Below are 68,188 nucleotides of genomic sequence, written 5' to 3' on the forward strand. Positions count from 1 at the left end.
CTTGTCATCACAGTGCCCCAAGCCTTTGTCATCACACTGCTCCATGGTCCCTGTAATCACAATGCTCCATGCCCTTGTCATCACAAGGCTCCAGAACTCTTTTCATTATAATGCTCCATGTCCGTTTCATCACCATGCTCCATGCCCTTGTCATCACAATGCTCCAGGTCTGTTGCCATCACCATGCTTCATGCCCGTTTCATCACAATGCTCCATGAATCTTGTCTTCACAATGCTTCATGGCCCATGTCATCACAATGCTCCATGACCCCTGTCATCACAATGCTCTATGGCCTTTGTCATCACAATGCTCCGTGACCCTGTCAAAACAATGCTTGATGACCCCTGTCATCAAAATGCTAAATGGCACTTGTCATCACAATGCTCTATGACGCCTGTCATCACTATTCTCCATGTCACTTGTCATCACAATGCTCCATGGCCCCTGTAATCACAGTACACCAGACCCCTTTCATCACAATGCCCAATGCCACCTCTCATCACAATTCTCCATGGCATTTGTCATCAAGATGCTCCATGACACCTGTCATCACAATACTCCATGACACTTGTCATCACAATGCTCGATGGCCCTTGTCATCACAATGTTCCTTGGTGCTTTTCATCGCAATGCTCCATGACAACTTTCATCAAAATACTCCAAGATTTGTTTCATCACAATGCTCCATGGCCCTTGTCATTACAAATTCACATGATCCTTTTCATCACAATTCTCCATGGCAACTTACATAAAAATGCTTCATGACCCTGTCATCACAATGCCCAATGATTCCTGTTTTTACAATGATCCATGACCCTTGTCATCACAAGGCTCCATGTCCCTTGTATTCACAATGCTCCATGGCCCTTGTCACCACAATGATCCATAGTGCTTTTCATCGCAATGCTCCATGAACGCTTTCTGCATAATGCCCCATGAACCCTGTCATCACGATGCTCCATGGCCCTTGTCATCACAATGCTCCATGAAACATTTCCTCACAATGCTCCAGTACGCCTTTCATCCAAATTCCCCATGGCCACAGTCATCACAATTCTCCATGACCCCTGTCATCATAATGGTCCATGACCCGTTTCATCTCAATGTTCCATGACACCTGTCATCACAATGCTCCATGGCCTTTGGCATCACAATGCGCCATGGCCCCTGTAATCACAGTGCTCCATGACTCGTTTCATCTTAATGCTCCATGACCTCACTCATCACAATGCCCCATGACCCCTGTAATCACAATGCTCCATGGCCCTTGTCATCACAGTGCCCCAAGCTTTTGTCATCACACTGCTCCATGGTCCCTGTAATCACAATGCTCCATGCCCTTGTCATCACAAGGCTCCAGAACTCTTTTCATTATAATGCTCCATGTCCGTTTCATCACCATGCTCCATGCCCTTGTCATCACAATGCTCTAGGTCTGTTGCCATCACCATGCTTCATGCCCGTGTCATCACAATGCTCCATGAATCTTGTCTTCACAATGCTTCATGGCCCATGTCATCACAATGCTCCATGACCCCTGTCATCACAATGCTCTATGGCCTTTGTCATCACAATGCTCCGTGACCCTGTCAACACAATGCTTGATGACCCCTGTCATCAAAATGCTAAATGGCACTTGTCATCACAATGCTCTATGACGCCTGTCATCACTATTCTCCATGTCACTTGTCATCACAATGCTCCATGGCCCCTGTAATCACAGTACACCATGACCCCTTTCATCACAATGCCCAATGCCACCTCTCATCACAATTCTCCATGGCATTTGTCATCAAGATGCTCCATGACACCTGTCATCACAATACCCCATGACACTTGTCATCACAATGCTCGATGGCCCTTGTCATCACAATGTTCCTTGGTGCTTTTCATCGCAATGCTCCATGACAACTTTCATCAAAATACTCCAAGATTTGTTTCATCACAATGCTCCATGGCCCTTATCATTACAAATTCACATGATCCTTTTCATCACAATTCTCCATGGCAACTTACATAAAAATGCTTCATGACCCTGTCATCACAATGCCCAATGATTCCTGTTTTTACAATGATCCATGACCCTTGTCATCACAAGGCTCCATGTCCCTTGTATTCACAATGCTCCAGGGCCCTTGTCATCACAATGATCCATAGTGCTTTTCATCGCAATGCTCCATGAACGCTTTCTGCACAATGCCCCGTGAACCCTGTCATCACGATGCTCCATGGCCCTTGTCATCACAATGCTCCATGAAACATTTCCTCACAATGCTCCAGTACGCCTTTCATCCAAATTCCCCATGGCCACAGTCATCACAATTCTCCATGACCCCTGTCATCGTAATGGTCCATGACCCGTTTCATCTCAATGTTCCATGACACCTGTCATCACAATGCTCCATGGCCTTTGGCATCACAATGCGCCATGGCCCCTGTAATCACAGTGCTCCATGACTCCTTTCATCTTAATGCTCCATGACCTCACTCATCACAATGCCCCATGACCCCTGTAATCACAATGCTCCATGGACCTTGTCATCACAGTGCTCCAAGCCTTTGTCATCACACTGCTCCATGACCCTTGTAATCACAATGCTCCAGAACTCTTGTCATTATAATGCTCCATGTCCGTTTCATCACCATGCTCCATGACACTTGTCATCACAATGCTCCATGGCCCCTCTCATTACTGGGCTCCATAATAACTTTAACCACATTTCTAGATGACCACTGCCATCACAATGCCTCATGACATTGTCATCACAATTCGCCATTACCATTGTCATCACAATGCTCCATGAACCATGTCATCACAGGGTCCCAGGACACTTGTCATCACAATGATCCATGACCACTTTCATCACAATGCTCCATGACCACTGTCATCTCAATGCTCCATGGCCTTTGTGTTCACAGTGCTCCCTGGCCCCTGTAATCACAGTGCTCCATAACACCTTTCATCATAACGCTCCATGACGACTGTCATCTCAATGCCCCATGAGGCCTGTCATCACAATTCTCCAAGGCACCTCTCATCACAATGCTCCATGACACTTGTCATCACATTGCTCCATAGCACCTGTCATCACAGTGTTCCCTGCCCATGTCATCACAATGCTCCATGTCCCCTATAATCACAATGCTCCATGCCTTTTTCCTCACAATGCTGCAGAATTCTTTTCAACACAATGTTCCATGACCGTGGCATCACAATCCTACATGACCCTGCTCATCACAATTCTCCATGACCTTTGTCATCACAATGCTCTATGTCGCTTTTCATCACAATTCTCAATGACCACTTTAATCACTATGATCGCTGACAATTTTTATCACATTTCTCTATTGTCATTACAATTCCCCATGGCCCCTTTCTTCACAATGCTCCATGATGCCTGTCATCACAATGCTCCATGGAGTTTGTTATCACAATGCTCCAGGACCAGTTTCATCACAATACTCCATCCCCCTTGTCATCACAGTGCACAATGAAACCTTTCATTACAATGCTCCATGACACTTGTCATCACAATGCTCCATGGCCTTTATCGTCACAATGCTCCCAGGCATTTTTCATCACGATGATCCATGAAAACTTTCATCACATTGCTCCACGACCATTGTCATCACAATAGTCCATACCCGTGTCAACACAATGCTGCATAATCCCTGTCATCACAATTCTCCATGACTGCTGTCACCACAATAATCCAGGACAATTTTCATAACAATGCTTCATGCCCCCAGTCATCACAGTGCTCCATGATACCTTTCATCACAATTCCTAGATGATCAATGTCATCACAATGCCCCATGACACCTGTCATCACAATTTGCTATGACCCTTGTCATCACAATACTCGATGAACCGTGTCATCACAGTGTTCCAGGGCACATGTCATCACAATGATCTACGACGACTTTCATCACAATGCTCCAATACACCTGTCATCACAATGCTCCATGGCCCCTGTTATCATATTTCTCCATGAACACTTTCATCACAATGCTCCATGACCACTGTCATCACCATGCCTCATGACGCCTGTCATCTCAATGCTCCATGGCCCCTTCATCACAATGCTCCATTAACCCAGTCATCACAATGTTCCCTGTCCTTTTCATCACAATGTTCCATGGGCCCTGTCATCACAATGCTCCATGTGCTTGTCATCAAAATGCTCCAGAACACTTGTCATCATAATGCTCCATGCCAATGTCATCAAAATGCCCCATGACACTTGTCATCACAATCCTCCACGTCATTTGTCATCACAATGTTCCATGGCCCCTGTCATCACAGTGCTCCATGATACCATTCATCACAATTCTAGAGGACCACTGTCATCACAATGCCCCATGACAGATGTCATCACAATTTGCCATGGTCCCTGTCATCAAAATGCTCCATGAACCGTTTCATCACAAGGTTCCAGGACACTTGTCATCACAATGATCCATGATCACTTTCATCCAAAGGCTCCATGAAACCTGTCATCTCAATGCTCCATAGGCTTTGTATTCACAATGCTCCATGGCCCCTCTAATCATAGAGCTCCATGACCCCTTTCATCACAATGCTCCAAGACCGCTGTCATCACAATGCCCCATGACGCCTGCCATCACAAATCTCCAAGGCCTCTCGTACCAAAAAGCTCCATGATCCCTGTCAGTACAATGTTCCATTACACTTTTCACCACAATGCTCCATGACCCATGTCATCACAATGTTCTCTGCCCATATCATCACAATGCTCCTTGTCACCTTTCATCACAATGCTCCATGCTCTTTCATCACAATGCTCCAGAATGCTTGTCATCGCAATGCTCCTTGACCGTGTCAACACAATGATCCATGACTCCTTTCCTCACAGTGCTCCAGTACCCCTTTCATCACAATGCTCCATGCCATTGTCAGCACAATGCTCCTTGGAGACTGTCATCAAAATGCTCCATCCCCTTTTCATCACAATGCTCCAGATATAATATCATTACAATGCTCCATGCCCGTGTCAACACAATGCTCCATGACCCCTGTCATCAAAATGCTTTATGAACCTTGTTATTAGAATGTTCCATGACCCCTGTCATCAAAATGATCCATGATCGTTGTCATCACAATGCTGCATGATACCTTTCATCCCAATTCTTTGTGACCGCTGTCATCACAATGCTCCAGGACAATTTTCATCACAATGCTCCATGCCCCCGTCATCACAGTGCCCCATAACCCCTGTAATCACAATGCTCCATGACCCTGTCATCACAACGCTACATGACCCCTGTCATCACATTGTTCCCTGGCCTATGTATTCACAATGCTCCATGGACCCTGTAATCACACTGCTCCATGTTCCCTTTCAACACAATGCTCCATGACCCCTGTCATCACAACGTTCCATGAAAGTTGTCATCAAAATGTTCCATGACCCTGGTCACCACAAGGTTCCCTGCCCTTGTAATCACAATGCTCCGTGACCCCTGTCAACACAATGACTGATGACCCCTGTCATCAAAAGGCTAAATAGCACTTGTCATCACAATGCTCTATGACACCTGTCATCACTATTCTCCATGTCACTTGTTATCGCAATGTTCCACGGCCCCTGTAATCACAGTGCTCCATGACCCGTTTCACATAAATGCTCCATGACCTCACTCATCACAATGCCCCATGACCCCTGTAATCACAATGCTCCATGGCCCTTGTCATCACAGTTCTCCAAGCCTTTGTCATCACAGAGCTCCATGGCCCCTGTAATCACAATGCTCCATGCTCTTGTCATCACAAGGCTCCAGAACACTTGTCATTATAATGCTCCATGTCCGTTTCATCGCCATGCTCCATATCCTTGTCATCACAATGCTCCAGGTCTGTTGTCATCACCATGCTTCATGGCCGTGTCATCACAAGGCTCCATGAATCTTGTCTTCACAATGCTTCATGGCCCATGTCATCACAATGCTCCTTGACCCTGTCAACACAATGCTTGATGACCCCTGTCATCAAAATGCTAAATGGCACTTGTCATCACAATGCTCTATGACGCCTGTCATCACTATTCTCCATGTCACTTGTCATCACAATGCTCCAAGGCCCCTGTAATCACAGTACTCCATGACCCCTTTCATCACAATGCCCAATGCCACCTCTCATCACAATTCTCCATGGCATTTGTCATCAAGATGCTCCATGACACCTGTCATCACAATACTCCATGACACTTGTCATCACAATGCTCGATGGCCCTTGTCATCACAATGTTCCTTGGTGCTTTTCATCGCAATGCTCCATGACAACTTTCATCAAAATACTCCAAGATTTGTTTCATCACAATGCTCCATGGCCCTTGTCATTACAAATTCACATGATCCCTTTCATCACAATTCTCCATGGCAACTTACGTAAAAATGTTCCATGCCCCTGTCATCACAATGTCCAATGATACCTGTTTTTACAATGATCCATGACCCTTGTCATCACAAGGCTCCATGTCCCTTGTATTCACAATGATCCATGGCCCTTCTCATCACAGTGCTCCATAGCGCTTTTCATCACAATGCTCCATGACCGCTTTCAGCACAATACCCCATGACCCCTGTCATCACGATGCTCCATGGCCCTTGTCATCACAATGCTCCATGAAACATATTCCTCACAATGCTCCAGTACGCCTTTCATCCAAATTCCCCATGGCCACAGTCATCACAATTCTCCATGAACCCTGTCATCGTAATGGTCCATGACCCGTTTCATCTCAATGCTCCAGGACACCTGTCATCACAATGCTCCATGGCCTTTGGCATCACAATGCGCCATGGCCCCTGTAATCACAGTGCTCCATGACTCGTTTCATCTTAATGCTCCATGACCTCACTCATCACAATGCCCCATGACCCCTGTAATCACAATGCTCCATGGCCCTTGTCATCACAGTGCCCCAAGCCTTTGTCATCACACTGCTCCATGGTCCCTGTAATCACAATGCTCCATGCCCTTGTCATCACAAGGCTCCAGAACTCTTTTCATTATAATGCTCCATGTCCGTTTCATCACCATGCTCCATGCCCTTGTCATCACAATGCTCCAGGTCTGTTGCCATCACCATGCTTCATGCCCGTGTCATCACAATGCTCCATGAATCTTGTCTTCACAATGCTTCATGGCCCATGTCATCACAATGCTCCATGACCCCTGTCATCACAATGCTCTATGGCCTTTGTCATCACAATGCTCCGTGACCCTGTCAACACAATGCTTGATGACCCCTGTCATCAAAATGCTAAATGGCACTTGTCATCACAATGCTCTATGACGCCTGTCATCACTATTCTCCATGTCACTTGTCATCACAATGCTCCATGGCCCCTGTAATCACAGTACACCAGACCCCTTTCATCACAATGCCCAATGCCACCTCTCATCACAATTCTCCATGGCATTTGTCATCAAAATGCTCCATGACACCTGTCATCACAATACTCCATGACACTTGTCATCACAATGCTCTATGGCCCTTGTCATCACAATGTTCCTTGGTGCTTTTCATCGCAATGCTCCATGACAACTTTCATCAAAATACTCCAAGATTTGTTTCATCACAATGCTCCATGGCCCTTGTCATTACAAATTCACATGATCCTTTTCATCACAATTCTCCATGGCAACTTACATAAAAATGCTTCATGACACTGTCATCACAATGCCCAATGATTCCTGTTTTTACAATGCCCCATGACCCCTGTAATCACAATGCTCCATGGCCCTTGTCATCACAGTGCCCCAAGCTTTTGTCATCACACTGCCCCATGGTCCCTGTAATCACAATGCTCCATGCCCTTGTCATCACAAGGCTCCAGAAATCTTTTCATTATAATGCTCCATGTCCGTTTCCTCACCATGCTCCATGCCCTTGTCATCACAATGCTCCAGGTCTTTTGCCATCACCATGCTTCATGCCCGTGTCATCACAATGCTCCATGAATCTTGTCTTCACAATGCTTCATGGCCCATGTCATCACAATGCTCCATGACCCCTGTCATCACAATGCTCTATGGCCTTTGTCATCACAATGCTCCGTGACCCTGTCAACGCAATGCTTGATGACCCCTGTCATCAAAATGCTAAATGGCACTTGTCATCACAATGCTCTATGACGCCTGTCATCACTATTCTCCATGTCACTTGTCATCACAATGCTCCATGGCCCCTGTAATCACAGTACACCATGACCCCTTTCATCACAATGCCCAATGCCACCTCTCATCACAATTTTCCATGGCATTTGTCATCAAGATGCTCCATGACACCTGTCATCACAATACTCCATGACACTTGTCATCACAATGCTCGATGGCCCTTGTCATCACAATGTTCCTTGGTGCTTTTCATCGCAATGCTCCATGACAACTTTCATCAAAATACTCCAAGATTTGTTTCATCACAATGCTCCATGGCCCTTGTCATTACAAATTCACATGATCCTTTTCATCACAATTCTCCATGGCAACTTACATAAAAATGCTTCATGACCCTGTCATCACAATGCCCAATGATTCCTGTTTTTACAATGATCCATGACCCTTGTCATCACAAGGCTCCATGTCCCTTGTATTCACAATGCTCCATGGCCCTTGTCATCACAGTGATCCATAGTGCTTTTCATCGCAATGCTCCATGAACGCTTTCTGCACAATGCCCCATGAACCCTGTCATCACGATGCTCCATGGCCCTTGTCATCACAATGCTCCATGAAACATTTCCTCACAATGCTCCAGTACGCCTTTCATCCAAATTCCCCATGGCCACAGTCATCACAATTCTCCATGACCCCTGTCATCGTAATGGTCCATGACCCGTTTCATCTCAATGTTCCATGACACCTGTCATCACAATGCTCCATGGCCTTTGGCATCACAATGCGCCATGGCCCCTGTAATCACAGTGCTCCATGACTCCTTTCATCTTAATGCTCCATGACCTCACTCATCACAATGCCCCATGACCCCTTTAATCACAATGCTCCATGGACCTTGTCATCACAGTGCTCCAAGCCTTTGTCATCACACTGCTCCATGACCCCTGTAATCACAATGCTCCAGAACTCTTGCCATTATAATGCTCCATGTCCGTTTCATCACCATGCTCCATGACACTTGTCATCACAATGCTCCATGGCCCCTCTCATTACTGGGCTCCATAATAACTTTAACCACATTTCTAGATGACCACTGCCATCACAATGCCTCATGACATTGTCATCACAATTCGCCATTACCATTGTCATTACAAGGCTCCATGAACCATGTCATCACAGGGTCCCAGGACACTTGTCATCACAATGATCCATGACCACTTTCATCACAATGCCCCATGACCCCTGTAATCACAATGCTCCATGGCCTTTGTCATCACAGTGCCCCAAGCCTTTGTCATCACAATGCTCCATGGTCCCTGTAATCACAATGCTCCATGCCCTTGTCATCACAAGGCTAAAGAACTCTTGTCATTATAATGCTCCATGTCCATTTCATCACCATGCTCCATGCCCTTGTCATCACAATGCTCCAGGTCTGTTGCCATCACCATGCTTCATGCCCGTGTCATCACAACGCTCCATGAAACTTGTCTTCACAATGCTTCATGGCCCATGTCAACACAATGCTCCATGACCCCTGTCATCACAATGCTCTATGGCCTTTGTCATCACAATGCTCCATGAAACATTTCCTCACAATGCTCCAGTACGCCTTTCATCCAAATTCCCCATGGCCACAGTCATCACAATTCTCCATGACCCCTGTCATCGTAATGGTCCATGACCCGTTTCATCTCAATGTTCCATGACACCTATCATCACAATGCTCCATGGCCTTTGGCATCACAATGCGCCATGGCCCCTGTAATCACAGTGCTCCATGACTCCTTTCATCTTAATGCTCCATGACCTCACTCATCACAATGCCCCATGACCCCTGTAATCACAATGCTCCATGGACCTTGTCATCACAGTGCTCCAAGCCTTTGTCATCACACTGCTCCATGAACCCTGTAATCACAATGCTCCATGCCCTTGTCATCACAAGGCTCCAGAAGGCTTGTCATTATAATGCTCCATGTCCGTTTCATCACCATGCTCCATGACACTTGTCATCACAATGCTCCATGGCCCCTCTCATTACTGGGCTCCATAATAACTTTAATCACATTTCTAGATGACCACTGCCATCACAATGTCTCATGACATTGTCATCACAATTCGCCATTACCATTGTCATCACAATGCTCCATGAACCATGTCATCACAGGGTCCCAGGACACTTGTCATCACAATGATCCATGACCACTTTCATCAAAATGCTCCATGACCACTGTCATTTCAATGCTCCATGGCCTTTGTGTTCACAATGCTCCATGGCCCCTGTAATCACAGTGCTCCATAACACCTTTCACATAACGCTCCATGACGACTGTCATCTCAATGCCCCATGAGGCCTGTCATCACAATTCTCCAAGGCACCTCTCATCACAATGCTCCATGACACTTGTCATCACATTGCTCCATAACACCTGTCATCACAGTGTTCCCTGCCCATGTCATCACAATGCTCCATGTCCCCTATAATCACAATGCTCCATGCCTTTTTCCTCACAATGCTGCAGAATTCCTTTCAACAAAATGTTCCATGACCGTGGCATCACAATCCTACATGACCCTGCTCATCACAATTCTCCATGACCTTTGTCATCACAATGCTCTATGTCGCTTTTCATCACAATTCTCAATGACCACTTTAATCACTATGATCGCTGACAATTTTTATCACATTTCTCTATTGTCATTACAATTCCCCATGGCCCCTTTCTTCACAATGCTCCATGATGCCTGTCATCACAATGCTCCATGGAGTTTGTTATCACAATGCTCCAGGACCAGTTTCATCACAATACTCCATCCCCCTTGTCATCACAGTGCACAATGAAACCTTTCATTACAATGCTCCATGACACTTGTCATCACAATGCTCCATGGCCTTTATCGTCACAATGCTCCCAGGCACTTTTCATCACGATGTTCCATGAAAACTTTCATCACATTGCTCCACGACCATTGTCATCACAATAGTCCATACCCTTGTCAACACAATGCTGCATAATCCCTGTCATCACAATTCTCCATGACTGCTGTCACCACAATAATCCAGGACAATTTTCATAACAATTCTTCATGCCCCCAGTCATCACAGGGCTCCATGATACCTTTCATCACAATTCCTAGATGATCAATGTCATCACAATGCCCCATGACACCTGTCATCACAATTCGCTATGACCCTTGTCATCACAATACTCGATGAACCGTGTCATCACAGTGTTCCAGGGCACATGTCATCACAAAGATCCATGACGACTTTCATCACAATGCTCCAATACACCTGTCATCACAATGCTCCATGGCCCCTGTTATCATATTGCTCCATGATCACTTTCATCACAATGCTCCATGACCACTGTCATCACCATGCCTCATGACGCCTGTCATCTCAATGCTCCATGGCCCCTTCATCACAATGCTCCATTAACCCAGTCATCACAATGTTCCCTGTCCTTTTCATCACAATGTTCCATGGGGCCTCTCATCACAATGCTCCATGCGCTTGTCATCAGAATGCTCCAGAACTCTTGTCATCATAATGCTCCATGCCAATGTCATCAAAATGCCCCATGACACTTGTCATCACAATGCTCCACGTCATTTGTCATCACAATGTTCCATGGTCCCTGTCATCACAGTGCTCCATGATACCATTCATCACAATTCTAGAGGACCACTGTCATCCCAATGCCCCATGACAGATGTCATCACAATTTGCCATGGTCCCTCTGATCAAAATGCTCCATGAACCGTTTCATCACAAGGTTCCAGGACACTTGTCATCACAATGATCCATGATCACTTTCATCCAAAGGCTCCATGAAACCTGTCATCTCAATGCTCCATAGGCTTTGTATTCACAATGCTCCATGGCCCCTCTAATCACAGAGCTCCATGACCCCTTTCATCACAATGCTCCAAGACCGCTGTCATCACAATGCCCCATGACGCCTGCCATCACAAATCTCCAAGGCCTCTCTTACCAAAAAGCTCCATGATCCCTGTCAGTACAATGTTCCATGACACTTTTCACCACAATGCTCCATGACCCATGTCATCACAAAGTTCTCTGCCCATATCATCACAATGCTCCTTGTCACCTTTCATCACAATGCTCCAGGCTCTTTCATCACAATGCTCCAGAATTCTTGTCATCGCAATGTTTCTTGACCGTGTCAACACAATGATCCATGACTCCTTTCCTCACAGTGCTCCAGTACCCCTTTCATCACAATGCTCCATGCCATTGTCAGCACAATGCTCCTTGGAGACTGTCATCAAAATGCTCCATCCCCTTTTCATCACAATGCTCCAGATATAATATCATTACAATGCTCCATGCCCGTGTCAACACAATGCTCCATGACCCCTGTCATCAAAATGCTTTATGAACCTTGTTATTAGAATGTTCCATGACCCCTGTCATCAAAATGATCCATGACCGTTGTCATCACAATGCTGCATGATACCTTTCATCCCAATTCTTTGTGACCGCTGTCATCACAATGCTCGAGGACAATTTTCATCACAATGCTCCATGCCCCCGTCATCAGAGTGCCCCATAACCCCTGTAATCACAATGCTCCATGACTCTGTCCTCACAATGCTACATGACCCCTGTCATCACATTGTTCCCTGGCCTATGTATTCACAATGCTCCATGGACCCTGTAATCACACTGCTCCATGTTCCCTTTCAACACAATGCTCCATGACCCCTGTCATCACAACGTTCCATGAAAGTTGTCATCAAAATGTTCCATGAACCCGGTCACCACAAGGTTCCCTGCCCTTGTAATCACAATGCTCCGTGACCCCTGTCAACACAATGACTGATGACCCCTGTCATCAAAATGCTAAATAGCACTTGTCATCACAATGCTCCATGACCCCTGTCATCACCATTTTCCATGACAGTTGTCATCATAACGTTCCATGACCCCTGTCTTCACCATGCTCCATGCCCTTGTCATCACAATGATCCAGAACACTTGTCATAATAATACTCCATGCCCGTGTCATCAAAATGCTCCATGACACTTGTCATCACAATGCTCCATGCCCTTTGTCATCACAATGCTCCATGTTCCCTGTCATCAGATTTCTCCCTGATACTTTTCATCACAATTCTTGATGAACACTGTCATCAAAATGCCCCATGACCCCTTTCATCACAATGCTCCATTCCACTTGTCATCACAATGCACAAAGCCCTTGTCAGCACAAAGCTCCTTGGCCCCTGTCATCACAATGCTCCTTGACTCCTGTCAGCACAATGCTACATGGCCTTTGTTATCACAATGCTTCATGACCACTGTCATCACAAAGCTCGATGACCCTTGTCATCCCAATGCTCCATGCCATTGTCATCAGAATGCTACATGGCCCCTCTAATCACCATGCTCCATGCCCTTGTTACCACAATGCTCCAGAATTCTTCTCATCATAATGTTCCATCGGCGTTTCATCAAAATGCTCCATGACACTTCTCATCACAATGCTCCATGACCTCTGTCATCACAGTGTTCCCTGCCCATGTCATCACAATGCACCAGATCTCTTCTCATCACAATGCTCCATGCCCGTGTCAACACAGTGCTTCAAGAACCTTGTCATCACAATGTTCCATGACCCCTGTCATCACAATGCTATATGAACCATGTGATCACAATGCTCCATTCCCTTGTCATCACAGTGCTCCATGACCTCTGTCATCACAATGCTGCATGACACTTGACATCACAATGTTCCATGATCCCTGTAATCACAATGATCCATGACTCCTTTCCTCACAATGATCCAGAACCCCGTTCATCACATTGTTCCATGCCACTTGTCATCACAATGATCCTTGCTCTTGTCATCACAATGCTCCATGGCCCCATTCCTCACAAAGTTTCATTATCCCTTTCATCACAATGTTCCTTTCCAATTGTCATCACAATGCTCCATGCCATTTTCATCACAATGTCCCATGACCGTTGTCATCATAATATTACATGGCATTTTTCATCACAATGCTCCATGACCACTTTCATCACAATGCTCCCTGACCCATTTCATCACAATGCTCCATGGCCCCTGTCATCAAAATTCTCTAAGGCCCTTGTAATCACAAAGCTCCATGACCCCTGTAATCAAAATGATTCATGACTACTCTCATCACTATTCTCCCATACCACTTTCATCACAATGTTCCGTGCCCCTTGTCATCACAATGTGCCATGCCTTGTCTTCACAATGCTCCAAGGCCCCTGTAATCACAATGCTCCATGCCCTTTTCATCACAATGGTCCAGAACTATTGTCGTCACAATACTCCATGCCAGTGTCATCACAATGCTCCATGACACTTGTAATCACAGTGATCCACGGCAGGTTTCCGCACAATCCTCCAGTACGCGTTTCATCACAATCCTCCAAGACCACTGTCATCACAAGGCCCCATGAACCCTGTCATCACAATGCACCATGGCCCTGCTCTTCAAAATGCTCCATGACACTTGTTATCAAAATGCTCCATGATCCCTGTAGTCACAATGATCCATGACCTCATTCACCACAATGCTCGATGACCTTTGTCACCACAATGCTCCATGACTTCTTTCATCACAATGCTCCATGACCTCTTTCATCACAATGCTCCTTGGCCCTTGTCATCACAATGTCACATGACCCTTTTCATCACAATGCTCCATGACTCCTTTCATCAAAATGCTCCATGACCATTGTCATAAAAATGCTCCATACCCTTGTCATCACAGTACTCCATGGCCCCTGTAATCATACTACTCCATGGCACTTGTCATCACAATGCTCCATGACCCCTGTTATAACAATGTTCCATGACCATTGTCATCACAATGCTCCACAATCCTTGTTATCACAGTAATCCGTGACTCCTTTCGTCACAATGCTCCAGTACCCCTTTCATCACAGTGCTCGATGCCACTTGTCATCACAATTCTCCATGCCCTTGTCATTACAAATCTCCATGGCCCTGTAATCACAGTGCTCCATGACCCCTTTCATCACACTGCTCCATGACCACTGTCATCACTATGCTCCCTGACACCTGTCATAAGAATACTCCATGGCAGTCGCCATCACAATGCTCTATGAACCCTGTCATCACAATGTTTCATGACCATTGTCATAACAATGCTCCACGATCACTGTAATCACAGTAATCCATGACCTCATTCTTCATAGTGCTCCCGTGCCCCTTTCATCATAATTCTCCATTCCAGATGTCATAACAATGCTCCATGCCCTCATCATCACAATGCTCCATGGCCCCTGTAATCACAATGCTCCATGCCCTTGTCATTCCAATGTTCCAGAACTCTTGTCATCACAATGCTCCATGCCCATGTCATCACAATGGTCCATGACCCTTGTCATCACAATGCTCCATGGCCCTTGTCATCACAATGCTCCCTGGTGCTTTTCATCACAATGCTCCATGAACGCTTTCATCACATTGCTTCATGCCCTTGTCATCAGAATGCCACATGACCCTTTTCATCACAATGCTCCATGACCATTTTCATCACAATATTCCATGGCCCTTCTCATCACAATGCTCCATGCCCTTATCATCACAATGCTCCATGACCACTGTCATCACAATCATCCATGAACCCTTTCATCACAATGCTTCATGACCCCTGTCATCACAATGTTCAATGGCCTTTGTCATCACATTGATCCATGACACTTTTCATCACAATGCTCCATGCCACTTGTCATCACAATGCTCCATGGCCCTTTCCATCACAATGCTCAATGACCAATTTCATCAGAATCCTCGCTGACCCATTTCATCATAATGCTCCATGACAACTGTCATCACAATGCTCCATGGCTTTTGTCTTCACTATGCTCCATCGCCCCAGTATTCACAGTGCCTCATGACCCCTGACATCACAATGCCCCATGACACCTGTCATCACAATTCTTCACGATCGTCGTAGTCAGAATCATCCATGACCCCATTCATCACAATGATCATTGCCCTTTGTCATCACAATCCTCCATGCCATTTGTCATCACAATGCTTCATGCCCTTTTCATGACAATGCTCCAGAACCCTTGTCATCACAAAACTCCATGCCCGTGTCATCACAATGCTCCAGGCCTCTTGTCATCACTATGCTCCCTGGCGCTTGTCATCACAATACCCCATGATCCCCTTCACCACAATGCTCCATGGCGCCTTTCATCACAATTCTCCATGACCATTGTTGTCACAATGCTCCATGCCCCTTTCATCACAATGCCCCATGACCCCTGTGATCACAATGCACCATGGCCTTCATCATTACAATGTTCCATGTCCCCTTTAATCACAGTGCTCCATGAAACCTTTCATCACAATTCTCCATTACCCCTTTCATCACAATGCCCAATGACCACTGATATAACAATGCTCCATGACCCTTGTCACCATAAAAATTCATGACCCAATTCATCGCAATTTTCGATGACCCCTGCCAGCAAAATTATCCATGATCCCTCTCATCGCAATGATCCATGACCCCTTTCAACACAATTCTCCAGTGCCCTTCTCAACACAATGCTCCATGCCCTTTTCATCACAATGCTCCATGGTGCTTGTCATCACAATGATCCAGAGCCTTAGTGCCTGAGTTGGGAGTAGTAAATTTGCCTCATTTAGGGACACTTTCAGTGCCTGAGTTGGGATTAGTGTCAGGGTCATAGTTAGGGAAAGTGTCAGAGCCTGAGTTGGGAGTAGTCTCAGGGCCTTAGTTAGGGAGAGTGTCAGTGCCTGAATTAGGAATAGTGTCAGGGCCTAAGTTACATACAGTGTCAGGGCCTGAGATAGGAATAGTCTCAGGGCCGTAGTAAGGGACAGTGTCAGTGCCTGAGCTGTGAATTGTTTCAGGGCCTTAGATAGGGACAGTGTTAGTGCCTGAGCTGGGATTAGTGTCAGGGTCTTTGTTAGGGACAATGTCAGGGCGTGAGTTAGAAGTAGTGTCACGACGTTAGTTAGGGCCAGAGTCAGGGCCTGAGTAAGGAGCATTCTCAGGGCCTTAATTAGGGACAGTGTCAGTGACTGTGTTAGGAAGAGTGTTAGGGCCTGATTTAGGAGTAGTGTGAGAGCGGTACTTAGGGACAGTGTCAGGGTCTGTGTTGTGAGTAGTGTAAGAGCCTAACTTAGCAACAGTGTCAGTGCCTGAATTGGGAGTAATATACGGGCCTTAGTAAGGTACAGTGTCAGTGGTTGAGTTGGGAGTAGTATCAGGGCCTAGTTAGGGAAAGTGTCAGTGCCTGAGTTGGGAGTAGTATCAAGGTCTTAGTTAGGGATAGTGTCAGTGCCTGAGTTGGTAGAAGTGTCAGGGCCTTATTTAGTGAAAGTGTCAGTGCCTGAGTTGGGAGTAGTGTCAGTGCCTTAGTTAGGGACAATATCAGTGGGTGAGTGCGCAGCAGTGTCGGGGCCATAGTTAGGGACAATGTCAGTGGGTGAGTTGGGAGCAGTGTCAGGGTCGTTGTTAGAGACAGTGTCAGGACCTGAGTTAAGAGTAGAGACAAGGCCTTTGTTAGGGAGAGTGTTAGTGCCTGAGTTGGGAGTAGTGTCAGAGCCTTAGTTAGGGACAGCAGCAGTGCTTGACTTGGGAGTAGTTTCAGGGCCTTAGTTAGGGAGAGTGTCTGTGTCTGATTTATGGGTAGTGTCAGGGCCTAAGTTATGGACAGTGTCAGTGCCTGAGTTAGGAGTAGTGCCAGGGCCTTAATTAGGGACAGCTTCAGTGCCTGATTTGGAAGAAGTGTCAGGGCATTAGTAAGGGACAGTGTTAGTGCCTGAGTTGAGAGCAGGGTCAGGGGTTTAGGTAGGGACAATGTCAGTGCCTGAGTTGGAAGTAGTGTCAAGGCCTTCAGGACAGTGTCTTTGGCTGAGATGGGAGTAGTGTCAGGGTCTTAGTTAGGGACAGTGTCAGGGCATGAGTTAAGAGTAGTGTCAAGGCCTTAGTTAGCGAGAGTGTCAGTGCCTGAATTGGGAGTAGTATCAGGGCCATAGTTACAGACAGTGTCAGAGCCTGAGTTAGGAGTAGTGTGAGCACCTTAGTTAGGGAGAGTTTGGAGTATTGTTATGGCCTTATTTAGGGACAGCATCAGTACCTGAGTTGGGAGTAGTGTCAGACCCTTATTTAGGGACAGGGTCCCTGCCTGAGTTGGGAGTAGTGTCAGAGCCTTACTTAGGGATGGAGTCAGTGCCTGAGTTGGTAGTAGTGTGAGGGCCGTAGTTAGGGACACTGTCAGTGCCTGAGGTGGGGGTAGTGTCAGGGCCTTTCTTACGGACTGTGCCAGGGCCTGAGTTAAGAGTACTTATTTAGGGACAGTGTTAGTGCCTGAATTGAGAGTACTGACAGTGCCTTAGTTACGGACAGTGTCAGTGCCTGAGTTGGGAGTAGTGTCACGGCCTTAGCTAGGGACAGTGTCATTGCCTGATTTGTGAGTCATGTCAAGGTCTTAGTTAGAGACAGCGTCATTGCTGGAGTTGGGAGTATTGTCAGGGTCGATGTTACGGACAGTGCCAGGGCCTTAGCTAAGAGTAGTGTTAAGGCCTTAGTTAGGGAGAGTGTTAGTGCCGGATTTGCAAGCAGTGTCAGAGCCTTACTTAGGGTCAGTTGCCGGGCCTGAGGTTGGAGTAGTCTCAGGGCCTTAGTTAGGGAGATTGCCAGTGCCTGAGTTAGGAGTAGTGTCAGTGCCTAAGTTATGGACAGTGTCATTGTCTGAGTTAGGAGTAGTGTGAGGGCCTTTCTTAGTTATAGTGTCAGGGCCTGAGTTAGGAGTAGTGTCACGGCGTTAGTTAGGGCCAGAGTCAGGGCCTGAGTAAGGTGCATTCTCAGTGCCTTAGTTAGGGACAGTGTCAGTAACTGTGTTAGGAATAGTGTTAGGGCCAGTTTTAGGAGTAGTGTGAGAGTGGTATTTAAGGACAGTGTCAGGGCCTGTGTTGTGAGTAGTGTAAGGGCCTAAGTTAGCGACAGTGTCAGTGCCTGAGTTGGGGGTAATGTCAGGACCTTAGTTAGGGAGAGTATCAGTGCCTGATGTGGGAGTTGTATCAGGACCTAGTTAGGGACACGGTCAATGCCTATGTTCGGAGTATTTTCACTGCATTAGTTAGGGACAGTGTCACTGCCTGAGGTGGGTGTAGTGTCAGGACATTAGTAAAGGACAGTGTCAGTGCCTGAGTTGTGAGTAGTATCAGGGTCTTAGTTACTGACAGTCTCAGTGCCTGAGTTGGGCAAAGTGTCAGGGCCTTATTTAGGGACAGTGTCAGTTCCAGAGTTGGGATTAATGTCAGCACCTTAGTTACGGATAATATCAGTGGCTGATTTGGCAGTAGTGTCGGGGCCGTAGTTAGGGACAATGTGAGTGGCTGAGTTGGGAGTAGTGTCAGTGTTGTTGTTACGGACAGTGTCAGGGCCTGACTTAAGAGTAGTGTCAAGGCCTTAGTTAGGGAGGTTGTTAGTGCCTGAGTTGGGAGTAGTGTCAGAGCCTTAGTTAGGGACAGCATCAGTGCTTGACTTGGGAGAAGTTTCAGGGCCTTAGTTAAGGATAGCGTCAGTACCTGAGTGGGGAGTATTGTCAGTGCTTTAGTTAGGGACACTCTCAGTGCCTGAGTTGAGAGTAGTGTCCGGGCCATAGTTAGGGATAGTGTCAGAGCCTGAGTGGCAGTAGTATCAAGGACTTAATTATGGACAGTGTCAGGGCCTGAGGTAGGAATAGTCTCAGGGCCTTACGTAGGGAGAGTGTCAGTGTTTGATTTATGGGTAGTGTCAGGGCCTAAGTTATGGACAGTGTCAGTGCCTGAGGTAGGAGTAGTGTGAGGGCCTTTATTAGTTATAGTGTCAGGGCCTGAGATGGGAGTAGTGTCAGGGTCTTAGTTAAGGACAGTGTTAGGGCATGAGTTAAATATTGTGTCAAAGACTTAGTTACAGAGAGTGTCATCTCTTGAGTTAAGCGGAGTGTAATGGCCTTAGGTAGTGACAGTGACAGTGCCTGAGTTACGAGTGTTGTCAGGGCCTTAGTTAGGGACAGTGTCAGGGCCTGAGTTGAGAGTAGTGTCAGAGCCTTAGTTAGGGACAGCACCAGTGCCTGAGCTGAGAGTAGTGCGAGTGCCTAAGTTAGGGACAGCGCCAGTGCCTGAGTTGGGAGTAGTGTCAGGGCCTTTGTTATGGACAGAGTCAGTGGCTGAGATGGGAATAGTTTCAGGGTTTTTATTATGCACAGTGTCAGGGCCTCAGTTAAGAGTAGTGTCATGGCCTTAATTTGGTAGAGTGTCAGTGTCTGAGTTGGGACTAGTGTCAGAACCTTAGTTAGGGCCAGCGTTAGTGACTGAGTTGGGTGTAGTGCCAGGGCCTAAGTTACTGACAGTGTCAGGGCCTGAGTTAGGAGTAGTCTCAGGGCCTTAGTTAGGGACAGTGTCAGTGACGCTGTTAGGAATAGTGTCAGGCCCTGAGTTAGGAGTAGTCTGAGACCGGTAGTTAGGAACAGTGTCAGGGCCTGAGTTGTGAGTAGTTTCAGGGCCTTAGATAGCAAATGTATCAGTACCAGAGTTGGGAGTAATGTCAGGGCCTTAGTTAGGGACAGTGTAAGTGCCTGAGTTGGGAGTAGTGTCCAGGACTAGTTAGGGACAGTGTCAGTGCCTGAGTTGGCAGTAGTGTCAGGGCATTAGTAAGTGACACTGTTAGTGCTTGAGTTGAGAACAGGGTCAGGGCCTTAGGTAGGGAGAATATCAGTGCCTGAGTTGGAAGTAGTGTCAGGGCCTTTGGGACAGTGTCAGTGGCTGAGATGGGAGTATTTTCAGGGCCTTAGTTAGGGACAGTGTCAGCGCCTGAGATAAAAGTAGTCTCAGGACCTTAGTTAGGGAGTATGTCAGTGCCTAAGTAAGGAGTAGTGTCAGGGCCTAAGTTAGGGACAGTGTCAGAGCCTGAGTTGGTTCTATTGTCTGGGCCTTATTTAGGGACAGTGTCAGTGCCTGAGTTGGGAGAAGTGTTATGGCCTTAGTTAGTGACAGCGTCAGTGCCTGAGTTGGGAGTAGTGTCAGGGCCTTACTTAAGGATGGCGTCAGTGCCTGAGTTGGGAGTAGTGTGAGGGCCGTAGTTAGGGACACTGTCAGTGCCTAAGTTGGAGGTAGTGTCAGGGCCTTTATTAGGGACTGTGTCAGGGCCTGAGTTAAGAGTAGTGTCAAGTCCTTAGTAAGGGCAGTGTTAGTGCCTGAGTTAAGAGTAGTGTCAGGGCCTTAGTAAGGGACAGTGTCAGTGCCTGGGTTGGGAGTAGTTTCAGGGCCTTAGTTAGGGACAGTGTCAGTGCCTGAGTTGAGAGTAGTGTCAGAGCCTTAGTTAGGGACAGCGCCAGTGCCTGAGTTGGGAGTAGTGTCAGGGCCACAGTTAGAGACGGTGTCAGTGGCTGAGATGGGAGTAGTGTCAGGACCTTAGTTACGGACAGTGTCAGTGCCTGAGTTGGGATTAGTGTCAGGGTCTTTATTATGCACAGTGTCAGAGCCTGAATTAAGAGTATTGTCAAGGCCTTAATTTGGTAGAGTGTCAGTGTCTCAGTTCGGACTATTGTCAGAACCTTAGTTAGGGCCAGCGGCAGTGCCTGAGTTGTGTGTAATGCCAGGGCCTAAGTTACTGACAGTATCAGGGCCTTAGTTAGGAGTAGTCTCAGGGCCTTAGTTAGGGACAGTGTCAGTGACGCTATTAGGAATAGTGTCAGGCCCTGAGTTAGGAGTAGTCTGAGACCGGTAGTTAGGAACAGTGTCAGGTCCTGAGTTGTGAGTAATTTCAGGGACTTAGATAGCGAAAGTGTCAGTGCCGGAACTGGGAGTAATGTCAGGGCCTTAGTTACGGACAGTGTCAGTCCCTGAGTTGGGAGTAGTGTCATGGACTAATTAGGGACAGTGTCAGTGCCTGAGTTGGCAGTAGTGTCAGGGCATTAGTAAGTGACAGTGTTAGTGCCTGAGTTGAGAATGGGGTCAGGGCCTTAGGTAGGGACAATGTCAGTGCCTGAGTTGGAAGTAGTGTCAGGGCCATCTGGACGGTGTCATTGGCTGAGAAGGGAGTAGTTTCAGGGTCTTAGTTAGGGACAGTGTCAGGGCATGAGTTAAGAGTAGTGTCAAGGCATTAGATAGGGAGAGTGTCAGTGCCTGATTTGATAGTAGTTTCAGGACCTTACTTAGGGACGGCGTCAGTGCCTGAGTTGGGAGTATTGTGTGGGCCATATTTAGCGACACTCTTAGTGCCTGAGATGGGGGTATTGTCAGGGTCTTTGCTAGAGATTGTGTCAGGGACTGAGTTAAGAGTAGTGTCAAGTCCTTAGTTAGGGACTGTTTTAGTGCCTGAGTTGGGAGTAGTGTCAGGGTCTTAATTAGGGACAATGTTAGTGCCTTAGTTGGGAGTAGTGTCAGGGCCTTAATTAGGTAGAGTGCCTGTGCCTGAGTTGGGAGTAGTGTCAGAGCCTTAGTTAGGGACAGTGCCAGTGCCTTAGTTGGCAGTAGTGTCAGAGCCATAGTTACGGACAGTGGCAGTGCCTGAGTTGGGATTGGTGTCAGGGTGTTTAATATGGACAGTGTCAAGACCTGAGTTAAGAGTAGTGTCAAGGTTTTAATTTGGTAGAGTGTCAGTGCCTGAGTTGGGAGTATTGTCAGACCATTAGTTAGGGACAGCGTCAGTGCCTGTCTTGGGAGTATTGCCAGGTCCAATGTTATGGACAGTGTCAGGGCCTGAATAAGTAGTATTCTCAGGTCCTTAGGTAGGTACAGTGTCAGTGTCTGTGATAGGATTAGTGTCAGGGCCTGAGTTGTGAGTAGTTTCAAGACCTTAGTTAGGGACAGTGTCAGTGACTGAGTTGGGAGAAGTGTTATGGCCTTAGTTAGGGACAGCGTCAGTGACTGAGTTGGGTGTAGTGTCAGGGCCCTACTTGAGGATGGCGTCAATGCCTGAGTTGGGAGTAGTGTGAGGGCCGTAGTTAGGGACACTCTCAGTGTCTGAGTTGGATGTACTGTCAGGGCCTTTGTTAGGGACTGTGTCAGGGCCTGAGTTAAGAGTAGTGTCAAGTCCTTAGTAAGGGCAGTGTTAGTGCCTGAGTTGAGAGAAGTGTCAGGGCCTTAGATAGGGACAGTGTCAGTGCCTGGGTTGGGGGTAGTTTCAGGGCCTTAGTTAGGGACAGTGTCAGTGCCTCTGTTGGGAGTAGTTTCAGGGCCTTAGTTAGGGACAGTGTCAGTGCCTGAGTTGGGAGTAGTGCCAGTGCCTTAGTTAGGGATAGCGCCAGTGTCTGGGTTGGGAATAGTGTCAGGGCCTTAGTTACGGACAGTGTCAGTGCCTGAGTTGGGATTAGTGTCAGGGTCTTTATTATGGACAGTGTCAGGGCCTGAGTTAAGAGTAGTGTCAAGGCCTTAATTTGGTAGAGTGTCAGTGCCTGAGTTGGGAGTATTTTCAGACCCTTAGTTAGGGACAGCGTCAGTGCCTGACTTGGGAGTAGTGCCAGGGCCAAATTTACGGGCAGTGTCAGGGCCTGAGTAAGCAGTATTCTCAGGGCCTCAGTTAGGGACAGTGTCAGTGCCTGAGTTGGCAGTAGTGTCAGGGCATTAGGAAGTGACAGTGTTAGTGCTTGAGTTGAGAATAGGGTCAGGGCCTTAGGTAGGGACAATGTCAGTGCCTGAGTTGGAAGTAGTGTCAGGGCCTATGTTAGGGACAGTGTCAGGGCCTGAGTTAGAAGTAGTCTCAGGGCCTTAGTTAGGGACCGTGTCAGTGACTGTGTTAGGAATATTGTTAGGGCCAGATTTAGGAGTAGTGTGAGAGTGGTATTTAGGGACAGTGTCAGGGCCTGGGTTGTGAGTAGTGTAAGGGCCTAAGTTATCAACAGTGTCAGTGCCTGACTTGGGAGTAGTGTCATGGCCCTAGTTAGGGACAGCGTCATTGCCTGAGTTGGGAGTAATTTCAGTGCCTTAGTTAGGGACAGTGTCAGTGCCTGAGTTGGGAGTAGTGTCAGGGCCTTAATTAGGGATAGGGTCAGTGCTTGAGATGGGAGTAGTGCCAGTGCCTTTGTTAGGGACAGCGCCAGTACCTGGGTTGTAAGTAGTGTCAGGGCCTTAGTTATGGACAGTGTCAGTGCCTGAGTTGGGATTAGTGTCAGGGTCCTTAGTATGGACAGTGTCAGGGCCTGAGTTAAGAGTAGTGTCAAGGCCTTAAATTGGTAGTGTCAGTGTCTGCGTTGGGAGTAGTGTCAGACCCTTAGTTACGGACAGCGTCAATGCCTGAGTTGGGAGTAGTGCCAGGGCCTATGTTCTGCACAGCATCAGTGCCTGATTCGGGAGTAGTGCCAGTGCCTTAGTTAGAGACATCGCCAGTGCCTGAGTTGGCAGTAGTGTCAGGGCCATAGTTAGGGACGGTGTCAGTGGCTAAGATGGAAGTAGTGTCAGGGTCTTAGTTACGAACAGTGTCAGTGCCTGAGTTGGGATTAGTGTCAGGGTCTTTATAATGCACAGTGTCAGAGTCTGAGTTAAGAGTATTGTCAAGGCCTTAATTTTGTAGAGTGTCAGTGTCTGTGTTGGGACTAGTGTCAGACCCTTAGTTCGGCCCAGCGTCAGTGCCTGAGTTGTGTGTAGTGCCAGGGCCTAGTTTACTGACAGTCTCAGGGCCTGATTTAGGAGTAGTCTCAGGGCCTTAGTTAAGTACAGTGTCAGTGACTGTGTTAGGAATAGTGTCAGGCCCTGAGTTAGGAGTAGTCTGAGACCGGTAGTTAGGAACAGTTTCAGTGTCGGAGTTGGGAGTAATGTCAGTGCCTTAATTGGGGACAGTGTAAGTGCCTGAGTTGGCTATAGAGTCAGGGCCTAGTTAGAGACAGTGTCAGTGCCTGAGTTGGCAGTAGTGTTAGCGCATTAGTAAGGTACAGTGTTAGTGCATTAGTTGAGAGAATTTCAGTGCCTTAGGTATGGACAATGTCAGTGCCTGAGTTGGAAATAGTGTCAGGGCCATAGGGACAGTGTCAGTGGCTGAGATGGGATTAGTGTCAGGGTCTTAGTTATGGACAGTGTAAGGGTATGAGTTAAGAGTAGTTCCAAGGCCTTAGTTAGGGAGAGTGTCAGTGCGTGAGTTGGGAGTAGTATCAGGGCCTTAGTTAGGGACAGTGTCGGGGCCTGAGGTAGAAGTAGTCTCAGGTCCTTAGTTAGGGAGCATGTCAGTGCCTAATAAGGAGTAGTGTCAGGGCCTAATTTAGGGACAGCATCAGCGCCGGCTTTGGGAGTAGTGTCAGGGCCTTACGTAGGGACTGCTTCAGTGCCTGAGTTGTGAGAAGTGTGAGGGTCGTAGTTAGGGCCACTGTCAGTGCCAGAGTTGGGGGTAGTGTCAGGGCTTTTGTTAGGGACTGTGGCAGGACCTGAGTAAAGAGTAGTGTCAAGTCATTAGTTAGGGACAGTGTTAGTGCCTGAGTTGAGAGTAGTGTCAGGGCCTTAGTTAGGGACAGTGTGAGTGCCTGAGTTGGGAGTAGTGTCAGGGCCTTAGTTAGGGACAGTGTGAGTTCCTGACTTAAGAGTACTTTCATGGCCTTATTTAGAAACAGTGTCATTGCCTGAGTTAGGAGTAGTGTCAAGGCCTTAGTTAGGGCAAATATCAGGGCCTATGTGAGGAGAAGTATCAGTGCCTGTGTTAGGTATATTATCAGCCCCTGAGCTAGGAGTAGTGTCATGGCCTTAGTTATGGACACTGTCAGTGCCTGAGTTGGGAGTAGTGTCAGGGTCTTAGTTAGGGACAGTGTCAGTGCCTGAGTTAGGAATAGTGTCAGAGGCTTTGTTAGGGACAGTGTCAGGGCCTGAGTTAAGTGTAGTGTCACAGCTTTAGTTAGGACCAGTGTCAGAGTCTTAGTTAAGACCAGCATCAGGGCCTATGATAGGAATCAGATCAGGGCCTGTGTTACGAGTAGTGTCAGGGCCTTAGTTAAGGACAGTGTCAGGGCCTGAGTCCTGACTTACTCCTTACTCTCCTCACTAAGGACTTTTGACACTACTGCTAATTCAGGCCCTGATAATGTCCCTAACTAAGGTCCTGACATATTCCCTGGCTAAGGTCCTCAACTTCTCCTAGGTCAGACCCTGATACTGTCCCTAACAATGGCCCTGACAGTACACCTAACTGAGGCCCTGACCTGATACCTAACAAAGGCTCTGTTGCTAGTCCAAACTAAAGCCCTATAATTGGTCCTAAATAAGGCCTAGACACTAATCCTAACTCAGTCCCTAAAAGTGTCCCTAACTAAGGCCCTGACAGTATGCCTAACTCAGGCTCCCATACGATTCCTAACAATGGTTCTGATGCTAGTCAAAACTAAGGCCCTGAAATTGGTCCTAAATAAGGCCTTGACACTAATCCTAACTCAGGCCCTAGCACTGTCCCTAACTAGGTCTCTGACAGTACTCCTAACTCAGACCCTGACACTGTCCCTAAGCAAGGCCCTGACACTACTCCTAACTCAGTCCCTTACACTGTACCTAACAAAGTCTCTGATGCTAGGCCTAACTCAGGCCCTGAAACTGTCTGTAGCTGCCATTACTATCTAAAGTCCTGACATTATACTGAGCTAATATCCTGACCTATGTCTTTCCAAGGTCCTGAAACTGTCCCAAAGTAAGCCCTGACGCTGTCCCTAAGTGAAGACCTGAGGCTGTCCCTATCTCAGGCCCTGAAGCTTTCCTTAACTGAAGCCTTGAAGCTGTGACTAACTCAGGCCCTGATCATGTACCTAACGAAGACCTTAATGCTGATCCAGCAAAGACGCTGATGCTGCTCCCAAGTCATGCCCTGACAGTGTGCCCAGCTAAGGGCCTGACATTAGGCCTCATTCAGGCCCTGTCACTCTCCCTAAGTCAGGCCCTGATGCAGTCCCTACCTGAAATCCTAACACTGGTTCTGAATAAGGCCCTGATAGTCTGAGTAACAACGGTCTTCACACTAACCTTAGATCATTTCCTGACACGATTCCTAGCCTTTAACCTAAGCCTGTCCCGAGCTAATGTCTTACCTCTTATGCTAACTAAAGACCTTATGCCTTGCCTACCTCAGGCACTGAATTTAGTCCCAAGGCTGCTAGACTGTCCTTAACTAGGCTTCATGCCCTTATCGTCACAATTCTCTGTGACCACTGTCATCACAATGCTACACGCCCTTATCATCACAATTCTCCATGACCCCTTTCATCACAATGCTCCATGGCCCTTGTCATCACAATGCTCCATGGCACTTGTCATCACAATGCTCCGTGAACCCTGTAATCACAATGCCCCATGGCCACTTTCATCACAATTCTACCTGACCCCTTTCATCACAATGCTCCATGACCATAGACATCACAAGGCTCCATGCCCTTATCATCACAAGGCTCCATGCCCTTATCATCACAAGGCTCCATGACCACGTTCATCGCAATGCTCCACGCACTTATCATCACATTGCTCCATGACCCCTTTCATCACAATGCTCCATGGCCCTTGTCATCACAATGCTTCATGACGGCTTTCACCAAAATGCTCCATGACCCCTGTCATCATAATGCTCCATGACCCTTGTCATCAAAATGCTCCATGGCCCCTGTCATTCACAATGCCAAATGACGCCTGTCATCACAAAGATCCATGGCCCTTGTCATCACAATTCCCCATGACCACTGTCATCAGAATGCTCCATGACCCCTTTAATCACAATGCTCACAATTACCCCTGTAATCACAGTGCTCCATAACCCCTTTCATCACAATGCTCTATGCCCCAGTTCATCACAATGAGCCATGACCCCTTTCATCACAATGCTCCGTTACACCTGTCCCATGACCCCTTTCATCACAATGCATCACAATTACCCCTGTAATCACAGTGCTCCATAACCCATTTCATTACAGTGCTCCATGCCCCCTGTCATCACAATGATCCATGACCCCTGTCATCACAAGACTCAATTAATCCTTTCATCGCAAAGCTCTAAGCCCTTTGTCATCACAATGCTCCAGTACCCCTTTCATCACAATGTTCCATGCCCCATGTCACCAAAATACTCGATACCCCCTGTAATCAAAATGATCCATGACCACTTTCATTACAATGCTCCAGGCCCCCTGTCATCACAATGACCTATGTCCCCTGTCATTACAATGCTCCAGGACATTTGTCATCATAATTCAACATGGCCCTTGTCATCACAATGCTCCATGCCCCCTTTCATCACAATGCTCCATTAACCCTTTCAACACAAGGCTCCATGGCCCTTATCATCAAAATTCTCCATGGCGCTTGTCATCACAATGCTCCATGCCCCTTGTCATCACAATGCCCCATGACCACTTTCATCACAATGCTCCATTACCCCTTTCATCACAATGCTCCATTACTACATTCAACATAATTCTCCATGCCCCCTTTCATCACAATGTTCCAGTGCCCCTATCATCATAAAGCTCCATGACACTTGTCACCGCAATGCTCCATAACCCCTCTCATCAAAATGCACCATGACCCCTTTCATCACAATGTTCCATGCCCCCTGTCATCACAATTGCCAATGACCCCTGTCATCACAATGCTCAATTGCTCTTGTCATCACAATGATCAATGACCCCTGTCACCGCAATGATCCATGACCCTTTTCATCGCAGTGCTCCATGACACCTGTCATCCCAATGCTTCATGGCCTTTGTTATCACAAATCTACATGACCCTTGTCACCACAAGTGTGATGACTGGTGTGATGGAGCATTTTGATGAAAGGGGTCATGGATCACTGCGTTGACAGGGGTCATGGAGCATTGTGATGATAGGGGCATGGAGCATTGTGATGAAAGGGGTTATGGAGCATTATGATGAAAAGTGCCATGGAGCATTGTGATGACAAGCGTCATGGAATATTGTGATGACAGTGGTCATGTAGCATTGTGAAGACAAGAGTTCTGGAGCATTGTGATGAGAAGGGCATGGAGCATTGTGGTTACAGGGACCATGGAGCATTGTGATGACAATGGCAGGGACCATTGTGATGACAAGGGGTATAGAGCATTGTGATGAAAGTGGTACTGGAGCATTTTGATGAAAGGGGTCATGGATCCTTGTGTATACAGGGTTCATGGAACTTTGTGATGACAAGGAGAATGGTGCATTGTGATGACAGTGGTCATGGAGCATTGTGATGACAAGGGCATGCAGCATTGTGATGACAGGCGTCATGGATCATCATGATGAAAAGAGCCATGGAGCATTGTGATGACAAGGGCCATGTAGCATTGTGATGACAAGGGTCATGGAGCATTGTGATGACAGTGGTCATGGAGCATTGTGATGACACGGGCATGTAGCATTGTAATTCCAGGGGCCGTGGAGCATTGTGATAACAAGGGAATGGAGCATCGTGATGACAAGTGTCACGGAGCATTGTGATGAAAGGGGTCATTGAGCATATTGATGAAAGTGGTCATGGAGCATTGTGATGAGAAGCGGCATGGAGCGTTGTGATGACGTGGGTCATGGAGCATTGAGATGACAGGGGTAATGGAGCATTTTGTTGACAGGGATCATGGAATATTGTGATAACAGGGATCATGGGGCATTGTGATGAAAGGGGTCATGCAGCACTGTGCGTAATGGGGCCATTTAACATTGTGTTTACCAATGCCATGGAGCATTGTGATGACAGTGGTCATGGAGCGTTGTGAAGACAAGAGTTTTTGAGCATTGTGATGAGAAGGGCCATGGAGCATTTTGATGACAGGTGTCATGGAGCATTGTGATGTAAGGGGTTATAGAGCATTGTGATGAAAGGTGTCGTGAAGCACTTTGATTACAGGAGCCATGGAGCATTTTGATGACAAAGGCCATGGAGAATTGTGATGAATGGGGTTAAAGATCATTGCAATGACATGGGTCATACAGCATTGTGATGAAAGGGGCATGGAGCATTGTGAAGACAATGTTTATGGAACATTGTGATAAAAGGGGTAATGGAGCACTGTGATGAAAGTTGTTATGGAGCATTGTGATTAAAAGCGCCATGAAGAATATTGAAGACAAGGGCCATGGAGCATTGTGATTAAATGGGTTATGGAGCTTTGTGATGAAAAACGCCATGGAGAATATTGAAGACGAGTCATGGAGTGTTGTGACGACAAGTGCATATAGCGTTGTGATTACAGAGGCCAAGGAGCATTTGATGACAAGGCCATGGAGCACTGTGATGACAAATGGCATGGAGCATTGTGATGAAAGAGGTATTGAAGACTTGTGAGGAAATGGGTCATGGATCATTGTGATTACAGGGGCCTTAGGGCATTGTGATGACTAGGGCCATGGAACATTGTGTTGACAGGGGTCATGGAGCATTGTGATGAAAGGTGTGGTGGATCGTTGTGATGAAAGGGTCATGGAGCTTTGTTATAATAAGGGTATGGAGCATGGTTATGACTATGGTCATGGAGCATTGAGATGAAAGTTGTCATGGGGCATTTTGATGACAAGGTTCACGGAGCTTTGCAATGAAAGAGGTCTTGGAGCATTGTGATGAGAGCCGTCATGTAGCACTGTAATTACAGGGGACATGGATCATTTTGTTGAAAAAGACCATGGAGCTTTTTGATGACAGGCATCATGGAACATTGTGATGAAAGGGCTCATGTGGCATTGTGACGACAAGAGCCATGGAGCATTGTGATGAAAGTGGTCACAGCAATTGTGATGAAAAGCACCAGAGAGCATTGTGATAACAAGGGTCATGGTGCATTGTGATGAAAGAAGTCCTGGAGCATTGTGATGAAAAACACCATAGAGCATTGCGATGACAAGTGTCCTGTAACCTTCTCATGACACGATTCATGGAGCACTGTGATGACAAGGGCCATTGCAAATTGTGATGACAGGTGTCATGAGGGATTGTGATGACAGTGGTCATCTACCATTGTGATGAAAAGTATCATGGAACATTGTGATGACAGGGGTCATGGAGCATTGTGATGAAAGTGGTCATGGATCATTGTGATGACAAGTATCCTGGACCATTGTGATGACACGTTTCTTGGAGCATTGTGATGACAAGGGCCATGGCGAATTGTGATGACAGGTGTCATGGGGCATTGAGATGACAGTGGTCATGGAGCATTCTGATGAAAATGGTCATGGAGCAGCGTGAATTATAGGGTCCATGGAGCATTGTGAATAAAAAGGCCATGGAGCATTGAGATGACAGGGTTCATGGAGCACTGTGATGAAAGTTGTCCTGGAGCATTGTGATGACAAGGGCTTGGAGCATTGTGATTACAAGGGCCAGGGAGCATTGTGATGAAATGGGCAGGGTACACCGTGATGACAGGGGTCATTGAGAATTGTAATGACAACTGTCATGGAACATTGTGATGACAGTGGTCATGGAGCATTGTGATGAAAAAGATCATGAAGCAATGTGATTACAGGGGCCATGGAGCACTGTGAATACATAGGCCATGGAGGTTTGTGAAGAAAGGGGTCATGGATCATTTTGATGAATGTGGTCATGGATCATTCTGATGACAAGTGTCCTGGAACATTGTGATGACACGGTTCATGGAGCATTGTGATGACAAGGGCCATGGCGAATTCTGATGACAGGTGTCATGGGGCATTGTGATGACTGTGGTCATTTACAATTGTGATGAAAGGAATCATGGAGCATTGTGATGACAAAGACCATGGAACATTCTGTAGGCAACTGTCATGGAGCATTGTGAAGGCAAGGGCATGGAGCATTATGATGAAAAGTGTTCTGGAGAATTTTGATGACAAGGGCATGGAGCATTGTGATGACAGTGGCCATGGAGCATCATGATGATAAGGGCATGGAGCATTGTGATGACAGCGGTCACAGAGAATTGTGATGACTGGGATCATGCAGAATTGTAATGACAAGGGTCATGGAGCATTGTGATGACAGGTGTCATGGAGCATTGTAATGACAAGCGCCATGGAGCATTGTGATGACAGGGCTCATGGGGAATTGTGATTACAGGTGGCATTGGGCATTTTGATGACAGGGGGCATGTAGCACTGTAATGAAAGTTGCCTTGGAGCATTGTGATGAAAAGCACGATGGAGCATTGTGATGACAAGGGTCATGGAGAATTGTGATTATATGGGTCAAGGAACATTGTGATAACAAGAATTCTAGAGCATTGCGATGAAAAAGGCATGGAGCTTTGTGAATACAGGGGACATGGAGCATTGTGATGACATGGGCAGGGAACATTGTGAGGACAGGGGTCATGGATCATTGTGATGAAAAGGTCATGGAACATTGGGAACACGGGGTCATGGAGCATTGTGATGAAAGGGGCCATGGAGCATTGTGATGACAGGCGTCATGGAACATTGTGATGAAAAGAGTTCGGGAGCATTGTGATGACAAGGGCATGGAGCATTGTGATTACAAAGGCCATGGAGCATTGTGATGACAAGTGGCATTGAAAATTGTGATGACACAGGCATGGAGCATTATGATGACAAGAGTTTTGGAGCATTGTGATGACAAGGGCATGGAGCATTGTGATTACAGGGGCCATGGGCCATTGTGATGACAAGGGCAGGGAACATTGTGATGACAGAGATCATGGAGTATTGTGATGTCAACTGTCATGGAACATTGTGATGACAGGGGTCATGGAGCATTGTAATGATAGGCGTCATGGGGCATTGTAGTGACAGTGGTCTTGGAGCATTGTGATGAAAGGGATCATGGAGCAATGTGATTACAGGGGCCCTGAAGCATTGTGAATACATAGGCCATGGAGCATTGTGATGAAATTGGTCATGGATCACTGTGATGACAATTGTCCTGGAATCTTGTGATGACAAGTGTCATGAATAATTGTGATGACAGGTGGCATGGGGCATTGTGATGACATTGGTCATCTGGCATTGTGACGAAAGGTATCATGGAGCACTGTGATGAGAGTGGTCATGGAGCATTGTGATGACAAAGGATATGGGACATTGTGATGACAAGTATCATGGAGCATTCTGATGACACGGGCATGGAGCAATATGATGACATGTGTTCTGGATCATTGTGATGACAAGGGCATGGAGCATTGTGATTACACTGGCCATGGAGCATTGTGATGACAAGGGCAGGGAATATTGTGATGACAGTGGTCATGGAACATTTTGATGAAAGGGATCATGGAGCAATGTGATTACATCGGCCAGGGAGCATTGAGAATACTTAGGCCTTGGAGCATTGCGATGACAGTGGTCATGGGGCATTGTGCTGAAAGTGGTCATGGATCATTGTGATGACAAGTGTCCTGGAAACTTGTGTTGACACAGTTCATGGAGCATTGTGATGAGAACGGCAATGACGAATTGTGATGACAGGTGTCATGGGGCATTGTGATGACACTGGTCATCTAAAATTGTGATGGTAGGTATCATGGGGCACTCTCATGACAGAGGCCATGGAGCAGTGTGATGACAAAAACCATGGAACATTTTGATGACAAGTGTCATGGTGCATTGTGATGAGACGGGCATGGAACATTATGATGACAAAAGTTCTGGAGAACTGTGATGACAAGGGCATGGAGCATTGTGATTACAAGGGCCATGGAGCATTGTGATCACAACGGCATGGAACATTGTGATGACAAGGGTCATCAAGCATTGTGATGTCAGCGGTCATGGGACATTGTGATGACAAGGGCATGGAGCATTGTGATGAAAATGGTCCTGGAGCATTATGATAACTGCGGTCACAGAGAACTGTGATGACAGGGATCATGCAGCTTGTGATTAAAAGGGTCATGGAGCATTGTGATAACATGGTTCATGAAGCATTGTGATGACAAGCACATGGATTATTGTGATGATATGGGTCTTGGAGCATTGTGATGACTGGGACCCTGGAGCAATGTGATGACAAGTGTCATGGAGCAGTGTGATGAGACGGGCATGGAGCATTATCATGACAAGAGTTCTGGAGCATTGTGATGACAGTGGCATGGAGCATTGTGATACAGGGGTTATGGAACATTGTGACGACAAGTTTCATGAAACATTGTGATGATAAGGGCATGGAACGTTGTGATGACAAGGTCCATGGAGCATTGTGATGATAGGAGTCATGCAGCATTGTGATGACAGGGATCATGGAGCTTTGTGGTGAAAGGGGTCATGGAACGTTGTGATGACAATGGCCTGGAGCATTGTGATGACAAGGGTCATGGAGCATTGCGATGACCATCGCCATGGATCATTGCGATTAATGGGGTAATGGAGCATTGTGATGAAATTAGTCATGGAGCATTGTGATGAAATGTGTTATGGAGCGTTGTGATGACAAGGGCCATGGAGTATTGTGATCAAATGGGTTATGGAGCATTGTGATCACAATAGTCAGGGAGCATTTTGATGAAATGTTCATGGAGAATTGAGGTAAAAGCGTTCATGGGACATTGTGATGACAAGGGCCATAGAGCATTTTGATGAAAGGGGTCATGGAGCATTGAGGTGAAAGTGGTCATGGAGCATTTTGATGAAAAGTGCTATGGAGCATTGTGATGACAAGGGCCATGGAACATTGTGATTAAATGGGTTATGGAGCTTTGTGATGATAGTGGTCATGGAGCATGGTGATGACAAGGATCATGGAGCATTGTGATGACAAGGGCATGGAGCATTTTGATTACAAGGTTCCTGGAGCATAGTGATGAAAGTGGTCTGGGAGCATTTTGATGAAATGGGTCATAGAGCATTGTGATGAAAGGGGTCATGGATCATTGGGATTACAGGGATAATGGAGCATTGTTATGACAAGTGCCATGGAACATTGTGATGACAAGAGCATGGGCCATTGTGATGACAGGTATCATGGGACATTGTGAAGACAGGGGCATGGAGCATTGTGATGACAAGGGCCGTGGAGCATTGTGATGACAGGCGACATGGGGCATTGTGATGACAGGGGGCATGGAGCATTGTGGTGAATGTTGTCATGCAGCATTGTGATGAAAAGCACCAAAGAGCATTGTGATGACAAGTGCCAGGGAGCATTGTGATGACAAGGGAATGGAGCATTGTGATGAAATGACGTCTAGAGCATTTTGATGACAGGGGTCATGGGGAATTGTGATGACAGGTGTCATAGAGCATTGTTATAACAATTGCCATTTTGATGACAGGGATCATGGGACATGGTGATGACAGGGGTCACAGAGCATTGTGATGACAAAGGCCATGGAGCATTGTGATTAAAGGGGTCATGGATCACTGCGATGACAGTGGTCGATGAGCATTGTGATGATAGGGGCAAGGAGCATTGTGATGACAATGGTCATGGAGCATTGTGATGAAAGGCATCATGGTGCAGTGTGATGACAAGGGTCCTGAAGCATTGTGATGATACAAGTATGGAGAATTGTGATGACAAGAGTTCTGGAGCATTTCATGATAACAGCATGGAGCATTGTGATTACAGGGGGAATGAAGCATTTTGATGAAAAGTGCATGGAGCATTGTGATGAAAAGGGTTATGGATCATTGTGTTTACAGGGATTATGGAGCATTGTGATGACAAGGGTCATCAAGTATTGTGATGACAGAGGTCATGGAGCATTGTGATGACATTGGCCATGGAGCATTGTGATTACAGGGGTCATGGAGCACTGTGCTGAAAGGGGTCATGGGGCATTTTGATTACAAAGGCCATGGAGCATTGTGATGACAAGAGTCCTGGAGCATTGTGATGACATTTTCATGGAGCATTGTGATGACATGAGCATGGAGAATTGTGATGACAAGAGTTCTGGAGCATTCTGATGAAAACGGCATGGAGCATTGTGATGACAAGGGCCACAGAGAATTGTTATGAAAATGGTACTGGAGCACTGAGATGAAAGGCGACATGGACCATTGTGATTACAGGGATCATGGAAAACTGTGATGACAGGGGTCATGGAGTATGGTGAAGACAAGTGCCATGAGGTATTGTGATGAAAGGGGTCATGGAGCATTGAGATAAAAGGGGTAATGGGACATTGGGATGACAAGGGCCATGGAGCATTTTGGTGAAAGTGGTCAAGGGTCATTGCGATGACAGTGGTGATGGGTCATTGTGATGATGGGGGCATGGAGCATTGTGATGAAAGTGGTCATGGATCATTGTGAATAAAAGCACCATGGAGCATTGTGATGATAATGGTCATGGACCATTGTGACGAATGGGGTCATGGAGCATTGTGATGAAAATCTCTATGGAGCATTGTGATGTCAAGGGACATGGAGCATTGTGATTAAATGAGTTATGGAGCGCTGTGATGAAAGTGGTCATGGAGCATTGTGATTAAAAGCGCCATGGAGCATTGTGAAGACAAGAGTCCTGGAGCATTGTGATGACAGGGGCATGGAGAATTGTGTTGACAAGAGCTCTGGAGCATTGTGATGACAAGTGCATGGAGCATTGTGATTAGAGGATTCACTGATCATTGTGAGACAGTGGTCGATGAGCATTCTGATGTTAGACGCATGGATCATTGTGATGACAATGGTCATGTAGCATTGTGATGACAAGGGAATGGAGCATTGTATTGAAATGATTACTAGAGCATTTTGATGAAAAGGCCATGGTGAATTGTGATTACAGGGGCCATGGAGCATTGTGATGACAACTGCATTCAGCATTGTGATGAAAAGGGAAGTGAAGCATTGTGATGAAATGTGTACTGGAGCATTGTGAGGAAAGGTGTCATGGATCATTGTGATTACAGCGATCATAGAGCATTGTGATGACAGGTGTCACGGAGCATTGTGATGAAAGGGGTTATGGATCATTGTGATGACAAGGGTCATGGAGCATTGTGATGAAAGTGGTCATGGATCATTGTGAATAACAGCGCTATGGATCATTGTGATGACAAGGGCATGTAGCATTGTGATGACAAGTGGAATGGAGCATTGTGATGAAAGAGGTATTGGACCATTGTTAGGAAAGGGGTCATGGATAATTGTAATGACAGGGGTCATGGAGCATTGTGATGAAAGTGGCCATGGAGCTTTGTGATGAAAGGGGTCATGGAGCATTGTGATGAAAGTAGTCATGCAGCACTGTTTTAAAAAGCGCTATTGAGCATTGTGATAACAAGGGACGTGGAGCATGGTGATCTAATGGGTTATGGAGTGTTGTGATGAAACTGGTCATGGAGCATTGTGATGAAATGGGACATGGATCATTGCGATGACAGGGGTTATGGAGCATTGTGAAGATAGGGCCATGCAGCTTTGTGATGACAATGGTCGTGAAACATTGTGATGAAAGTGGTCATGGAGCATTTTGAATAACAGCACTAGGGAGCATTGTGATGACAAGGGCATGGAGCATTGTGATGACAAATGGAATGGAGCACTGTGATGAAAGAGGTGTTGGAGCATTGTGAGGAAAGGGGTCATGGAGCATTGTGATTACAGGGGTCATGGAGCATTGTGATGACACAGGCATGGAGCACTGGGATGATAAGTGCATGGATCATTGTGATTAAAAGGGCCATGGAACATTTGATGACAAGGGCATGGACCATTGTGATGACCAGGGGCATGGAGCATTGTGATGAAAGTAGTACTGGAGCACTGTGATGAAAGGGGTCATGGATCATTGTGATTACAGGGATTATTGAACATTGTGATGACAATGGTCATGGAGCATTGTGATGACAAGAGTCATGGGGCATTGTGATGAAAGGGGGTCATGGATCATTGTGATGACAAGGGCCATGGAGCATTGTGATGACAGTGGTCATAGAGCATTGTGAGGACAAGGGAATGGAGCACTGTAATTACATGAGTTCTGGAGTATTTTGGTGAAAAGGGCATGGAGAATTGTGATTACAGGGGCCATCGAGCATTGTGAGGAGAACTGCACTGAGCATTGTGATGACAAGGGACGTGGAGCATTGTGAGGAAAGGTGTCATGGATCATTGTGTTTACAGCGATCATGGAGCATTGTGATGACAGGGGTCATGGAGCATTGTGATGAGTGGTGTCATGGAGCATTGTGATGAAACGGTCATGGAGCACTGTGATTGCAGGGGCCATGGAACATTGTGATTACAAAAGATATGGAACATTGTGATGACAGGTGTCATGGAGCATTGTGATGAAAGGGGTCATGGATCATTGCGATGGCAGGAGTCATGGAGCTTTGTGATGATAGGGACATGGCGAATTGTGATGACAATGGTCATGAAGCATTGTGATGAAAGTGGTCATGGAGCATTGTGAATAACAGCACTATGGAGAATTGTGATGACATGGGCCGTGGACCATTGTGATCAAATTGATTATGGAGTGTTGTAATGAAAGTGGTCATGGAACATTGTGATGAAAGTGGCACTGGAGCATTGTGATGAAAAGCGTGATGGAACATTGTGATAACAAGGGCCATGGAGCATTGTGATGACACTGGTCATGGAGTATTGTGATGACAACTGAATGGAGCATTGTGATGACATGTGGTCTGGAGCATTTTGATGACAAGACTATGGAGAATTGTGATTACAGGGGCCATGGAGCATTGTGATGACAGCTGCATTGAACATTTTGATGACAAGGGGTGTGGAGCATTGTGATAAAAGGCGTACTGGAGCATAGTGAAGAAAGGTGTCATGGATCATTGTGATTACAGCGATCATGGAGCATTGTGATGACAGTGGTCATGGAGCATTGTGATGATAAGGGCCATGGATCATTGTGGTTACAGTGGTCATGGGGCATTGTGACGAGTTGGGGTCATGGAGCATTGTGAAGAAATGGATCATGTAGCATTGTGATGACAAGCCACGTGGAGCATTGTGATGAAAGGCGTACTGGAGCACTGTGATGAAATGGGACAGGTGGCATTGTGATGGCAAATTCCATGGAGCATTGTGATGTAAGAGGTTATGGAGCACTGTGACGTAATTTGTAAAAGAGCATTGCAATGAAAATCATCAAGGAACTTTGTGATGACACGGGACATAGAGAATTGTGATGACAAAGGCCATAGACTATTGTGATGACAGGGATCATGGTGCATTGTTTTGAGAGGGTCAAGGAGCATTGTGATGAAAATATTCATTGAACATTGTGATGAAAAGCGCCATGGAGCATTGTGATGAGAAGAGTCCTGGAACATTGTGATGACATTTTCATGGAGCATTGTGATGACATGGGCATGGAGAATTGCAATGACAAGAGTTCTGGAGCATTGTGATGAGAAGGGCATGGAGCATTTGCATTACAGGGGCCATGGAGTACGTGATGACAAAGGCAAGGACCATTCTGACAACAAGGGGCATGTAGCATTATGATGAAAGTGGTACTGCAGCATTGTGATGAAAGGGGTCATGGATCATTGTGATTACAGGGATCATGGAGCATTGTGATGACAAGGGTCAGGGATCATTGTGAAGACAGGGGTCGTGGAGCTTTGTGATGACAAGGGCCATGGAGCATTGTGATGACAGGGGTCATGGGGCATTGTGATGACATGGGGCATGGAGCATTGTGATGAATGTGGTCATGGAGCATTGTGATGAAAAACGCCATGGAGCATTGTGATGACAACTGGTATGGAGCATTGTGATGACAGGGATCATCGGGCATTGTGATGACAGGGGTCATGGAGCACTGTGATTATAGGGGCCATGGAGCATTGTGATGACAAGCGCCATGGAGCATTTGATGACAGGGGGCATTGGGCATTTTGATGAAAGTGGTCATGGAGCACTGTGATTACAGGTACCATGGAGCATTGTGATGGCAAGTGTATTCAGCATTATGATGACAGGGGTCATGGAGCATTGTGATGAAAAGAGTCATGGATCATTGCGATGACAGGGGTTATGGAGCATTGTGATGAAAATTGGCATGGAGCATTGTGATGAAAGGCGTCCTGGAGCATTGTGAGGAAAGGTGTCATGGATCATTGTGAGTACAGCGATCATGGAGCATTGTGATGACAGGGGTCATGGAACGTTTTGATGACAAGTCATTGGAGCATTTTGATTACAAGGGTCATGGAGCATCGTGATGAAAGTGGTCATGGAGCATTGTGATGTAAGTGGTCTTGGAGCATTGTGATGAACGTGGTCATGGAGCATTGTGAGTAAAGGGATCATGGAGTATTGTGATGACAGGGGTCATAGAGCATTGTGATGAGAAGTGTCCTGCAGCATTGTGATGAGAAGTGCCCTGGAGCATTGTGATGAGAAGTGCCATGGAGCATTGTGATGACAGGTGGCTTTGGGCATTGTGATGAAAATTGTCCTTGAGCATTGTGATGAAAGTGGTCATGGATCATTGGGAGTACAGGGATCATGGAGCATTGTGATGACAGGGGGCATGGAACATTGAGATAAAACGGATCATTGGTCATTGTGATGACAAGGGCCATGGCGCATTGTGATTAAAGGGATCATGTGGCATTGTGATGACAACTGGCATGGAGCATTGTGATGAAAGGCATCCTGGAGCATTGTGAGGAAAGGTGTCATGGATCATTGTGATTACAACGATCATGGAGCATTGTGATGACAGGGTTCATGGAGCTCTGTGATGACAAGTCCATGGAGAATTTTGATTACAGGGGTCTTGGGACATTGTGATGAGTGGGGTCATGGAGCACTGTGATGAAAATGGTCATGCAGCACTGTGATTACAGGGCCTATGGAGCATTGTAATGAAAGGGGTTATGGATCATTGTGATGACAGGGGTCATGGAGCATTGTGATGATAAAGCCATGGAGAACTGTGATGAGAATGGTCATGAAGCACTGTGATTAAAGTGGTCATGGAGCATTGTGTTTAAAGGGATCATGGGGTATTGTGATGAGAGGGGTACTGGAGCATTGTGAGTAAACGGGCCATTGAGCATTGTGATGACAAGTACATGGAGCGTTGTGATGACATGGGCCATGGAGCATTTGATGACAAGGTCATGGACAGTTGTGATGACACGGGGCATGGAGCATTGTGCTAAAAGGCGTCCTGGAGCATTGTGAGTAAAGGTGTCATGGATCACTGTGATTACAGCGATCATGGAGCATTGTGATGACAGGGGTCACGGGGCATTGTGATAAATGTGGTCATGGAGCATTGTGATTAATGTGGTCATGGGGCATTGTGATGACATGGCTCATGGAGCATTTTGATTACTGTGGAGCATTCAGCACATTGGTCCATGACCCCTTTCATCAGAATGCTCAATGGCTCTTGTCATCACAATAACCCATGGCCCCTTTCATCACAATGCTCCATGATCCTTGTAATCACAATGATCCATGACCCGTTTCATCACAATGCCCTATGACCCCTTTAATCAAAATGCTCCATGGCCCTTGTCATCACAATGCTCCAAGATCATTGTCATCACAATTCTCCATGCCCTTTTCATTTCAGTGCCCCATGGCCCCTGTAATCACAGAGCTCCAGGACTCCTTTCATCACAATGTCCATGACCCTTTTCATCACAATGCTCCATGACCCCTCTCACCACAATGCTCCATGCCCCATCTCATCAAAATATTCCATGCACCCTTTCAACACAATGCTCCATGGCCACTCTAATCACAATGCTCCAAGACCCCTATAATCACAATGCTCCATGCCACTTGTCATCACAATGGTCCATGCCCCTTGTCATCACAATGCTCCATTACCCTTGTGATCACAATGCTCCATGCCCTTGTCATCACAATCCTTCTTGACCCCTGTCATCCCAATGCTCCATGGTGCTTGTCATCACAATGATCCAGAGCCTTAGTGCCTGAGTTGGGAGTAGTATCATTGCCTCAGTAAGGGACAGTGTCAGAGCATGAGTTGGGAGTAGTATCAGGGCCTTAGTGAGGGACAGTGTCAGGGACTGAGTTAGGAGTAGTCTCAGGGCTTTAGTTAGGGAGAGTGTCAGTGCCTGAATTAGGAGTAGTGTCAGGGCCTAAGTTACGGTCAGTGTCAGGGCAAGAGTTAGGAGTAGTATCAGGGCCTTAGTTAGGGACAGTGTCAGTGCCTGTGTTTGCAGTAGTGTCAGGGCATTAGTAAGGGACAGTGTCAGTGCCTGAGTTGTGAATAATTTCAGGGCCTTAGATAGGGACAGTGTCAGTGCCTGAGTTGGGATTAGAGTCAGTGTCTTTGTTAGTGACAACGTCAGGTCGTGAGTTAGGAGTAATCTCAGGACCTTAGTTATGGGCAGTGTCAGTGACTGTGATAGGAATAGTGTCAGGGTTTGGGTTAGGAGTAGTGTGAGAGTGGTAGTTAGGGACAGTGTCATGGCCTGACTTGTGAGTAGTGTCAGGGACATAGTTAGTGACAATTTCAGTGCCAGATTTGGGAGTAATGTCAGGGCCGTAGATCTGGACAGTGTCAGTCCCTGAGTTGGGAGTAGTGTCAGGGACTAGTTAGGGACAGTGTCAGTGCCTATGTAGGGAGTAGTCTCACTGCCTTATTTAGTGAAAGTGTCAGTGCCTGTGTTGGTAGTTGTGTCAGGGCCTTAAAAGGGACAGTTTCAGTGCCTGTGTTGGGAGTAGTGTCAGAGCCTTTGTAAGGGACAGCGCCAGTGCCTGAGTTCGGTGTAGTGCCAGGACCATAGGTAGGGACAGTGTCAGTGCCTGAGTTGTGATTAGTGTCAGGGTCTTTATTATGGACAGTGTCAGGGCCTGAGTTATGAGTAGTATCAAGGCCTTAATTTGGAAGAGTGTCAGTGTCTCATTGGGAGCAGTGTCAGACCCTTAGTTAGGGACACCGTCAGTGCCTGATTTGGGAGTAGTGCCAGGGCCTAAGTTACAGACAGTGGTAGGGCCTGAGTTAGGAGTAGTCTGAGAGCGGTAGTTAGGAACAGTGTCAGGGTCTGAGTTGTGAGTAGTTTCAGGGCCTTAGTTAGCGGAAGTGTCAGTGCCGGTGTTGGGAGTAATGTCAGGGCCTTAGTTAGGGACAGTGTCAGTGCCTGAGATGGCCGTAGTGTTAGGGCTTAGATAGGGACAGTGTCTGTGCCTGACTTGAGAATAGGGTCAGGGCCTTAGGTAGTGACAATATCAGTTCCTGAGTGGGAAGTAGTGTCAGGGCCTTAGGGACAGTGTCAGTGGCTGAGATGGGAGTAGTGTCAGAATCTTAGTTAGGGAGAGTGTCAGTGCCTGAGTTGGGAATAGTGTCAGGGCCTTAGTTAGGGACAGTGTTAGGGCCTGAGGTAGAAATAGTCTCAGGGCCTTAGTTAAGGAGTGGGTTAGTGCCTAATTAAGGAGTAGTGTCAGGGCCTACGTTAGGGACAGTGTCAGTGCCTGAGTTAGGAGTAGTGTGAGGGCCTTAGTTAGGGACAGTGTCAGTGCCTGGATTGGGAGTAGTGCAGAGCCTTAGTTAGGGACAATGTCAGTGCCGGGATAGGGAGTAGTGTCAGGGCCTTAGTTAGGGACAGTGTTAGTGCCTGAGTTGGTTCTATTGTTGGGGCATTAGTTAGGGACAGTGTCAGTGCCTGAGTTGGGAGTATTGTCAGAGACTTAGTCAGGTACGGCATCAGTGCCTGATTTGGGAGTTTTGTGAGTGCCGGAGTTAGGGACACTCTCAGTGCCTGAGTTTGTGGTAGTGTCAGGGCCTTTGTTAGGGACTGTTTCAGGGCCTGAGTTAAGGGTACTGACAGGTCCTTAGTTAGGGACAGTGTCAGTGCCTGAGTTGGGAGTACTCTCAGGGCGTATTTAGGGACGGTCTCAGTGCCTATTTTGGGAGTAGTATCAGGTCCTTAGTTAGGGACAGTGTCAGGGCCTGAGGTAGAAGTACTCTCAGGGCCTTAGTTATGGAGCATGTCAATGCCTAAATAAGGAGCAGTTTAAGGGCCTATGTTAGGGACAGTGTCAGAGGCTGAGTTAGGAGTAGTATTAAGGCCTTAGTTACGGACAGCATCAGTGCCTGAGTTGGGAGTAGTATCAGGGCCTTACTTAGGGACGGCGTCAGTGCCTGAGTTGGGAGTAGTGTGAGGGCCGTTGTTAGGGAAACTCTCAGTGCCTGACTTAGGAGTAGAGTCAGGGCCTAGTTAGGGACAGTGTCAATGCCTATGTAGGGAGTAGTCTCACTGTCTTATTTAGCAAAAGTGTCAATGCCTGTGTTGGTAGTTGTTTCAGGGCCTTAAAAGGGGCAGTGTCAGTGCTTGAGTTGGGAGTAGCGTCAGGGCCTTATTTAGGGACAGTGTCATTGGCTGAGATGGGATTAGTGTCAGGGTCTTTATTAGGGACAATGTCAGGGCCTGAGTTGGCAGCAGTGTCAGGGCCTTAATTAGGGAGAGTGTCAGTGCCTGTGTTGGGAGTAGTGTCAGAGCCTTTGTTAGGGACAGCACCAGTGCCTGAGTTGGGTGTAGTGTCAGGGCCATAGTTAGGGACAGTGTCAGTGGCTGAGATGGGAGTAGTGTCACGCCCTTAGCTATGAACAGTGTCAGTGTCTGAGTTGGGATTAGTGTCAGGGTCTTTATTATGGACAGTGTCAGGGGCTGATTTAAGAGTAGTGTCAAGGCCTTAATTTGGGAGAGTGTCAGTGTCTCATTGGGAGCAGTGCCCGACCTTCAGTTATGGACACCATCAGTGCCTGAATTGGGATTAGCAGCAGGGACTAAGTTACAGACAGTGTTAAGGCCAGAATTAGGAGTAGTCTCAGGACCTTAGTTAGGAACAGTGTCAGTGACTGTGTTAAGAATAGTGTCAGTGCCTGAGTTAGGGGTAGTCTGAGACCGGTAGTTAGGAACAGTGTCAGGGCCTGAGTTGTGAGTAGTTTCAGGCCCTTAGTTAGGGACAGTGTCAGTGCCTGAGTTGGGAGTACTGTCAGGGCCTTAGTTAGGGAGAGTGTCAGTGTCTGATTTGGGAGTAGTGTCAGGGCCTTAGTTAGAGACAGTCTCAGCGCCTCTGTTGGGAGTAGTGTCAGGGCCTTTGTAAGGAACTATATTAGTGCCTGTGTTCGGAGTAATGTCAGGACATTAGTAAGGGACAGTGTCAGTGCCTCAGTTACAAGTAGTGTCAGGGCCGTAGTTAGGAGTAGCATCAGTGCCTTCGTTAGGTATTGTATCAGCGCCTCAGTTAGGAATACTTTCAGAGCCTTATTTAGGGACCTTTTCAGTGCCTGAGTTAGGAGTAATGTCAGGGCCTTCCTTAGGTATTGTATCAGCGCCTGATTTAGGAATAGTATCTGGGACTTAGTTAGGGATATTGCCAGGGCTTGATTTATGATTAGTGTTAGAGCATGAGTTATGAATAGTGTCAGGGCTTTAGTTAATGACAGTGCCAGTTCTGAGGTATGAGTAGAGTCAGGGCCTATGTTAGGGACTGGGTCTGTGCTGAGATCGGAGTAGTATCAGGGACTTAGTTAGAGACAGTGTCAGGGACTGTGTTACGAGTAGTGTCAATGCCTTAGTTGAGGACAGTGTCAGGGCCTGAGTCCTGACATACTCCTTACTCTCCTCACTAAGGACTTTTGACACTACTGCTAATTCAGGCCCTGATAATGTCCCTAACTAAGACCCTGACACTTTCCCTGGCTAAGGTCGTGAAATTCTAAGTCAGGCCCTGATACTGTCCCTAACAATGGCCCTGGAACTAAACCTAACTTAGGCCTCGACATGGTACCTAACAAAGGCTCGGTTGCTATTCCAAACTAAAGCCCTAAAATTGGTCCTAAATAAGGTCTTGACACTAATCCTAACTCAGGCCCTAACACTGTTCCTAACTAAGGCCCTGACAGTTCACCTAACTCAGGCCCTTATACGATTCCTAACAATGTCTCTGATGCTAGTCCAAACTAAGGCCCTGAAATTGGCCCTAAATAAGGCCTTGACACTAATCCTAACTCAGGCCCTAGCACTGTCCCTAACTAGGTCTCAGACAGTACACCTAAATCAGACCCTGACACTGTCCCTAAGCAAGGCCCTGACACTACTCCTAACTTAGTCCCCTACACTGTACCTAGCAAAGTCTCTGATGCTAGGCCCAACTCAGGCCCTGAAACTCTCTGTAACTAAGGCCCTGCTGCCATCACTATCAAAAGTCCTGACATTATCCTGAGCTAATATCCTGACCTATGTCTTTCCAAGGTCCTGAAACTGTCCCAAAGTAAGCCCTGATGCTGTCCCTAAGTGAAGACCTGAGGCTGTCCCTAACTCAGGCCCTGAAGCTTTCCTTAACTGAAGCCTTGAAGCTGTGATTAACTCAGGCCCTGATCATGTATTTCACGAAGACCTTAATGCTGATTCAGCAAAGATGCAGATGCTGCTCCAAAGTCATGCCCTGACAGTGTGCCCAGCTAAGGGCCTGATGCTAAGCATCACTCAGGCCCTGTCGCTCTCCCTAAGTCAGGTTCAGACACTTTCACTAACTACGGCCCTGACTCTACTCCTAACTCAGTCCCGTACATTGTACCTAACAAAGGCTCTGATGCTAGTCGTAACTCAGGATCTGACACTGTCTCTAACTAAGGGCTGCTGCCATCAATATCTAAAGTCCTGACATTATCCTGAGCTAATATCCTGACCCATGTTTTACCAAGGTCCTAAAACTTTCCCGAAGTAAGCTCTGACGCTGTCCCTAAGTGAGGCCCTGAAGCTTTCCCTACATAACTAAGGCCTTGATGCTGTGACTAACTCAGACCCTGATCATGTCTTTAACTAAGACCCTAAGGCTGATCCAACAGAGGCGCTGATTCTGTTCCTAAGTCATGCCCTGACAGTGTCCTCAGCTAAGGGCCTGACTCTAGGCCTCACTTAGGCCCTGTCGCTCTCCCTAAGTCAGGCTCTGATGCTGTCCCTACCTGAAGCCCTGACACTGGTTCTAAATAAGGATCTGATACTCTCAGTAACTAAGGTTTTGACACTATGCTTAGGTCCTTTCCTGACACTATCCCTAGACCATAACCTGACTCTGTCCCTAGCAAATGTCGTGCCTCTTATGCTAACTACAGCCCTGCTGCTGTCCTTAACTAAGGGCCTAAAATTACTCTCGAGGCTGTGACCCTGTCCGTACCTAAGGCCTCGATGTTCGTCCTAATTCAGGGCCTGACACTGTCCCTAACTAAGGCCCTGCTGCCATCAATATCTAACGTCCTGACACTATCCTGAGCTAATTTCTTGACCCATCTCTTACCAAGGTCCTGAAACTGTCCCTAAGGAAGCCCTGATGCTGTCTCTAAGTGAGGCCTTGAGGCTGTCCCTAACAGAGGCCCTGATAATATCTTTAACATAGCCCCTGAGGTTGATCCTACCGTGGCTCTTATGCTGCTCCTAAGTCATGCCCTGACACTGTCTCTAGCTAAGGCCCTGATGCTAGGCCTCACTCAGACCCTGTCGCTCTCCCTAAGTCAGGCTCTGATGCTGTCCCTACCTGAAGCCCTGACACTGGTTCTAAATAAGGACCTGATACCCTCAGTAATTAAGGTTTTGACACTATGTCTGGGTCATTGCCTGACACTATCCTTAGACCGTAACCTGACACTGTCCCTAGCAAATGTCGTGCCTCTTATGCTAACTAAAGCCCTGCTGCTGTCCTTAACTAAGGGCCTGAAATTAGTCTTGAGGCTGTGACCCTGTCCCTACCTAAGGCCTCGATGTTCGTCCTAAGTCAGGGCCTGAAACTGTCCCTAACTAAGGCCCTGCTGCCGTCAATATCTAAAGTCCTGACACTATCCTGAGCTAATTTCTTGACCCATCTCTTTCCAAGGTACTGAAACTTTCCCTAAGGAAGACCTGATGCTGTCCCTAAGTGAGGCCTTGAGGCTGTCCCTAACAGAGGCCCTGATAATATCTTTAACATAGCCCCTGAGGCTGAACCTACCGTGGATCTTAAATGCTCCTAAGTCATGCCCTGACACTGTCCCTAGCTAAGGCCCTGCTGCCGTCAATACCTGAAGTCCTAACACTATCCTGAGCTAATTTCTTGACCCATCTTTTACCAAGGTCCTGAAACTGTCCCTAAGGAAGCCCTGATGCTGTCCCTAAGTGAAGCCTTGATGCTGTCCCTAACAGAGGCCCTGATAATATCTTTAACATAACCCCTTAGGCTGATCCTACCGTGGCTCTTACGCTGCTCCTAAGTCATGCCCTGACACTGTTCCTAGCTAAGGCCCTGACACTACACCTAACTCAGTCACTGACACTATACCTAACAAAGGCTCTGATGCTAGTCCTAACTTAGGCCCTGACACTGCCTCTAACTAAGGCCCTGCTGCCGTCAATATCTGAACACCTGATATTATCCTGAGCTAATAGCCTGACCCATGTCTTACCAAAGTCTTGAAACTTTCCCAAGGTAAGCCCTGAAGTTGTCCCAAAGTGAGGCCTTGAGGGTGTCCCTAACGGAGGCCCTGATAATATCTTTAACAAAGACCCTAATGCTGATCTTACAGAGGCCTTTATGCTGCTCCTAAGTCATGCCCTGATACTGTCCCTTACTCAGGCACTAAGGATAGGCCTCACTTAGGCCCTGTTGCTGTACCTTAGTTAGGCTCTGATGCTGTCCATACATCAAGCCCTGGCGCTGGTCCTGATTAAGGCGCTAACACTGCTGCTAACTAAGGCCCTAATGCTCTCAATAACTAAGGTCTTCTCGTTATCCCGTGGTCATTTCCTTTCACTATCTCTTGCCTGGAACCTGACTCTGTCCCGAGATAATCTCCTGAATCTTATGCTAATTGAAACCCTAATGTTCTCCCTAACTAAGGTCCTGACTACTCCTAACTAAGGCCATGGCACTGTCTCTAACAAAGTCCCAGAATCTGTCCCTAATATAGGCCCTGCTGCCAGCAATAACTAACGTCCTGACACTCTCCTGAGCTAATATCCTGACCCATTTCTAACCAAGGTCCTGACACTGTCCCTAAGAAAGCCCTGTTGCTGTCTTTAAGTGAAGACCTGAGGCTGTCTGTAACTCAGGCCCTGAAGCTTTCCCTAACTGAGGCCTTGACGCTGTGACTAACTAGGGCTCCGGTCATGTCTTTAACTAAGAACCTAAAGCTGATCCAACAAAGGCACTGATGCTGCTCCTAAGTCATTCCCTGACAGTGTCCCCAGCTAAGGGCCTGACATTAGGCCTCACTCAGTCCCTGTCACTCTCCCTAAGTCAGGCCCTGATGCTGTCCCTACCTGAAGCCTTAACACTGGTTCTGAATAAGGCCCTGATATTCTCAGTAACAGAGGTCTTCACGCTATCCTTAGGTCATTTCCTGACACAATTCCTAGCCTTTTCTCTAACCCTGTCCCGAGCTAATGTCCTACCTCTTATGCTAAATAAAGACGTTATGCTGTGCGTACCTCAGGCACGGAATTTAGTCCAAGGCTGAAAGACTGTCCCAAACTAGGCTCCATGCCCTTATCGACACAATGTTCTGTGACCACTGTCATCACAATGTTCCAAGCCCTTATCATCACAATGATCCATGATGCCTTTCATCACAATGCTCCCTCGTGCTTTTCATCACAATACTCCATGAACCCTTTAATCACAAGGCTTCATGCCCTTGTCATCACAATGCTCCATGGCCCTTGAAATCACAGCACTCTATGAATCCTGTTATCAAAATGATCCATCACTCATTTCATCAAAATGCTCCTTGACACCTGTCATCACAGTGCTCTATGGCCTTTGTCATCACCATGCTCCATGGGCCCTGTAATCACAGTGCTCCAGTACACTTTCCATCACAATGCTCCATTACCCCTGACACCACAATGCCCTGTAAACCCTGTCATCAGAATGATCTGTGACCCCTTTCATCACAATATTCCATGACCCCTGCCATCCCAATGCTCCAAGACACCTGTGATCACAATGCTCCATGGCCCTTGTCATCAAAATGCCCCATGGCACCTTTCATCAAAATGCTCCCTGACCCCTTTCATCACAATACTCCATGACCCCTTTTGTCACAATATTCCATGAGGCCTGTCATACCAATGTTCCAGGACCCCTGTCATAACAATGCCCCATGGCGCTTTTCATCACAATGTTCCATGACCACTGTCATCACAATGGTCCATGTCCCCTTTCATCACAATGCTCCATGGCCCTTGTCATCAAAATGGCCCATGTCCCCTTTCATCACAATGCTCCCTAACACATTTCATCACAATGCTACATAACCATTGTCATCATAAGGCTCCATGACCCTTCTAATCAAGATGATCCATGATCCCTTTCATCACAATGCTCCTTGATCATTGTCATCACATTGCTCTATGTCCTTACCATCACAATGCTCCATGGCCCCTGTAATCACCGTTCTCCATAACCCCTTTTATCACAATGATCTATGACACTTGCCATCACAGTGCTACAGGACCCGTGACATCACAATGCTCCATGGCCCTTGTCACCACAATGCTCCATGACACTTTCATCACGATGCTCCATGTCCCTTGTCATCACAATGATCCATGGCACTTGTCATAACAATGCGCCATGATCCCTGTTATCACAATGCTCCATGACCACATTCTTCACAATACTCCATGACCCCTTTCATAACATTGCTCGAAGGCCCTGGTCATCACAATGCTCCATGGTGCTTTTCTTCACAATCCTCCATTATCCTTGTAATCACAATGATCCATGACCCCTTTCATCACAATGCCTCATGACCCCTTTCATCACAATGCTGCAGGACCACTTTCATCACAATGCTCCATAAACACTGACTTCACAATGATCCATGACCCAATTCATCACAATGTTCCACGCCCTTGTCATCACAATTCCCCATGGCCCCTTTCATCACAATGGTACCCGAGCCCTTTCATCACAATGATCTGTGACCGCTGTCATCACAATGATCCATTGGCTTTTTCATCACAGCGTTCCTTGGCTCTTGTCGTAACAATGCTCCATGATACCTGTCATCACAATGATCGATGATTCCTTTCATCACAATTCTCCATTTCTCCTTTCATCACAATGATCCATGGCGCTTGTCAAAACAATGCTCCTTGATCCCTGTAATCACAATGATCCATGACCCCTTTCATCACAATGCTCTATTACTCCATTAATCGCAATGATCCATGGCGAATGTCATCATAGTGCTCCATAACCCTTGTCATCACAATGCTCCAGGCCATTGTCATCACAATGTTTCATGACCCCTTTCAACATACAGCTCCATGAGGCCTGTAATCACAATGCTCCATGACCACTTTCATCACAATGCTCCATGACCACTTTAATCACAACGCTCCATGACCACTTTCATCACAATGCCCCATGAACCCTGTAATCACAATGCTCCATGGACTTTGTCATCACAATTCTCCATGACCCCTGTGATCCCAATTCTCCATGGTCCTTGTCATCACAATGCTCCATTACCCTTGTCATCACAATGCTCCATGCCCTTGTCATCACAATTCTCCATGACCCTTGTCATCACAATGATCAGGCCTTAGTGCCTGAGTTTGGAGTAGTATCATTGCCTCAGTTATGGACAGTGTCAGTGTCTGACTTGGGTGTATTATCAGGGACATAGTTAGGGACATTGTCAGAGCCTGAGTTGGGAGTAGTATCAGGGTCTTAGTTAGGGAGAGTGTCAGTGCCTGAATTAGGAGTAGTGTCAGGGCCTAAATTACAGACAGTGTAAGGGCATGAGTTAGGCGCAGTCTCAGGGCCTTAGTTAGGGACAATGTCAGTGTCTGTGTTGGCAGTAGTGTCAGGGTACTAGTAAGGGACAGTGTCAGACCCTGAGTTGTGAAGAGTTTCAGGGCCTTAGATAGGGAAAGTGTCAGTGCCTGAGTTGGGATTAGTGACAGGGTCTTTCTTAGGGACCATGTCAGGGCGTGAGTTATTAGTAATTTCAAGGCCTTAGTTAGGGACACTGTCAGTGACTGTGTTAGGAATAGGGTCAGGGCCTGCGTTAGGAATAGTGTGAGAGCGGTAGTTAGGGACAGTGTCAGATCCTGATTTGTGACTAGTGTCAGGGGTATAGTTAACGACAGTTTCAGTGCCTGATTTGGGAGTAATGTCAGCGCCTTAGTTCTGGACAGTGTCATTGCCTATGTATGGAGTAGTTTCACTGCCTTATTTAGTGAAAGTGTCACTGCCTGTGTTGGTAGTTGTGTCAGGGCCTTAGTAAGGGACAGTGTCAGTGCCTGAGTTGGGAGTAGAGTCAGGACCTTAGTTAGGGACAGTGCCAGTGACTGAGATAGGAATAGTGACAGGGCTTTAGTTGGAGTAGTGTGAGAGCAGTAGTTAGGGACAGTGTCAGTGCCTGAGTCGGGAGTAGTGCCAGGTCCTTGTTAGGGACAATGTCAGTGCCTGAGTTGGGAGTAGTGTCAGGGTCTTAGTTATAGACAGTGTCAGTGCCTGAGTTAGGAATAGTGTAAGGGCCTTTCTTAGTTATCGTGTCAGGGCCTGAGTAGGGAGTAGTGTCACGGCCTTAGTTAGGGACAAAGTCAGGGCCTGAGTAAAGAGTATGCTCAGGGCGTTAGTTAGGGACAGTGTCAGTGACTGTGTTAGGAATAGTTTTAGGGCCTGATTTAGGAGTAGTGTGAGAGCAGTATTTAGGAATAGTGTCAGGGCCTGTGTTGTGAGTAGTGTAAGGGCCTAAGGTAGAGACAGTGTCAGTGCCTGAGTTGGGAGTAATGTCAGGGCCTTAGTTAGGCACAGTGTCGGTGCCTGAGGTGGGAGTAGTATCAGGGCCTAGTTACGGACAGTGTCAGTGCCTATGTTGGGAGTATTTTCACTGACTTAGTTAGGGACAGTGTCAGTGCCTGATTTGGGAGTAGAATCAGTGACTTAGTTAGGGACAGTGTCAGGGCCTGAATTGGGAGTAGTCTCTGGACCTTAGTTAGGAACAGTGTCAGTGACTGATATGGGAGTAGTGTCAGGGTCTTAGTTAAGGACAGTGTCAGGGCGTGAGTTAAGTATTGTGTCAAAGCCTTAGTTACGGAGAATGTCAGTTCTTGAGTTAAGAGTAGTGTAAGGGCCTTAGTTAGGGACAGTGGCAGTGCCTGAGTTGTGAGACGTGTTATGGCCTTAGTTAAGGACAGAGTCAGTGCTTGAGTTGGGAGTAATGCCAGGGCCTAAGTCACGGACAGTGTCAGGGCCTGAGTTAGGAGTAGTCTCAGGGCCTTAGTTAGGGACAGTGTCAGTGACGGTGTTAGGAAGAGTGTCAGGGCCTGAGTTAGGAGTAGTCTGAGACCGGTAGTTAGGAACAGTGTCAGGGCCTGAGTTGTGAGTAGTTTCAGGGCCTTAGTTAGCGAAAGTGTCAGTGCCGGAGTTGGGAGTAATGTCAGTGCCTTAGTTAGGGACAGTGTCAGTGTCTGAGTTGGGAGTAGTATCAGGGCCTAGTTAGGGATAGTGTCAGTGCCTTAATTTGCAGTAGTGTCAGGGTATTAGTAAGGGACAGTGTTAGTGCATGAGTTGAGAATAGGGTCAGGGCCTTAGGTAGGGAGAATGTCAGTGCCTGAGTTGGAAGTAATGTCAGGGCCTTAGGGACAGTGTCACTGGCTGCAATGGGAGTAGTGCCAGGGTCCTTGTTAGGGACAGTGTCAGTGCATGAGTTAAGAGTAGTGTCAAGGCCTTATCTGGGGAGAGTGTCAGTGCCTAAGTAAGGAGTAGTGTCAGGGCCTAAGTTAGGGACAGTGTCAGAGCCTGAGATAGGAGTTGTGTGAGGGCCTTATGTAGGGACAGTGTCAGTGCATAAGTTGGTTCTATTTTCTGGGCCTTAGTTAGATACAGTGTCTGTGATTGAGTTGGGAGTAGTGTTTTGGCCTTAGTTAGGGACAGCATCAGTGCCTGAGTTAGGAGTAGTGTCAGTGCCTTGTTAGAGACAGTGTCAGTGCCTATGTTGGGAGTAGTGTCAGGGCCTTAGTTAGGGACAGTTTCAGCGCATGGGTTGGAGTAGTCTCAGGGCCTTAGTTAGGGAGAGTGTCAGTGACTGAGTTAGGAGTAGTGTCAGGGCCTAAGTTATGGACAGTGTCGGTGCCTGAGTTAGGAGTAGTGTGAGGGCCTTTCTTAGATATCGTATCAGGGCCTGAGTTAGGAGTAGTGTCAGTGCCTTGGGTAGGGACAGCGTCATTGCCTGAGTTGGGAGTAGAGTCAGTACCTGAGTTGGGATGAGTGTCAGGGTGTTTATTATGGACAGTGTCATTGCCTGAGTTGGGAGCAGTGTCACGGACTTAGTTAGGGATATCGTCACTGCCGGAGTTGGGCATAGTGTCAGAGCCTTATTTAGGGACAGCTTCAGTGTCTGAGTTGGGAGTAGTGTGAGGGCCTGAGATAGGAGTATTCTCAGGGCCTTTGTTAGGGACCTTGTCAGTGACTGTGTTAGGAATAGTGTTAGGGCCTGATTTAGGAGTAGTGTGAGAGCAGTATTTAGGGACAGCCTCAGGGCCTGTGTTGTGAGTAGTGTAAGGGCCTAAGTTAGTGACAGTGTCAGTGCCTGAGTTGGGAGTAATTTCTGGGCCTTAGTTAGGGACAGCGTAAGTGCCTGAGGTAGGAGAAGTATCAGGGTTTAGTTACGGACAGTGTCAGTGCCTATAATGGGATTGTTTTCACTGCCTTAGTTACGGACAGTGTCAGTGCCTGAGGTGGGAGTAGTGTCAGGGCATTAGTAAGGGACAGTGTCACTGCCGGAGTTGGGAGTAGTGTCAGGGCCTTAGTTAGAGACAGTGTCAGTGCCTCAGTTGCCCGTAGTGTCAGGGCATTAGTAAGGGACAGTGTTAGTGCCTGAGTGGAGAATAGTGTCAGGGCCTTAGTTAGGGACAATGTCAGTGCCTGAGTTGAAAGTAGTGTCAGGGCCTAGTTAGGGACAGTGTCAGAGCTTGAGTGGCAGTACTGTCAGGACATTAGTAAGGGACAGTGTGAGTGCCTGAGTTGGGAAGAGAGTCAGAGCTTTAGTTAGGGACAGCATCATTGTCTGAGTTGGTTCTATTCTCTGGGCCTTAGTTAGGGACAGTGTCAGTGCCTTATTTGGGAGTAGTGTTATGGCCTTAGTTAGGGACAGTGTCAATGCCTGTGTTGTGAGTAGTGTCAGAGCCTTACTTAGGGATAGCGTCATTGCCTGAGTTGGGAGTAGTGTCAGGGCCTTAGTTAGGGACCATGTCAGGTCCTGAGGTAGAAGTAGTCTCAGGGCCTTAGTTCGGGAGCGTGCCAGTGCCTAAGTAAGGAGTAGTGTCAGGGCCTAAGTTAGGGACAGTGTCAGAGCCTGAGTTAGGAGTAGTGTGAGGGCCTTAGTTAGGGAGAGTGTCAGTGCCTGGGTTGGGAGTAGGGTCAGAGCCTTAGTTAGGATCAGTTTCAGTGCCTGAGTTGGTTCTATTGTCTGGGCATTAGTTAGGGAAATTGTCAGTGCCTGAGTTTAGAGTAGTGTTATGGCCTTAGTTAGGGACAGCGTCAGTGCCTGAGTTGGTAGTAGTGTCAGAGCCTTAGTTAAGGACAACTTCAGTACCTTATTTGGGAGTAGTGTCAGGGCCTTATTTAAGGATGACATCAGTGCCTGAGTTGGGAGTAGTGTGCGGGCCGTAGTTAGGGACACTGTCAGTGCCTGAGTTGGGAGTAGAGTCAGGATATTAGAAAGGGACAGTGTCAGTGCCTGAGTTTGGAGTAGTGTCAGGGCTGTAGTTAGGGACAATGTCAGTGGCTTAGTTGGGAGTAGTGTCAGGGCCTTAGTTATGGACAGTGTCAGTGACTGTGTTAGGAATAGTGTTAGGGCCTGATTTAAGAGTAGTGTGAGTGCAGTATTTAGGGGCAGTGTCAGGGCCTGTGTTGTGAGTAGTGTAAGGGCCTAAGATAGAGACAGTGTCAGTGCTTGAGTTGGGAGTAATATCTGGGCCTTAGTTAGGGACAGTATCAGTGCCTGAGGTGGGAGGAGTGTCAGGGCATTAGTAAGGGACACTGACATTGCCTGAGTTGGGAGTAGTTTCAGTCCCTTAATTAGTGACAGTGTCAGTGCTTGAGTTGGGAGTAGCGTCAGGGCCTTAGTTAGGGACAGTGTCAGTGCCTGAGTTTGGAGTAGTGCCACTCCCTTAGTTAGGGACAGCGCCAGTGCCTGAGCTGGGAGTAGTATCAGTGCCTTAGTTAGGGACATTGTCAGGGCCTGAATTGGGAGTAGTTTCTGGGCCTTAGTTAGGAACAGAGTCAGTGACTTATTTGGGAGTAGTGTCAGGGTCTTCGTTAAGTAAAGTGTCAGGGCATGAGTTAAGTACTGTGTCAAAGCCTTAGTTACAGAAAGTGTCAGTTCTTGTGTTAAGAGTAGTGTAATGGCCTTAGTTAGTGACAGTTACAGTGCCTGAGTTAGGAGTGGAGTCACGACCTTATTTAGGTTAGTGCCATTGCCTGGGTTAGGAGTAGTGTCAGGGCCTTAGTTAGGGTCAGTGTCAGTGCCTCAGTTGGGAATCGTGTCAGGGCATTAATTAGGGAGATTGTCAGCGCCTGAGTTGGGAGTAGTGTCAGAACCTTAGTTAGGGACAGTGCCAGTGCCTGAGTTTGGAGTAGTGCCACTCCCTTAGTTAGGGACAGCGCCAGTGCCTGAGTTGTGAGTAGTGTCAGGGCCATAGTTAGGGACGGTGTCAGTAGCTGAGATGGTGGTAGTGTCAGGGCCTTAGTTACGGACAGTGTCAGTGCCTAAATTGTGATTACTGTCAGGGTCTTTATTATGGAGAGTGTCAGGGCCTGAGTTAAGAGTAGTGGCAAGGCCTTAATTTGGGAGAGTGTCAGTGTCTCAGTTGGGAGTACTGTAAGACCGTTAGTTAGGGACAGCATCAGTGTCTGAGTTGGGAGTAATGCCAGAGCCTAAGTTATGGACAGTGTCAGGGCCTGAGTTAGGAGTAGTCTCAGGGCCTTAGTTAGGGACAGTGTCAGGGACTGTGTTAGGAGCATTGTGATGACAGGGGTCAGGGTGCATTGTGATGACAGGGTGCATTGGGCATTGTGATGACAGGGGGCATGGAGCACTGTGATGAAATTTGTCCTGGAGCATTGTGATGAAAAGCATCATGGAGCATTGTGATGACAAGATCCATGGTACACTGTGCTTACAGGGATCATGGAGCATTTTGATGATAGGGGCCTTGGAGCATTGTGGTGACACGCGTCATGGGGCATTGTAATGACAGTGGTCATGGTGCATTGTGATGAATGTTGTAATGGATCATTGTGATGACAAGTTTCCTAGTACCTTGTGATGACATGGTTCATGGAGCATTGGGATGACAAGGGATCATCGAGCAATGTGATTACAGTGGCCTTGGAGCATTGTTAATACATAGGCCATGGATTATTGTGATTACAGTGGTCATGGAGCATTGTGAGGAATGTGGTCATGGATCATTGTGATGACAAGTGTCCTGTAACCTTCTCATGACATGTTTCATGGAGCATTGTGATGACAAGGGCCATGGCGAATTGTGATGACAGGTGTTATGGGGGATTGTGATGACAGAGGTCATCTGGCATTGTAATGAAAGGTATCCAGGAGCACTGTGATGACAGGTGCCATGGAGCATTGTGATGAAAAAGACCATGGAGCATTGTGATGAAAAGTGTCATGGAGCACTGTGATGACAAGGGCATGGAGAATTGTGATGACAAGGGTCATCAAGAATTGTGATGACAGTGGCCATGGAGCATTGTGATGATAAGTGCCATGGCCAATCGTGATGACAGGTTTCATGGGGCATTGTGATGACAGTGGTCATATACAATTGTGATGAAAGGGGTAATGGATCATTGCGATGACAGGGGTGATGGAGCATAGTGATGATAAAGCCATGGAGCATTTTGATGACAAGAGCAATGGAGCATTGTGATGAAAGGGGTCATGGAGCATTGTGTTGATAGGGGTCAAGGAGCATTGTGATGAAAGTGGTCATGTATCATTGCGATGACAGGTGTCATGGAGCATTGTCAGGATAAGGGCATGGAGCATTGTAATGACGGGGGCATGGCACATTGTGATCAAATGGGGCATGAAGCATTGGGAAGACAGGGCTCATGGAGCATTGTGATAACAAGGGTCATGAATCATTGTGATGAAAGGGGTCATGCAACATTGTCATGAAAAGGGCATGGAGACTTGTGATGACAATGGTCATGGTGTATTTTGTTGAATGGGGTCATGTAGCTTTGTAATGAAAGTGGTATTGGGGCATTGTGATGAAATTGGTCATGGATCATAGTGATTACAGAGTTCATTGAGGATTGTGATGACAAGGGTCATGGAGCATTGTGAGGATAAGGGATTGGAGCATTGTGATGACAAGAGTAATGGAGCATTGTGAAGACAGGGGTCATGGAGCATTGTGATGAAAAGGGCCATGGAGCATTTTGATGTCAGTGGACATGGAGCATTGTGATGAAAGGGGTCATGAGTCATTGTGTTGAAAGGGGTCATGGATCATTGTGATTACAAGGATAATGGAGGATTTTGAAGAAAAGCGCCATGGAGCATTTTGGTGACAAGGGCATTGGAGCATTGTGATGAAAGGGGTCATGGAGCATTGTGATGAATGTGGTCAAGGAGGATTGTGATGACAGGGATCATTGCGCATTGTTACGACAAGCGCCATGGATCATTGTGATGACAAGGACCATGGAACATGATGGTGACAAGTGTCATGGGGCATTGTGATGAAAGTGTCATGGAGCATTGTGGTGACAGGGGCTTTGGAGCATTGTGATGACAGGGGGCATGGAACAATGTAATGAAAGGGGGCATGGAGCATTGTGATTACAGGGGACAAGGAACATTGTGATGACATGGGCAGGGAACATTTTGATGAGAGGGGTCATGGAACATTCTGATGACAAGAATTCTGGAGCATTGTGATGAAAAGGTCATGGAGCATTGTGATTACAGGGGATATGGAGCATTGTGATGATATGAGCAGGGACATTGTCAAGAGAGGGTTCATGGAGAATTGTGATTACAAGTGTCATGGAACATTTTGCTGACAGGGATCATGGAACTTTATTATGAGAGTGGCCTTGTAGCATTGTGATGACTGGTGTCATGGGGCATTGTCATGAGAGTGGACATGGAGCATTGTGATGACAGGCGTCATGGGGCATTGTGATGACAAGGGTCATGGAGCATTGTGATGAAAGGTATCATGGAGCAATGTGATTACAGGGGACATGGAGCATTGTGAATACATACGCCATGGAGCATTTTGATGACAGGGGTCATTGAGCAGTGTGAAGAATGTGGTCATGGATCATTTTAATGATAAGTGTCCTGGAACATTGTGATGGCACGGTTCATGGAGCATTGTGATGACAAGGGCTATGGCGAATTGTGAAGAGAGGTGTCATGGGGCATTCTGATGACTGTGGTCTTCTAAAATTGTGACGATAGGTATCATGGGGCACTGTGATGACAAGAGCCATGGAGCATTGTGATGGCAAAGGCTATGAACGTTGTGATGACAACAGTTCTGGAGCATTGTGATGACAAGGGCATGGAGTATTGTGATTACAAGGTTCATGGAGCTTTGTGATGACAACGGCATGGAGTATTGTGAGGAGAGGGGTCATGTTACATTGTGATGAAAAGGGTCCTGGAGCATTGTGGTGACAGCGGTCACGGAGAATTGTGATGAGAGGGGTCATGCAGCATTGAGATGTCAAGGGTCATGGAGCATTTTGATAACAGGGATCATGGATCATTGTGATGGCAAGGTTCATGAAGCATTGTGATGACAAGGGCATGGAGCATTGTGATGACAGGGTTCTTGGAGCATTGTGTTTACACGGGCATAGAGCATTGGGAGGAGAAGAGATCAGGAGCATTGTGATGACAAGTGCATGGAGCATTTTGATTACAGGGGCCAAGGAGCATTGTGCTGAAAAGGTCATGGTGCATTGTGATGACAAGTGGCATGGAGCATTGTGATGAAAGGCGTACTGGAACATTGTGAGGAAAGGGGTCATGGATCATAGTGATGATAAGGGTCATGGAGCTATGTGATGACAGGTGCCATGGAGCATTGTGATGACAGGGTTCATGAGGCATTGTGATGACAAGGGTTAAGGGGCATTGTGATGAGAGGGATCAGGGAGTTATGTGATGACAGGGGACATGGAATATTTGATGACAGTGTTCATGGAGCATTGTGATGACAGGGGTTAAGGGACATTGTGATGACAGGCGGCATTGGGCATTGTGATGACAGGGGGCATAGAGCACTGTGAAGAAATGTTTTGGGGCATTGTGATGAAAAGCACCAAGGAGCCTAGTGATGACAAGAGCAATGGAGATTTGTGATGAAAAGGACCATGCAGAATTTAGATGACATGGGTAATGGAGCATTGTGATGTCACTGTCATGGAACATTGTGATGAAAAGAATTCTGGAGCATTGTGATGAAAAGGACATGGAGCATTGTGATTACAGGGGCCATGGAGCCTTGTGATGACAAGGGCAGGGAATATTGTGATGATAGTGTTCATAGAGCATTGTGATGACAGGCGTCATGGGGCATTGTGATGAAAGTGGTCAAGGAGCATTGTGATGAAAGGGATCATGGAGCAATGTGATTACAGGGGCCAGGGAGCATTGCGAATACTTAGGCCTTGGAACATTGTGATGAGAGTGGTCATGGAGCATTGTGCTGAAAGTGGTCATGGACAATTTTGATGACAAGTGTCCTGGAACATTGTGATGAAACGGTTCATGGAGCATTATGATGACAAGGGCAATGGCGAATTGTGATGACAGGCGTAATGGGGCATTGTGATGACAGTGGTCACCTAGCATTGTGACGATGAGGGCATGGAGCCTAGTTAGGGACAGTCTAGAAGCCTTGGGAATAAATTCAGTTCCTGAGGTAGGCACAGCATAAGGTCTTTTGTTAGCATAAGAGATAGGACATTAGCTCGGGACAGGCTTAAGGTAAAGGCTACGAATCGTGTCAGGAAATGACCTAAGGATAGTGTGAAGACTTTGTTAATGGGTATATCAAGGCCTTATTCAGAACCAGTGTTAAAGCTTCAGGTAGGGACAGCATCGGTGCCTGACTTAGGGAGAGCTACAGGGCCTGAGTGAGACCTAATGTCAGGCCCTTAGCTGGGGACACTGTCAGGGAATGACTTAGGAGCAGCATCAGTGCCTTTGTTGGATCAGCTTAGTCTCTTAGTTAAAGACATGACCAGAGCCTTACTTAGTCACAGCGTCAAGGCCTCAGTTAGGGAAAGCTTCAGGGCCTGAGTTACAGACAGCCTCAGGTCTTCACTTAAAGACAGCAACAATGCTTTCTTAGGGAAGGTGTCAGGACCTTGGTTAGAAATGGGTCAGGATATTACTTTAGGAGAGTGTCAGGATTTTAGTTATTGTTGGCAGCAGGGCCTATATTAGGGACAGATTCTGGGCCTTTGTTAGAGACAGTGTCATGGCCCTAGTTAGGAGTAGTCAGGGCCTTATTTAGGGAGAGCATTATGGTTTCAGTTAGCATAAGATGCAGGAGATTATCTTGGGACAGAGTCAGGTTCCAGGCCAGAGATAGTGAAAGGAAATCACCAAGGGATAACGAGAAGACCTTAATTATTGAGAGCATCAGGGCCTTAGTTAGCAGCAGCATGAGGGCCTTAAACAGGACCTGTGCCAGGGCTTGATGTACGGACAGCATCAGAGCCTAACTAAGGTACAGCAACAGGGCCTAAGTGAGGCCTATCTTTAGGGCCTGAGTAAGGGACAGTATCAGGGCATGACTTAGGAGCAGCATAAAGGCCTCTGTAGGATCAGCATTAGGGTCTTCATTAAAGATATTATCAGGGCCTCTGTTATGGGCAGCCTCAAGGCCTCACTTAGGGAGAGCGTCAGGGCTTACTTTCGGAAAGTTTCAAGACCTTGGTAAGACCTGGGTCAGGATATTAGCTCAGGATAATATCAGGTGTTCAGATATTGATGGCAGCAGGGTCTTAGTTAGAGGCAGTGTCAGGGCCGAAGTTAGGACTAGCATCAGAGCCTTTGTTAGGTACAGTGTCAGTACTGAGTTAGGTGTAGTGTCATGGCCTTAGTTAGGGACAGGGTCAGGGCCTGCGTTAGGGACAGTGTCAGGGTCTGCTTTAGGACGAGGCTCCAGGCCTCAGTTAGGGACAGGTTCACGGCCTCGGACCTAAATTCAGGTCCTCATGTAGGGACAGAATCAGGGATTTAGCTAGCATAAGGGGATCTACAGCTGAAAGCAACCTGAACACCACCACAAGCAGATGCACAAGTGAACCATGCACGCTCCTATGAAGGAATATTCCACAGCAGTTGAGTATATTTTGTTTAAAGTTAGTAACACTACAAAAATTATGTTTTGAAGAAAACTATATTCAGAAGATGAAAGAATCTCGTTCTAAAGAATCTCTTTAGCTAATGTCGACATTAGCTAAAGAGAAGGTTAAGTTAAGGTCTAGGGATAGTGTCAGGAAATGACCTAGGGATAGTTTCAAAACATTAGTTACTTAGAGCATCAGGGCCTAATTTAGGACCAGTGAGTGTCAGGGCTTCAGGTAGGGACAGCGTCAGAGCCTGACTTAGGGAGTGGGACAGGGCCTGAGTGAGGCCTAGCGTCAGGGCCTTAGCTAGAGACAGTGTCAGGGCATGACTTAGGAGCAGCATAAGAGCCACGGTAGGATCAGCCTCAGGGGCTATGTTACAGATATTATCAGGGCCTCTGTTAGGGACAGCCTCAAGGCCTCACTTAGGGACAGCATCAGGGCTTCCTTAGGGACAGTTTCAGGACCTTGGTAACAGATGGGTCAAGAAATTAGCTCAGGATAGTGTCAGGACTTTAGATAATGACGGCAGCAGGGCCTTAGTTAGGGACAGTGTCAGGCCCTGACTGAGGACGAACATCGAGGCCTTAGGTAGGGACACGGTCACAGCCTCGAGACTAATTTCAGGGCCTTAGTTGAGGACAGCATCAGGTCTTTAGTTAGCATAAGAGGCAGGACATTTGCTAGGGACAGGGTCAGGTTACGGCCTAGGGATAGTGTTAAGAAAGGATCTAGGCATAGTGTCAAAATCTTAGTTACTGAGAGTATCAGGTCCTTATTTAGAACCAGTGTCAGGGCTTCAGGTAGGGACTGCATCAGAGCCTCACTTAGGGATAGCGACAGGGCCTGAGTGAGGCCTAGCGTCAGGCCCTTAGCTGAGGACACTGTCAGGGCATGACTTAGGAACAGAATCAGCGCCTCTGTTGGATCAGCCTTAGAATCTTAGTTACAGACATGATCAGGGCCTGACTTAGTCACAGCGTCAAGGCCTCAGTTAGGGAAAGCTTCAGGGCCTGAGTTAGGGACAGCCTCAGTTCTTAACTTAGGGACAGCGACAGGGCTTTCTTAGGGACAGTGTCAGGACCTTGGTTAGAAATATGTCAGGATATTAACTCAGGCTAGTGTCCAGTTTTTAGTTATTGCTGACAGCAGGGCCTATATTAGGGGCAAATTCTGAGCCTTACTTAGAGACAGTGTCAGGGCCTGAGTTAGGACTAGCATCAGAGCCTTTGTAAAGCACAGTGTCAGGGACTGAGTTAGATGTAGTGTCAGGGCTTTAGTTAGGGACAGTGTCAGCACCTCAGTTAGGTTGAGCCTCCAAGCCTCAGTTAAGGACAGGTTGACGGCCTCGGGACTAATTTCAGGCTCTTAGTTAGAGACAGCATCAGGGATTTAGTTAGCATAAGAGGCTCGACAATAGCTAAATACAAGTTTAGGTTAAGATCTAGGGATAGTGTCAGGAAGTGACCTAGGGATAGTGTCAATTCCATAGCTAATTAGAGCATCAGTGCCTAATTTAGGCCCAGTGTCAGGGTTTTAGGTAGGGACAGAGTGTTAGCCTGAATTAGGGAGAGTGACAGGGCCTGAGTGATGTCTAGAGTCTGGGCCTTAGCTACGGACAGCGTCAGGGCATGACATAGGATCAGCATAAGGTTCTCTGTAGGGTCAGCATTAGGGTCTTAGTTTAAGACATTATCAGGACCTCTGTGAGGGACAGCCTCAGGGCCTCACTTAGGGACAGTGTCATGGCTAACTTTGGGAGAGGTTCAGGACCTTGGTAAGACATGTGTCAGGATATTAGCTCAGGATAATGTCAGGACTTTAGATATTGATGGTAGCAGGGCTTAAGTTAGGGACAGTGTCAAGGCGTTAGTTAGGAGTGGCGGGCCTCTGATAGGTCCAGTGTCAGGTCCTCAGTTAACAATAGTGTTAGGGCCTTAGTTAGGAACAGTGTCAGGGCCGGATGTAGGGCGAGCATCTAGGCCTTAGTTCGGGACAGTTTCATGGTCTTGGGACTAAATTCAGTCCCTGAGGTAGCCACAGCCTAAGGGCTTCAGTTAGCATAAGAGACATGACATTAGCTAGTGACAGTGTCAGTTTAACATCTAGAAATCATGTCAGGAAATGACCTAAGGATAGTGTGAAGACCTTTGTTACTGAGACTCTCAGGGCCTTATTCAGAACCAGTGTAAGGGCTTCAGATAGGGACAGCATCAGAGCCTGACTTAGGGAGAGCGATAGGGTCTCAGTGAGGCCTAGCATCTGACCCTTAGATGGGGACACTGTCAGGGCATGACTTAGGAACAGCATCAGGGCCTCTGTTGGATCAGCCTTAGGGTCTTAGTTAAAGACATGATCAGGGTCTGAGTTAGTCACAGCATCAAGGCCTGAGTTAGGGAAAGCTTCAGGGCCTCACTTAGGAACAGCGTCAGGGCTTACTTTGGGACAGTTTCAGGACCTTGGTAAAACATGGGTCAGGTTATTAGCTGCAGATAATGTCAGGACTTCAGATATTGATGGCAGCATCCCTTAGTTAGAGACAGTGTCAGGCCCTGAGTTAGGACTAGCAGCGGAGCCTTTTTAGGTACAATGTACAGGAGTGAGTTAGGAGTAGAGTCAGGGCCTTAGTTAGTGACAGTGTCAGGGCCTGACTTAGGGAGAGCGACAGGGCCTGAGTGAGGCTTAGCGTCAGGCCCTTAGCTGGGCACACTGTCAGGGCATGACTTTGGAGCAGCATCAGCGTCTTTGCTGGATCAGCATTAAGGTCTTCGTTAGGTACATGATCAGGGCCTGAATTAGTCACAGCTTCAAGGTTTCAGTTAAGGAAAGCTTCAGGGCCTGAGTTAGGGACAGCCTCAGGTCTTCACTTAGGGACAGCGTCAGGGCTTACTTTGGGACAGTTTCAGGACCTTGGAAAGACATAGGTCAGGATATTAGCTCAGGATAATGTCAGGACTTTTGATAGTGATGGCAGCAGGGCCTTAGTTACAGACAGTTTCAGGGCCTGAGTTAGGCCTAGCATCAGAGACTTTGTTAGGTACAGTGTAAGGGACTGTGTTAGGAGTAGTGTCAGGGCCTTGCTTAGGGACAGTGTCAGGGTCTGATTTAGGTGCACTGTCTGAGACCTAGTTAGGGACAGTGCTAGGGCCTGAGTTAGGATTAGTGTCAAGGCCTTATTTAGGACCAATTTTAGGGCTTTAGTTTGGACTAGCAACAAAGCCTTTGTTAGGTATCATGTCGGGGCCTCAGTTAGGTGTAGTGTCAGGGCCATTGTTAGGGACAGTATCAGGGCCTGACTTAGGAGAAGTTCAGGGCCTTAACCAGGGAAAGTGTCAGGGCCTTAGTTAGGGACATTATCAGCACCTGAATTAGCAGTAGTGTCAAAAGTCCTTAGTGAGGAGGGTAAGGAGTAAGTCAGGACTCAGGCCCTGACACTGTCCTTAACTAAGGTCCTGACACTACTCGTAAAACAGGCCCTGATCTGATTCCTATCATAGGCCCTGATGCTGGTCTTAACCAAGGCTGTGATACTGGTCCAAACTAAAACTGTGACACCAGTCTTCACTCATGCCCTGACACTGTCCCTAACAATGCCACTGACACTGCTCCAAACTCAGGCCCTAACACTGTCTCTAAATAAGGCCCTGATACTACTCCGAACTCAGCACTGACACTGTCACTAACATAGGCCCTGATTCTACTCCTAACTCAGGAACTGACACTGTCACTAACAAAGGCCCTGACATTACTCCCAACTCAGACAGTGAACGTGTCCCTAACTAATGCCCTGACATTACTCCCCACTCCGGCAATTACACTATCCATAATAAAGACCCAGACACTAATCCCAACTCAGGCAATGACACTGTTCCTAACTAAAATCCCGACACTACTCCCAACCCTGGCACTGACGGTGTCCCTAACTAAGGTTCTGATACTACTCCGCACTCCGGCACTGACACTCTCCCTAACTAAGGCCTTTTCACTACTCTTAACTCAGTCCCAGAAACTGTCCCTAACAAAGACCATGACACTAATACCTACTAAGCCACTGAAACTGTCCCTAACTACGGCCCTGACACTACTTCCAACTAAGCCACTGACACTGTCCCTAACTAGGCCCTGACACTACTCCTAACTCTGGCACTGACATTGTCTCTTACTAATGTCCTAACACTACTCCCAACTCAGACACTGACATTGTTCCTAGCAAAGGACCTGACAGTATTCCCACATAGGCACTGAGACTGTCCCTAAATACGCCCTAACATAACTCCCAACTCAGGCAATGACACTGTCTCTAACTAAAGCACTGAGGCTACTCCTATCTCAGCCCTGAAATTGTCACTAACTAAGGCCCTGACTCTACGCCCAACTCAGGCACTAACAGTGTCCCTAACAAAGGCCCTCACACTACTCCTAACTCAGGCTCTGACACTGTCCCTATTTTAGGCTCTGACACTACTCTTTACTTAGGCACTGACACGCTCCCTAACTAAGGCCCTGAGACTTCTTCTACCTCAGGCCCTGATGCTGTCCCTAACTAAGGCAGTGATACTACTCCCAACTCAGGCACTGACACTCACCCTAACTAAGGCCTTGACACTATTCTTAACTCATGCCCTGACACTGTCCCTAACAAAGACCCTGATACTATTCCCAACTCAGGCACTGACACTCTCCCTAACTAAGACCCTGTCACTACTCCCATCTCAGCAACTGACACTGTCCGTAAGTCCCTGACACTACTTCCAACTCAGGCACTGACATTGTCCTTACTTAAGGCCCTGACCCTATTCTCAACACAGGCACTAACACTGTCCCTTACTAATTACCTGACACTACTGCCAACTCAGCCACTGACACTGTCCCTACTAGGCCCTGACAGTACTCCCAATGCAGGCACTGACACTGTCCCTAACTAAGGTCCTGGCATTACTCCCAACTCCGACACTGACACTTTCGCTAACTAAGGCCCTGAAACAATGCACAACTCAGGCCCTTACACTATTCCTAACTACCGGTCTCGGTCTACTCCTAACTCAGGCCCTGACACTATTCTTAACACAGTCACTGACACTGTCCCTAACTAAGGCCCTGAGACTACTCCTACCTCAGGCCCTGACACTGTCCCTAAATTAGTCCCTGGCACAACTCCCAACTCAGGCACTGACGCTGTCCCTAATTACGTCTCTGACACTACGCCCAACTCAGGCACTGACACTGTCCCTAACTAAGGCCCTGACACTAGTCTTAACTCAGGCACTGACACTACCCTAAATAAGGCCCTGACACCTTTCCTTACTCAGGCACTGTCACTTTCACTAACTAAGGCCATTTAACTACTCTTAACGCAAGAACTGATGCTCTCCTTAAGTGGACTTGACACAATACTTAATTCAGGCCCTGACACTGTCCCTAACGAAGGCTCTTACACTATTCCCAACTCAGGCACTGACACTGTCCCTGACTAAGGCCCTGACACTACTCCCATCTCAGGCACTGAGAGTGTGCCTAACTAAGGCTCTGACACTACTCCCAACACAGGCACTGACGCTATCCCTAACTAAGGCCCTGACATTCCTCCCAACTCAAGCACTAACACTCTCCCTACCTAAGGCCATGAGACTACTCTACCCTCAGGCCCTGAAACTGTCCCTTAAATAGACCCTGACACTACTCCCAACTCCAGCACTGAAACTCTCCCTAACTAAGGCCTTAACACTACTCTTAGCTAAGGCCCTGACACTGTCCCTAACAAAGACCCTGACACTACTC

General features: G+C 47.1%; 1 long non-coding RNA gene across 1 annotated transcript; it reads left to right on the forward strand.

Annotated features, from left to right (window-relative positions):
• Nucleotides 1-37,757: 37,757 nt before the first annotated feature.
• On the forward strand, nt 37,758-60,538 carry LOC309653891. The gene is made up of 3 exons (XR_014259596.1): nt 37,758-37,960; nt 58,930-58,980; nt 60,492-60,538. It is a non-coding gene; the product is annotated as an uncharacterized lncRNA (long non-coding RNA).
• Nucleotides 60,539-68,188: the final 7,650 nt, after the last annotated feature.

The sequence above is a fragment of the Balaenoptera physalus genome, assembly GCF_965194825.1.
Source record: "Balaenoptera physalus genome assembly, contig: HAP1_SCAFFOLD_1422, whole genome shotgun sequence".
Classification (NCBI taxonomy): Eukaryota; Metazoa; Chordata; class Mammalia; order Artiodactyla; family Balaenopteridae; genus Balaenoptera; species Balaenoptera physalus.